Below are 72,089 nucleotides of genomic sequence, written 5' to 3'. Positions count from 1 at the left end.
CACTCACTGGAGGAAGTTCACAGTCATTGTCAGCTGCACCGCCGCACATCACAAAAATGGCTCTGAGCACTATGGGACTTAACTTCTGAGGTCATCAGTCCCTTAGAACTTAGAACTACTTAAACCTAACCAACCTAAGGACAGCACACACAACCATGCCCGAGGCAGGATTCGAACCTGCGACCGTAGCGGTCGTGCGATTCCAGACTGTAGCGCCTAGAACAGCTCGGCCACAAGGCCGGCTCCGCACATCACAGTCGCAGCTGGAGACTTCGCTGACGGCGGCCCGGCTGTTTGTGCTGTCAGCCATGCTGGACGTCTATTGTTTCACATGAGAGGCAACTGGACGCCTCCACCAAGCTGTTCCTGATGTACTATGGCCGAGGGCCGGGATAAAGAAATCAACTGAACAAATCTCCTTTCATCTTGTGGTCTCATCTCAATTTCCACGGGTGACAATCTGAGGGTCATTTATCAGTGGCGTCAGAACACTGATTTCACCTACGCAGGTCAGCCTCTGAAGCTACAGCCTACGGTATGGTGAGTCAAAAACAAGAGAAATATACAGTATTGTGGTCATATAAAGTAGACTCTATTGACAGTAGAGGTTTAGTGGATTTGTCTAATTGTAGAGGTAACGGAAGTCACGATCGGTTAGTACCTGTTAGCTGTGCACAGTGTAACCCTGAGGATCACTCAGCGTCATGTACGAAATCACTTCTGATAAAATGTTATACAGTGTGGTCAGGAAATGTCTGAAACGCTTGTAGGGATGTTGCAGGGCAGGTTGTACTGAGATATGAATGTTACAAAAAAAAAAAAAAAAAAAAAAAAAAAATTCGATAGATTGCGCTGTTTCCGAGTTATTCAGCATTGAAGTTAGCCAATCAGATCGTCGCGCGCGTAAATTCAAGTTTCAGCTGACGACACAAAGCACTCGTTGGGCAACAGCGCCCCTGTCAGGCCCCTTGAATGCGAGCGCGAAACGCCCCGATTGGCTACATTCTATGCTAAATAACTCGGAAACGGAGGAACGTATCGAATTTCTTTCTTAACATTTATGGCTCAGTACAACCTGACCTGTAACATCCCTACAAGCATTTGACACATTTTCTGACCACCCTGTATATGTAATCGTTGGGGGCATATGGTGAGGAAGCGCTGGGTCTCAACAGGGCTTATGATTTTTTTCTCGTCATGTGAATGTTAGTTTTCGAAATGAGTGTTGTCAAGGATAAAACCTCGACAGAACCAGAGACGCACGGTGTTCAGAACCAGAAGCAGTAAACATATTGTCGGAAAAGGTAGCACAATTAACAGAGGGTAACGCAGAACTTTGTGTGTTGGTAGAATCACGATCGTTGCAACGGGGTATAGGTTTGTCAATCGCAAGTTTTATTGTTCTTTATTGTTAAGCCAACTGAAGATGTGCACGCCTTTCTGGGAGACCTTGGAAATATGGCTGAGATGGATGGTTGTTCTGATAAAGAATTACTGAGTGTTGCAAAATTGAGATTAACAGGGTAAGCGAAAATTTATGTAGGATAGACACATGCTTTTAACAGAGCAACAACATCTGAAAGATTTGGAAGGGTTAATTCAGCGATATACGAAACAAAATAGTGCCAGACACTACAGGGAACATTTGGGTTAATAACTAAGGTGTACCTATCAATTATGACAGGATGCTGCAGCCAATGAAATTATTTTGCAAGAAGTTGAGCAAAGGCGCTCGATGCTTTTTTAAGAGGGTAGCATGCAGGAATGTCCAGACATGTGCAGGCGGTGGATGCGACGGATTTACGCACAGCAGTGCAGTTAGCTATATAGCGTGGGGAGATCGGTTTGTCGACTAGACTGCAGGGTAATCTCTCAGTGTTCGCAGCTAACATAAAATGTTCCGGGTGTTAAATAGCAGTGGGAAGCACAGGTCTACCTACGGTCATTTTCAGTAAGATTGGATGCTGCAAAATCGCAAGCAGAGGTGGATTGCGCAGGATGTTATTGCAGAATATTATTGGACACAGGGATGCATGTGTCGGTCGTCAGTAGTGATGTGTTGAAACACAAGCAATGGACCCACCAAGATACAGACTGCGTGGAGTGGGGGATAAAGATGTCACACTACTAGGATCGGTGGACTTTTTCCTGGGTGTGATTTAATGTACAGAGATTTTGCCGCGTTTGAGTGATGGCTACACATGATCCTGGGATTAGATTTCTTATATGAACATTGTGGCATAATCGATCTTCGGCAACATAGGGTGGAACATGATGGAAAAATGTTTCAGTTGGGTTCAGTCCTTGCCAATGTAGCGATGTAGCGAGGGGAGTCTGTATCGCAAGACGAACCGATTATACTGTGAACGACCATTCTAAGAATTGATTCACACGATTATGTACCTAAGAGTCCCGAGAAATCAGTTTTTGTCAGTAAATGTAAATGTCGTGTGACTAGGGCCTCCCGTCGGGTAGACCATTCGCCGAGTGCAAGTCTTTCGATTTGACGCCACTTCGGCGACTTGAGCGTCGATGTGCATGAAATGATGATGATTAGGACTACACAACACCCACTCCCTGAGTGGAGAAAATCTCCGACCCAGCCGGCAATCGAATCCGGATCGTTAGGACAGACATTCTGTCGCGCTGACCACTCAGCTACTGGGGGCATACCAGAGTCACATTAGAAGTAAAGGTGGGATTAATAGAGAACCAAGATTAATTGGACCTGTATATAAATTTCCTGAACTAGAATCTGTAGGGAATTTGCAATCATTACTGGAACTCACTAGTTCATAAAAGGATTTGCAGATATTACCAGACGATTGGGACAATTGTCAAGAAAGGGTACTAAATTTGTAAGGTCAGAAGAGCACCAGAATGCTTTTAAGGAGCTAAAAGAAGCTTTAACATTGAGTCTGATATTGGTATTTCCAGATTTTAATAAGAAAATGTTTGGCTGTGTGTTGTCACACAAAGTCGAAGACGTAGAACACCCTGTAGCTTTATCCATCAAGGCAACTAAATTCTGCAGAAAGGAAGTATTCCACAACGGAGAAAGAAACGATAAACCTTATTAATGGAATCGTGTATTTAAATTTTTATCTGTGCTGTAAAATATTTAAAGTACTAACAGATCATGCGGCAATAAAATGGTTCTTGGGGGTAAAGGATTCTTGCAGCATGTTGACAAAAGTAAGTAGCAGTATTACATATTTGGGAGAAAAGAGCATAACTAATGGCAAACTATACAAAGAGAGGATGACGAATGTAAGCAGTATTTTAATCTGTCACAAATTTGTATGCAAGGTTGGTGGTTGTAGTAAGCAAGTTGGGACGCAGGCAGTGGTACCAGCGAAGCTACGGAATAGAGTGCTATAAGAAGCTCATGATCACGTATTAGCGGGGCGAGGTTGCTGATCTACCTGCAGAAGAGTAGCATAAAGGTACAGGTCGATAAATAGGCAGAAATACGTAAACCAGTATGTGGAGAACTGCGTATAGTGCGCACAGAGAGCGGATCTGTGTCAAACAAGACTACTGCAGATGTTACCTGAAGCATTAGCACCATTCGAGATTCTTGGGATTTATGTTTTAGGTCCATTCGATAAAATACCGGCAGCCAATAAGAACATGCACGTAATCACGGTGTGTAGAAATGGTCACAATGTCAAACCAGCAGATATAACAGTGACACAAGCACTAGTGAGTAATTGGATATTAAAGTCTGGAGAGACCGAAACAATAATAACAGCCCAGGGAACGAACTTCATGTCAGATCAATTCAAGGAACTGAATGCGAAGAAGTTAAGGACGAATCCTCCAAATCCACAAGGCAATGGAAGAACTGGAAGAATGCACTGGACAGTTGGGAAGTTGCTTGGATACTACGTTGACTCACACTAGACCAACTGGCATGTCTATTTGAAGTACGTCATCTTCTCTTAAGCTCAAAGCAGCATACGAATACAGGTTTATCACCATACGAAGTAGTATGTGGTCGTAAAATGCCATTGCCGTTCGATATATTGAAAGCGAAGAAAGGGAAGATTGTAGAGTCTGTTAAGGAATTTATCAGAGTGAGTAGCGAAAATTGTAATAGAGTACAGAGGGAAAATACGCGAGCACCAGAGAAAGAGGAAGAATCATTGGGCCGTACAGCAAGAACTCCACAGTATAAGGTCGATCCGTGTATGATACTATCAACTTCATATACGCCGAAGGGAAAGACAAAGAAGTTATTTACAAAGTATCAGGGGAATTACCAAGTGGTAGGGACTAGGTGGTCAGTAAATAATATTTTCAAGGGAGTGCGGAACTTATTTCAGGGGTAGGAGATGCGGACTGCAAAGGGAAAAAGTAGACAAAGGTATCGGAAGACAAACAACAAGTTGTTGATGAAAGGGTAACGAGGAATCCTTATGAATTAAGGCCTAGGAGACAGTCACTTAATATTTTCTTAATGTTAGGTATCGATTTAGTGTAATTAGTATAAGCAGCTGCGCAACAGCAATGAATTTAAGGGGGAGGAAAGTGATAGGTATTCCTGCCTGTAGGTGAGGTTTAGAGAAGGACGTATTGAATAACACGCGACTACTACGACAGCTTAGTGGAGAAAAATGCGATATGCCAGAACAACAGAAGAGGCTATTAATCAGAGTATCAGGGAACTACAAACCTGAGTAAAAGTCTTAGATAGGGAACGGTAATGACCAAATTGTTGCAGACCATCGAAGATAGTGTTTGGATAGCACGGGGCAAAGTAACAGAAAAACAGGAGGCCATGCAGCAGCCTGTGAGAGGTAAAACTTACTGTCGCCAGAGCAGTATTTAGATGGTCTAAGGAAAGTACAGAAGGAACTTCCACTGGAGTGGAAGTTGCTTTCAGAACCGGAGCACAAAAACTTACTCTTTCATTCCAAGGTAGTCACAATATAGGTGAGAATTGATGGTGCGAAAGTTTACATTTCGTTCCTATACCAGTAGCAGGGAAACAAGCATACTACGAGAGCTACATAGTTCATGCGTATCCTTTCAAGTGGGGGATACTAAAGAAATTTGTGAGAGTAAAAACACAGTGACTACTATTAACTGCAAAAGATAATGGAAGACATGTAGAAATGTAGAAAACAAGGTTCCCAAAATGACACTGAGGGGAAATCTCAGTTTGCCCGAATACTGTGATAAGAGAAGGGCAGGATTCCAGCGCAGTGAAATTGCTAATGGTGCAAAAAGCGGTAAGAGAATACAATAAAGAAGTGACTGAGCCCGAATTGCGCTTTCAGCAGATCGAGGCGCATTGATTGTACTCTACATTTGACAAGACAGTGGTAACGGATAGTTGTTTCGAGCGGAGAAAGTTTACTTCACCAAAGGGACTAGAACTAAATTGGAGTGGTTTGTTATTAAATGGAACAGCATGCGAGATAATGAAGGCTACTTTCCGCCTGCCCGCCATGATTTCAGAGATGTTGTTGTTGTGGTCTTCAGTCCTGAGACTGGTTTGATGCAGCTCTCCATGCTACTCAACCCTGTGCAAGCTTCTTCATCTCCCAGTACCTACTGCAACCTACATCCTTCTGAATCTGCTTAGTGTATTCATCTCTTGGTCTCCCTCTACGATTTTTACCCTCCACGCTGCCCTCCAGTACTAAATTGGTGATCCCTTGATGCCTCAGAACGTGTCCTACCAACCGATCCCTTCTTTTGGTCAAATTGTGCCACAAACTCCTCTTCTCCCCAGTTCTATTCAATACCTCCTCATTAGTTATGTGATCTACCCATCTAATCTTCATCATTCTTCTGTAGCACCACATTTCGAAAGCTTCTATTCTCTTCGTGTCTAAACTATTTATCGTCCATGTTTCACTTCAGAGATGTTGTTGTTGTGGTCTTCAGTCCTGAGACTGGCTACACTCCATACAAGTACTTTCAGAAACGACTTCCTGACACTTAAATCTATACTCGATGTTAACAAATTTCTTCAGAACCGAACCGGTTTCCTTGCCCTTGCCAGTCAACATTTTATATCCTCTCTACTTCGGATGAGTTTCAGGGGAGAATGCCAGCCTCTGTGGCCGAGCGGTTCTAGACGCTTCAGTCCGGAACCGCGCTGCTGCTACGGTCGCAGTTTCGAATCCTGCCTCGGGCATGGATGTGTGTGATGCCCTTAGGTTAGTTGGGTTTCGGTAGTTCTAAGTCTAGGGGACTGATGACCTCAGATGTTAAGTCCCATAGTGCTTAGAGCCATTTGAACCATTTGAATTAGGGGAGATAACATTCAGTAATGGGTAGAGAAGAGTAAATTGGAGATCGAGAGTAAATGATAATTGGAGGGAAGAAAAAAACAAACGCTGTGCTACTGACTATGTCTGACGCAATGAAGCGGGAAGAAATATTTTTGCAAATATTTTTTGCACGGGGTGCCATTATGGTGCTCTTATTTAAGAAACACCGAAAAATGAACTTGTTAAACCTGATTATAAGGTAACTATTAACCCTGTGAGAGCATGGCCTACAGCACGACTAGACCGAAATGCATCTTATCGACGACTGACCACTATGTCGCACAGTCCGTAGCTTGATCGTACTATTCGTATATTTCGTATAAGATCGTATATCTTCGATTATGCCAAAGATACTCATTTATTTAGCAATATCAACGTATCGTGGCATTGTAAATTGTTAAAAGATAGTATTTATGATCCGTAGACTTCTCCTAACGTCTGAGTGGTAAAAGGCGACTTTTGGTTGCAAATATTTATTCATAACATTTACTTGATTCTCGCCACAATTAATGTACTTCCTCTCCTATCTCTTTGCTGATGTTATGAGCAACTTCTGCCTCGGCATGCCACTGGTTCGGAAAACGCCAGATGGCCAACCGATTTCAGAATTTGGAAAATGTAATTTTTTTGTTATTACGTTAGTCCTACAATGACGTTTTTCCCCTTGCAAAATCAAAAGAAGGCCCTGTAGCCAGGTTGAATGATATTGTATTTAACGAAGGGCAGTAAGTCCCGTTAAAGAATTTAGATAACTCAGAAAATGTTGCTGATTCATTCACTCTGTTTGGTTAAGGAAAGTATGACGATAAAAATTAACGTAACAAAACTAATGGTTCAGAATTAAATATGCAAACCACGATTCCTGCTATGACGAGTAAACAAGAGGAAAATGCTTGGGAAATTAAACAACTAAACCGAAGCAGGAAACGACTAACAACACAATAAACTGCAAGGGAAATTAACAAGAAACTAGAAGAAAATAACCAAAAACTCGAAGCAACTAATTAGAGAATAGAGGAAAGTGCTAGAGACACTAAAGAACAGGTGATAAAAATGTTGAAAGAATTGAATGAGCTTTATCTAATAGAATAGTATCTACTACACGTAGACTCCTAATGCCTGAATGGCGAAAGCCACTTCCGTTAGCAAAAAAATGCCTCTAAGTACTAGGGGACTTAACATCTGAGGTTATCAGTCCTCTAGACTTAGAACTACTTAAACCTAACCAAGCTAAGGACATCACACACATCCATGTCCGAGGTAGGATGCGAACCTCCGTCCGTAGCAGCAGCGCAGTTCCGGACTGAAGCGTCTAGAACCGCTCGGCCACAGAGGCCGGCTTTCTGTTAGCAAATATTTATCAATAACAGTTACTTGATTCACGCCAGAATAAATTTACTTTCCCTAGGCACCTCCTTGCTAACGTAACGAGCGACTGCTAAATCGTGACCTCATCCCACTTGCTCTGAAAGCACCAGATGACCAACCGCCTCCGCTATCCAGAGTGAGAACGTACCGCTAGCTCCTTGCAACTTATGTATTGCAGCACTGCTACATTCACTTCACGTAGGCGAGAGAGCAAAACTGAAAATAAAGTGAAATTCGCTCTTATCGGAAATAAGAGATATCTTACATAATCAAAGGGTCATTTAACACTACTGTGCTTCTGACTATGGCAACCTTAGTCAGCCAAGCCGATGTAGACTTCATGAATTAACTCAATGATTGGGTTTGACAGCTGGCTCATTTAGCGTCAAAACTTATAGCATGCTATAGAAGATAAACATAATTTTATGAGCTATAATCAAAATATATATCCTTCCTTACTGCTCAAAATTAGTTCATGAACAACAGCGAGTGAGACGAACGTTGAGAACCGTACAGAATTTTAGTAGGAAACTGAAGGGCTCTGAGAGTGTGCCGCCTATAGAAATTTCGTTCTATTGTTCCTCACAGACAACGCCTGCACCGAGACGAGAGACGATGAACTTGGAAATATCGTACGTATTCCCCGTCGAGTGAGCGCCAAGTGCTGTGCAGAGTTACGGCTGCCATTAAACCCACACGTCCCGGAATATAAGCAGTCGAACTACAGCGATACGTCGTCGTTCCCACTTTGCACTGAACAAAGACGACTGGGGGATCGCAGGCACTCTCGTTCCACGTCTCGATTTTCGGCATTGTGTGTGGTTGTTGAATATCAGGGGCTTACCTCGACGACACGGAATACAAAAGAAATGGGCGTTTATAGTGCCATATCGTTACTGCACCTGCAGTGCAATATGGTGCGCACTGGAACAGAAGGCGGCCAAGTTTTTAATTCTTCTGTGCACACTTTCCCCTGTTAGCGAGATTCAGTCTAAAAAAAAAAATGGCTCTGAGCACTATGGGACTTAACATCTATGGTCATCAGTCCCCTAGAACTTAGAACTACTCAAACCTAACTAACCTAAGGACATCACACAACACCCAGTCATCACGAGGCCGAGAAAATCCTTGACCCGCCGGGAATCGAACCCGGGAACCCGGGGGTGGGAAGCGAGAACGCTACCGCACGACCACAAGCTGCGGACGAATGAGTTTCATTCTGGTGTCTTGCTGCAGGTATAGCGCTGACGCAGTGTGTAAGGAATGGCTTTCTCGTAGAAGAATCACTAGGATTCTTTCGACGACTAGCGGAATGGCTTCTCGAATACTGAGTGCCTCATTTCAGTCTCCACCGTTATTCATTGACGGGACATTAGACTAGAGTTCCTTGCTTCTTTCAACATTCAACACCCGTTACACTGTGCCGAAAAATTAACAACTCGTCTTCAGAAATTACCTGTCGTTCCCCGCTCTCTCACACATAACTGCAAAACGATCGTTCACGGCTGAGTAATCTCACATAGATCTTAGTATTACGATCACAGTGGCGTGCTGCGGGCTGTATCTGTATCAGCGTCAACGTCAGAGGTTCCTTTACTCAGGGTGTCCCAGGAGGAACGTTCAATATTGAGGGATACTTCACGAATGATGCTTCAAAGCAAGAATGTTAGGTCCACATGGGCTCTACACTTAGGTGATAACAGTCATGTGATACCTCTTAATATCGTGTCGGACATACTTTTGCCCGGCGTAGTGCACCAGCTCGACGTGGAATGGACTCAACAAGTCGTTGTAAGTACCCTCCAGAATTAATGAGCCTTCCTCCTTCTGCAGCCGTCCACGATTGCAAAGGCGTTGCAAGTGCAGCATTTTGTGCACGAACTGACTTCTTGATTATGTCCCATGAATGATAGGTGGATTCATGTCGGGCGATCTGGCAGAGCCAATAATTCGTTCGGATTTTCCAAAATGTTCTTCAAACCAGTCGTGAACAACTTGTGACACAGTGACATGGCGCACCGTCGTCCATGAAACTTGGTAACGTGAAGTCCGTGAATGGCTGCAAATGGTCTCCAGGTATCTGAACATAAACATTTCCAATAAATAATCGGTTTAATCCCGTGTAAACAAAGCCAACACCATTATGGACCCAACTTCAGCTTTCATAGTGCCTTGTTGTCAACTTGGTTCCGTGGGGTCTGCACCATATTCGAACCGCACCATCAGTTCTCATCAACTAAAATCGGGTCTCACCCGACCAGTCGTCTAGCGTCCAGCCCATATGGTCACGAGAGTCTCTGCAGGCGACATCGTGCTGTTAGCAAGCGGACTCTCGTCGGTCCTCTGCTGCCATAGCCCATTAGACTTTCGCCGCACTCTTCTAACGGATAAGTTTGTCGTACGTCCAACATTAATTTCTGCGCTATTTCACGCAGTGTTGTTAGTCCGTTAGCACTGACAATTCTACTAAAACGCCCCTGCTCGGGGTAGTTAAGTGAAGGCCGTCGGCGACTGTGGATGAGAGTGCTGAAATAGTATTCTCGGTACGTTCTTGACTGTATGGATGTAAGAACATTGACTAACTAACGATTTCCGAAGTGAAATGTCCCATGCGTCTAATTCCAACTACCACTCCGCTTTCAAGGTGTGTTGATTCCCGTCGTGCGGTCATAATCACGTCGGAGATCTTTCAACATGAATCACCCGAACATAAATGACAGCCAGCACAATTGACAGACAACTAAACCACTGCCCTTTTATACCTTGTGTATACCATCTGTAGGTGTGCAAATCGCTGTCCCACGAGCACGTCTTCGATATTGTGAAACAAACCGCTACTCCTGCCAACGGCCTTGCCTCAGTGATAACACCGGTTCCCGTCAGATCACCGAAGTTAAGCGCTGTCGGGCTGGAGTGTAACCTGGTTGGGTGACCATCCAGTCTGCCGCGGTCTGTTGGCAAGCGAGGTGCACTCAGCCCTTGTGAGGCAAACTGAGGAGCTACTTTATTCAGAAGTAGCGGCTCGGGTCTCGTAAACTGACAAAACGGCCGGGAGAGCGGTGTGCTGACCACATGCCCCTCCAAATCCGCATCCGCATCCAGTGACGCCTGTGGGTTGAAGATGACACGGCGTCCGGTCGATACCGTTGGGCCCTACAAAGCCTGTTCGGACGGAGTTCAGTTTTTGTTTTAATCCCTACTCGTGCAAGCTCTCTGGTTTCCATATTTTTGGAGGTGATACTATGAACCATAACAAGAATTAAATGCCCGGTATACAAGGGTTTTAAAGTTCATACCCTAAGAGGTATGGGCACTTGTTCATCTTCGCCACTGTGAAACACATCTCTTCTACTGAGAAGTGCTTAGAGCCCTTAAGGCATGCATTTTGAAGCCTATGTTTGTCAGACTGCTTTGCTTCGAATGATCATTCCTCTCATATTCCTGAATATTTACCATTCCTCCAGGGAAACCTGCATTTGCAAATAGACAGGATGTGATGTCACCGCCAGACACCACACTTGCTAGGTGGTAGCCTTTAAATCGGCCGCGGTCCATTAGTAAACGTCGGACCCGCGTGTCGTCACTATCAGTGATTGCAGACCGAGCGCCGCCACACGGCAGGTCTAGAGAGACTTCCTAGCACTCGCCCCAGTTGTACAGCCGACTTTGCTAGCGATGGTTCACTGACAAATTACGCTCTCATTTGCCGAGACGATACTTAGCCTAGCCTTCAGCTACGTCATTTGCTACGACCTAGCAAGGCGCCATTACCAGTCACTATTGATGCTATAAAACATGTACCGTCAAGAGCGATGTTCACCAATTATGGATTAAAGTTAAGTATTCCAGCAGCTACGTACGTTTTTGGCTATTCTCATTTCCGTGTCCTGTTCCAGACCTCACGCCAGCCTGCGTGAGCTTAAACGCGTGCATTTCGGCTTCCTCCTAGTGTATTGGCTGTCTTGCCAATCCACCACACAGGAAACTCTTAGTACAGGTAGGAACTGGTTCGTTGGCTTTCACATTCAACGTTCTACAGTCAACGCACATACACATAATGATGATAATAATCCCGTATGGCTCAACAGCCTGGTGCATATCTTTCAACAGGACGCCACTTCGTTGACTAGCGTGCCACGAATCTGTGCTAGCAATATTTCAACGGAAAGGGATTATACAGTTTAACCTTCGAATCGGAAGCTCGTAACATTTCTCGTGAATCTTCAGAGAATTGAGTGGTAAAGGCTAGGTTAAAAGCAGACTGAAAAAAATCAGTGGCCCTACCGGTAGTTGATGCCACCCCTTTCCTCTTTCCAGGCATGTGTTCCACAGCGAGACACACATGCATAAGGTACTTTTTACAGGCTACTGTCCAGAGAGTTAGTGAACCTGACTGTAATAATGGCTTGCTGCTGCTTTGCCCAGATGCAACTTTTTCCTGCAACATACCTTTACAGATCCTTTGAAACGCCAGTTGGCAGTACGTACATCTACTTAGTGACATAATTATCACAAGTTAAGTATTTTTATCTTCGTGGACTACTAGTGCTGACAAGCAGCAAAAACAGATAAGTAAAAAAAAAAAAAAAGTCCACAGCAATGCCGCTTACGGGAAGAGAGAAAGGGAACTATGGGTCACATTTACTCTCAGGCCACTGTCATCGAATGTGTCTTGCTACTTTATGTGCCTGATTATAATTAATGTCATCAAACAGGTTTGGTACATCACGACATGAACGATACTGTATGTGCCACACATGAGAAATGCTCACTAAACATGACCTCTGTCCACAAACCTGATACGTCTCCCAACGGCGTACCATGTATATCACATGATTTTGAGTTGATCCGTCATAGATTGTTCCATGCTCTGCCAACAATAAACGACTTTCTTTTCGTGGAGTTTGAAGAGCCTTTAACTTATCACCACATGAGTGCTTCATGGTAGATAACAGCATGTTTAGGCAAAATGTCGGAACCATTACAGAAAATGTCTACATTAACAACTATAAGAAGATATCAACTATAATCTTGTGCATTAAAATTCCTTTCAAAAGAGTTTTGCTGGTGACACATTAATGTTGGATGATGCTATTAAAGTCACTATCAAGATAGCAGGTACACCGAGTTAGTTTGAGACAAAAAGTTCGTTGTGGAATTTTTAGTAGTCAGTAAATTACATTTTCATTGCCTCCAAGTATTTCCCTTTGAGCCGTGACTGGAGAACTTAAAGAAAACCAGTTGATTCACATTATGTAATGCAGTCCACCTATGACTTTTTTTTTTTTTTTTTTTTGGTCATCAGTCTACTGACTGTTTTGATGCGGCCCGCCACGAATTCTTTTCCTGTGCTAACCTCTTCATCTCAGAGTAGCACTTGCAACCTACGTCCTCAATTATTTGCTTGACGTATTCCAATCTCTGTCTTCCTCTACAGTTTTTGCCATCTACAGCTCCCTCTAGTACCATGGAAGTCATTCCCTCATGTCTTAGCAGATGTCCTATCATCCTGTCCCTTCTCCTTACAAGTGTTTTCCACATATTCCTTTCCTTTCCGATTCTGCGTAGAACCTCCTCATTCCTTACCTTATCAGTCCACCTAATTTTCAACATTCGTCTATAGCACCACATCTCAAATGCTTCGATTCTCTTCTCTTCCGGTTTTCCCACAGTCCATGTTTCACTACCATACAATGCTGTACTCCAGACGTACATTCTCAGAAATTTCTTCCTCAAATTAAGGCCGGTATTTGATATTAGTAGACTTCTCTTGGCCAGAAATGCCTTTTTTGCCATAGCGAGTCTGCTTTTGATGTCCTCTTTGTTCCGTCCGTCATTGGTTATTTTACTGCCTAGGTAGCAGAATTCCTTAACTTAATTGACTTCGTGACCATCAATCCTGATGTTAAGTTTCTCGCTGTTCGCATTTCTACTACTTCTCATTACCTTCGTCTTTCTCCGATTTACTCTCAAACCATACTGTGTACTCATTAGACTGTTCATTCCGTTCAGCACATCATTTAATTCTTCTTCACTTTCACTCAGGATAGCAATGTCATCAGCGAATCGTATCATTGATATCCTTTCACCTTGTATTTTAATTCCACTCCTGAACCTTCCTTTTATTCCATCATTGCTTCCTCGATGTACAGATTGAAGAGTAGGGGCGAAAGGTTACAGCCTTGTCTTACACCCTTCTTAATATGAGCACTTCGTTCTTGATCGTCCACTCTTATTATTCCCTCTTGGTTGTTGTACATATTGTATACGACTCGTCTCTCCCTATAGCTTACCCCTACTTTTTTCAGAATCTCGAACAGCTCGCACCATTTTATATTGTCGAACGCTTTTTCCAGATCGACAAATCCTATGAAAGTGTCTTGATTTTTCTTTAGCCTTGCTTCCATTATTAGCCGTAACGTCAGAATTGCCTCTCTCGTCCCTTTACTTTTCCTAAAGCCAAACTGATCGTCACCCAGCGCAATCTCAATTTTCTTTTCCATTCTTCTGTATATTATTCTTGTAAGCAGCTTCGATGCATGAGCTGTTAAGCTGATTGTGCGATAATTCTCGCACTTGTCAGCTCTTGCCGTCTTCGGAATTGTGTGGATGATGCTTTTCCGAAAGTCAGATGGTATATCGCCAGACTCATATATTCTACACACCAACGTGAATAGTCGTTTTGTTGCCACTTCCCTCAATGATTTTAGAAATTCTGATGGAATGTTATCTATCCCTTCTGCCTTATTTGACCGTAAGTCCTCCAAAGCTCTTTTAAATTCCGATTCTAATAGTGGATCCCCTATCTCTTCTAAATTGACTCCTGTTTCTTTTTCTATCACATCAGACAAATCTTCGCCCTCATAGAGGCTTTCAAAGTATTCTTTCCACCTATCTGCTCTCTCCACTGCATTTAACAGTGGAATTCCCGTGGCACTCTTAATGTTACCACGGTTGCTTTTAATGTCACCAAAGGTTGTTTTGACTTTCCTGTATGCTGAGTCTGTCCTTCCGACAATCATATCTTTTTCGATGTCTTCACATTTTTCCTGCAGCCATTTCGTCTTAGCTTCCCTGCACTTCCTATTTATTTCAGTCCTCAGCGACTTGTATTTCTGTATTCCTGATTTTCCCGGAACATGTTTGTACTTCCTCCTTTCATCAATCAACTGAAGTATTTCTTCTGTTACCCATGGTTTCTTCGCAGCTACCTTCTTTGTACCTATGTTTTCCTTCCCAACTTCTGTGATGGCCCTTTTTAGAGATGTCCATTCCTCTTCAACTGTACTGCCTACTGCGCTATTCCTTATTGCTGTATCTATAGCGTTAGAGAACTTCAAAAGTATATCGTCATTCCTTAGTACTTCCGTATCCCACTTCTCTGCGTATTGATTCTTCCGGACTAATGTCTTGAACTTCAGCCTACTCTTCATCACTACTATATTGTGATCTGAGTCTATATCTGCTCCTGGGTACGCCTTACAATCCAGTATCTGATTTCGGAATCTCTGTCTGACCATGATGTAATCTAATTGAAATCTTCCCGTATCTCCCGGCCTTTTCCAAGTATACCTCCTCCTCTTGTGATTCTTGAACAGAGTATTCGCTGTTATTAGCTGAAACTGTTACAGAACTCAATTAGTCTTTCTCCTCTTTCATTCCTTGTCCCAAGCCCATATTCTCCTGTAACCTTTTCTTCTACTGCTTCCCCTACAACTCCATTCCAGTCGTCCATGACTATTAGATTTTCGTCCCCCTTTACATACTGCATTGCCCTTTAATATCCTCATACACTTTCTCTATCTGTTCATCTTCAGCTTGCGACGTCGGCATGTATACCTGAACTATCGTTGTCAGTGTTGGTCTGCTGTCAATTCTGATTAGAACAACCCAGTCACTGAACTGTTCACAGTAACATACCCTCTGACCTACCTTCCTATTCATAACGAATCCTACACCTGTTATACCATTTTCTGGTGCTGTTGATATTACCCGATACTCATCTGACCAGAAATCCTTGTCTTCCTTCCACTTCACTTCACTGACCCCTACTATATCTAGATTGAGCCTTTGCATTTCCCTTTTCAGATTTTCTAGTTTCCCTACCAAGTTCAATCTTCTGACATTCCTCGCCCCGACTCGTAGAACGTTATCCTTTCGTTGATTATTCAATCTTTTTCTCATGGTAACCTCCCCCTTGGCAGTCCCCTCCCGGAGATCCGAATGGGGGACTATTCCGGAATCTTTTGCCAATGGAGAGATCATAATGACACTTCTTCAAATACAGGCCACATGTCCTGTGGATACACGTTACGTGTCTTTAATGCAGTGGTTTCCATTGCCTTCTGCATCCTCATGTCGTTGATCATTGCTGATTCTTCCGCCTTTAGGGGCAATTTCCCAACCCTAGGACAAGAGAGTGCCCTGAACCTCTATCAGCTCCTCCGCCCTCTTTGACAAGGCCGTTGGCAGAATGAAGCTGACTTCTTATGCCGGAAGTCTTCGGCCGCCAATGCTGGTTATTTATCAAAATGTAGGCAGTGGCGGGGATCGAACCCGGGACCGAAAACGTTTTGATTATGAATCAAAGACGCTACCCCTACACCACGGGTACCACCTATAAGTAGCAGAGCACAATTATTTTTCTCGGCAGTCACTGATGATTTAGAAACGACACATAGATGTAGACACAAACGGTATTGGTCTTATACATAAAAAAATTTATTATGGAAAGTTTTCAATAACAGTGTTAAAACATTGTGTAATGTGGCATGGGCTCCTGACCATTTCTTACATGTTTCGTCCTGACAATCGTATTCTGCACATCAAGACGCTTCATTCGATAAGGTAGAGCCTATTTTTTATGAATTCATGTAAGCGATATGCAAATCTAAAAAGTAAATCGCAAGTGCGCACCGAGGTTGGAAGAGTCGAGGCAGGTGTACACAACACGGCGGCGACAGGAATTTTCGTTTCAAAGAGGCAACCAGCCCGCTGGGAGACCCAACACACACCTACTTCGGCCGGAGCGACTGCCCAGAGAGAGTACAGCTTTTGCCAGAGCAAAGGGATAACAACCCCCACTACATTGTATGGGAGCACCCAGAAGACGCATTTTTTGACAGACCGACTGTGTAGGTACGGAGTTCTCACAGGAGGACAGTGTACACCTAATGGAGATGCTACATATTTCCGCATTGGTCGACTTAAACGAAACGTCATTCTCCCATTTAAAAGAGCAACGCTGATTGGCGGAATATTTCTGGTGCAAAGAGACAGAGGCGTGAGGGAAGGCAGCGAATGATATACCCTTGCAATTTTTTCAGAAAAAGAAGCTGTTCCGTTGTCACTCTTGGAGCGGGAACGCATAACGAGAGCGAGTGCGCTCGTACGTGTATGCAAAGAGCGAGGAATAAAGTCTCTCCTCGGTACTTCACACTGGGAGAGCACCTCTGATAGTGTGATACTCTATATTGAGTCGCTCGTGATTAAGCGTTGTTAACCTTGTTGGCCGCCACACTTATTGTGTGGTGTGAACACGGACAGAGTACTAGTTAAACGCCTGCAAGCAAATATTCAGTGACATCGCGGAGGAGTGGTTATCTGACCGGTGTACCACGCCAATAGATAGACTAGGGAGGATAGGAGTCCTTGAATTCATCAAGGCGTAGGGAGAGTTTGATTGGGGAAGGTCAATCCACATAGAAAGAGATAGGTATGTTATTTGTCAGTAGTGAGCGACGCAGGCAGCAGTTGTCGAAGCTTATGGTATTGTGCGCTACAGCGTATGCGAGCCCCATCTGTCCTCCATAACAGTACACTGAATTACTTTTCTCATGCGACAGCCTTGACCGTACCTATAAAAGTTATACACGTTGTGTAAGCGCGGCTCTCAGCCATTCAACTGAGTAAATAACATTCTTAAAGAAAAGTGAGAATAGAACCTTTCCATACTTTGTAAAATGATAGCATTCCTATCCATAAGAGGCAATCTACTGTTCCGAGAGGAACCCGTAAATTTATTAATTTATAAGTAAACGTTTCACTAGATTTCTCAGAATTTTTTTTGCAATAAATAATATATTTCGTTCGTTTAGTGTTCTTCTTACACTAAGTAGCAATACTCCAGTACCCAAGTATTCCTCTAGTTACGCAAGAATATAGAATATTGTTGTGTCTTTTCCTTACAGCGGATGACTCCAGAATAACGCTTTTCAAGCAGTTCTTGTTGGTACATTAGTAGTGTCTGTCTGACTTCCGTAGTAGTATGAGGTGGAAACTGTTTCTTGCAGGAGCCAAAGGGTACTTGTTGGATCAATCCATTGTGCAACTTGACAAAATAAAACCCACACACTCACAACTGGAATAACATTATAACAATAACAGGGCACAATCAGTATAAGTTGTGTTCACTAAGAAGCGAAATTCCCCATTTCACTATCCTCAGATTTAGTGACAAGACTGCCAGTGGATAGCCCATCAAATACTGATCAACCATGAAAACAGGAAAGTGTAATGAACCGCAAAGCAAAAATGCAAAGTAGAAACAGTGAACGATCCAAGCTGAACAAGTGCAATGTTGAGCGACAATCAACAGCAGTGGCATCGTGGTTAAGTGGTTCTATGCGGACGAACTGGTCCTCCTCCTGCGCAACGGCAACGATGTTCAGGCAGCTGTGGAGTGGGCGGAGTGCAACAGAGGGGCTTCGGGCAGCGTCCTTAATGTTCGCAAATCTGGCGCGCGGCCTACAGGCCGTGGGCTGCCCGGTGAATGCGTCGCTCTCCTGCGATCTGCGACGTGGTACGATGTCTAAATATTGATTTTACAAGCGTCTTGCAGCGATCAGTGGCCCTTAACAGTACGCTCCTGATACACCAGATCCGAGCAGAGCTTCGTGTCCATCGACTCCGAACCCTGCACATGCTGCAACGGACCTGTTTTGCCAATGTTTACGTCGCGCAGAGAATCCCATCCAGCTGTCAACGACCAGCTGCATTTTGGCTGCATTGGATTCCTTTGCTAGTCAAGGCTTGTTATTTAAGCTATGAGTTCCTCGCCCTCGTCAAAGACAAAGGAGGCCTCAATCGATGTACGTCAGGTCTACCACCGAGCAACAGCCCCCTTTGTAAGGACTCATATCAAAATGTAGCGAGGCACTCCGACGTGCCTCACCAGCTTACTGATGAGGGCCCTTACTCTCAGCTCACTCATCGCCCCAGTGCCGTTGACAGACATCCAAGCACCCCTTCTCTACTTGAGCTACTTTTTCCTTGAATACGCTATGTGATGAAAAGTATCCGGACACCTGGCTGAAAATGACTTATAAGTTCGTGGCGCCCTCCATTGGTAATGCTGGTATTAAATATGGTGTGGACCTACCCTTAGCCTCGATGACAGCTTCCACTCTCGCAGGCATACGTTCAGTCAGGTGCTGGAAGGTTTCTTGGGGAATGGCAGCTCATTCTTCACGGAATGCTGCACTGAGGAGAGGTATCGATGTCGGTCGGTGAGGCCAAAGCATCCCAGAGGTGTTATACAGGATTCAAGTCAGATCTCTGTGCAGGCCAGTCCATTGCAGGGACGTTATTGTCGTGTAAACACTCCGCCACAGGCCGTGCATTATCAACAGGTCTTCGATCGTGTTGAAAGAAGCAATCGCCATTCCCCAATTGCTTTTTAACGGTGGGAAACAATTAGGTGCTTAAAACGTCAATTTAGGTCTGTTCTGTGATAGTGCCATGCAAAACAACAAAGGGAGCAAGCTACCCCCCCCCTCCCCTCCATGAAAAACACGCCCACACTATAACACCACCGCCTCCGAATTTTACTGTTGGCACTACTCACGCTGGCAGATGACGTTCACCGGGCATTCGCCATACCAACAACCTGCCATCGGAAGGCCACATTGTGTACCGTGATTCATGATTCCACACCACGTTTTTCCACTGATCAGTCGTCTCCAATGTTTATGCTCCTTACACCAAGCGAAGCGTCGTTTGGTATTTACCGGCGTGATATGTGGCTTACGAGCGGCCCCTAGATCATTAAATCAAAGTTTTCTCACCTCCTTCCTAATTGTCACAGTACTTGCAGTGGATCTTGATGCAGTCTGGAATTCCTGTGTGATGGTCTGGATAGATGTCTGCCTATTACACACTACGACCTTCTTCAACTGTCGGCGTTCTCTGTCAGTCAACAGACGAAATCAGCATGCACGCTTGTGCGTTGTAGGTATCCCTACACGTTTCCACTTCATTATTACATCGGAAACAGTGGACCTAGGTATGTTTAGGAGTGTGGAAATCTCGCGTACAGGCGTTTGACGCAGGTGACACCCAATCACCTGACCACGTTCGTACTCCGTGAGTTCCGCGGAGTGCTCCATTTAGCCCCCTCACAATGTCTACTGACTGCTGAGATCGCTGATATGGAGTACCTGGTAATAGGCGGCAGCACGATGCACCCAATATGAATAATGTATGTTTTTGGCGGTGTCCAGATTCTTTTGATCATACATTGTAGCTGTATCAGGACCGTGGTTCTCCCTCTACTTTTACCGACGGCCAAGATAGTGTACGTCTCGGTGCAATCGCGGCCCACGCCGAATTCGATTGAAGAAAAACATCCTGCCGTGTGACGGGCAGTGCACGTCCCTCCTCTTGAGTCATACGTGCAGTCCATCTGGTACGTGACGGTTAATAAGAAGCAACCCCGCCAATCGCGCCTACACTGGATCCACCTGCCTCAATCACCATTATGTACCCCGTGTGGCGTGAAGGACGACGATAACTATCGACTTGCGTGCGGCGAATCCTATTTGGCTACTGGTCCGCCAGACGCCGGCTTTCGTCACACGCACGACTCCTGACAGGATCACCCCACAAATGATTCTCCTCCCTGGCATGAACTATTTTCCGCGTGCAAAGACCTACTCGGGGACTTATATTAGCGGGCATGCAGTCGACTACCTGATCGGTGGTGGTGCTAAATCAGCCCTCGATTTCTGAGAATACATTAACGACCCAGGAACACAAAGTACAAACAATATATCTCGTACAAAATATTTCTCGAACTTTCTCCGGAGCGCTTTACACAACCCCCCTCGCAGCTGGATCATACATGTGAGGAGCAGTTGACATCTGTCCGTTCCTCCATTTTATAGATTCGATCCCCTCAAGGGTGAATCACTCACACTTCCGAGAAAACGTCCATCGATGATCTACTGCTGTGTCACCACCACGTAGGATTTTCTCTCCCGCTGATGTCGGAGGCGATCTCCTGTCTTTGCGAGGACGTGCTTGTGTGACGGAGACTATTCATTTATGATAAAAAAAAACAAAAAATTAAAAATTATGAAAGTACATTCCTTGTATCCTCCTTTCGTGTTTTGTTTTCCCTTTTCTGGTAGATGTTATTGGGGTCTTTCCCGAGAGGGGTCAACGCCTGCAGAGGTGGAGCTTTTCTTTTGGAGCTTCTTCTAAAGTATTTAGAGCAAAAGTGGCGGTGGCATTAGCTTTCCTTTCTTTCGTCGTTTTTGGTACTTTCAAGAATTATCGGAATAAAAAAAGAAAGTGGTCACGGTGTTGGGCTGTGACACGGCTGAGCCGTGTTCAAAAGTCGCTCGTGCTGCTTTATTTTATATTTTCACGAAAATGTGAATTGTGCGTCCGGTCACTGAAATGTTTGTTCTCTTTCTGTAGTCTTGGGAGTTGTCATACTATACAATGGTTATAGAATATGTTTCATATGGTAAGAACGCGTTACCGTCGCAAGTCAACGTGATGAATTATGAGAGCACCCGAGATACCACGTCTCACAGTAATGAAAAAAAAAAGCAAATAAACGTGTGTGAACTATATCACAACGAAGGAATTCAAGAGTCAAAGGTTCCAAAACGGAACTCAACTTCAAAAACGTTAAAACCATATGTTCCGACAGAGCACAGACAAACTTTGTGATTGTGAAACTGTTGCGTTCATGTGTTGCAGCTTATGTAATAAGCTATTATGTTTTCATCATTTCCTTGTGAGTGATCACATGTACATTCGTACCAACACACAAATCGTGCAAGGCGGCATATCTCAATCACTTACGAGGCGTACAAATTGGTGCGTCGGTATAGAGGTTCCTGTCATATGACACACGTGCTGTCACCAGTGCCCTGTATGACACACCAAGCGTGCTTTCCGTTGGAGGATTCGGTTGACTTGTCGCTTTGTCATCAAACGTTTGCGGTTCCCATTCGAAAGCCCCTTCCTTTCGGCTACTAACAGAGTAGTTGTGCAGAATCAACTGTCATTATGGGTCGCTTTCTTACATCACGACACAGACACAAATCTGAATACAGCTAACAGCGGGAAAAACAAATAAAGAATAAAAGAGCACGGCTCGCCTGCTTGGCAGTCTAACACCACAACCACTTAACCACAGTGCGATTTTTCTTTCAGGCTGCTCTGTATTCTACTTCTTCCACTTAGGCCGTTCACTGTTTCTATTTTGCTTCTTTTTGCACACTTCAGTACACCTTCTTCCTGTTTTCATGTCTGATCTATGTTCAGATTCTAACTAGCTTTCCACTGAGTCTTCTCACCACAAAATCTGAGGGGAGTGCGTTGGGGAGTGTCTTTTATAAGTAACTTTCCCATCTTAGTCATTTCATCTATGCTCGATGGAAAAACTGCTGAAAAATTGTGACGAACGTACAGCCGATTTCAGACTTAAATTTTATATGAAGTTCATCATCAAATTTCAATCTACTAATTTGATTCCAATTTATTAGTTTACAAATTATCTTTGAAATACTCCAAAAAGTTAATTTATGTCTTAGAATGAAACTAAGGGAAGAGTGAGGAATATTTTACAGTACCATAAAAGACCTAGTTAAACAGAAGAACATGATTGAACAATCTTTTTTCAAAATACTTTATTCGCTTGTTTGCTCTCTCACTGCACTTACACCCGTGACAATAGTCACTAATGAATGATATACGGGGTGTTACAAAAAGGTACGGCCAAACTTTGCCGGCCGCGGTGGCCGTGCGTTTCTGGCGCTGCAGTCTGGAACCGCGGGGCTGCTACGGTCGCAGGTTCGAATCCTGCCTCGGTCATGAGTGTGTGTGATGTCCTTAGGTTAGTTAGGTTTAAGTAGTTCTAAGTTCTAGGGGACTTATGACCTAAGCTGTTGAGTCCCATAGTGCTCAGAGCCATTTTTTTGAACGGACAAACTTTCAGGAAACATTCCTCACACACAAATAAAGAAAAGATGTTATGTGGACATGTGTCCGGAAACGCTTAATTTCCATGTTAGAGCTCATTTTAGTTTCGTCAGTATGTACTGTACTTCCTCGATTCACGGCCATTATTTCATACGGGATACTCTACCTGTGCTGATAGAACATGTGCCTTTACAAGTACGACACTACATGTGGTTCATGCACGATGGAGCTCCTGCACATTTCAGTCGATGTGTTCGTACGCTTCTCATCAACAGATTCGGTGACCGATGGATTGGTAGAGGCGGACCAATTCCATGGCCTCTACGCTCTCCTGACCTCAACCCTCTTGACTTTCATTTATGGGGGCATTTGAAAGCTCTTGTCTACGCAACCCCGGTACCAAATGTAGAGACTCTACGTGCTCGTATTGTGGACGGCTGTGATACAATACGCCATTCTCCAGGGCTGCATCAGCGCATCAAGGATTCCATGCGACGGAGGGTGGATGCATGTATCCTCGCTAACGGAGGACATTTTGAACATTTCGTGTAACAAAGTGTTTGAGGTCACGCTGGTACGTTCTGTTGCTCTGTGTTTCCATTCCATGATTAATGTGATTTGAAGGGAAGTAATAAAATGAGCTCTAACATGGAAAGTAAGCGTTTCAGGACACACATCCACATGACATATTTTCTTTCTTTGTGTGTGAGGAATGTTTCCTGAAAGTTTGGCAGTACCTTTTTTGTAACACCCTGTATATGAAACTATGTTGGCCGGCGAGGTGGACGAGCGGCTCTAGGCGCTACAGTCTGGAACCGCGCGACCGCTACGGTCGCAGGTTCGAATCCTGCCTCGGGCATGGATGTGTGTGATGTCCTTACGTTAGTTAGGTTTAAGTAGTTCTAAGTTCTAGGGGACTGATGATCTCAGAAGTTATGTTCCATAGTGCTCAGAGCCATTTGAACCATTTATTTGGAACTATGTTTTTGTTTTTTGTCAGTTGCCTTTAAACTCTAATGAATTCATACGTTACGAACAGTGGTTACATGGTGCATGAGTACACAACGTTGTGTGATACACATAAAAGTTTTTGTTGAGCATGAATACGTAAAACCAACACTGATCAGCCAGAACATTACGGTCACCTACCTAATAGACGATATGTCCACCTTCGGCACGGATAGGAGCCGTGATTCATCGTGGCATGGAAATAATGGGGCCTTGGTAGGTCGTTGAAGGGAGTTTTGACCACATCTGGAACCCAAGTCACCTAATGGCATACATTCCGAGGAGGGTGGCGATGAGCTATGACGCCACATTCAATCACATTCCCGATGTGTTCCATTGGGTTCAGATCTGGCTTGTTTGGGGACCAGCACATCAATTGGAACTCGTCACTGTGTTCCTTGAACCACTCCAGTAGTCTCCTGGCTTTGTGACATGGTGCGATATATTGTTGAAAAATGCCACTGCCTTCGGGAAACAGGCATGTCCTGTTTCGCCTATCTATCCAGACTATAACGTCCGACGTCTGTAATGAGGAGTGGCTACCCAATCCCACCATCTCTGGACGTGGTTTCACCTTGGTTTCTCCTCTTTTTCAAGATCCTCACCACAACACTACTACAACACCAGACAAGTCGGGCAATTTCTTAAATGCGCGTACCGAACCTCGGGGCCATCACAATCTGCCCCCGGTCGGACTCAGATAGATCGCGTGCCTTCCCCATTCTACACGGACAGCACACTACATACATAGTCCATGTGTCTGACGAGCAGTCATTCTTCGGCAGGTGACGCCGCTATCGCTTGCAGAGGTTTACATCGATAGTGGGTCGGTGGTCATAACGTTCTGGCTGATCAGTGTATATAAGTCGATTTCTCGTTATTTTGTATGTTGTTTCTCATACAGTGATGAGTACAGTAAATCACTGTCAGCTTTCTTCGCGAACAGCACTGTCGTGAGAACGATATTTCACGGCCCAAACTGGCACTCAGTGTAACAGCTGTCAGGTGAGATTTATTTGACGCAAAAGCCCCTTACGAGAGCCATGTGCTCACACAATGCGTGTTACTAACCTCAAAGTAATATTGAAGGATGGACATACACAATAAAAATAATATTTTCTTCATTTCACTGTGAAAGTTCCACACACAGAACGCAGAGGATATTAGTAACCAGAATGAAAAATGCCCCACATAGCACAATAAATCCGAATATATCCTGGGCTGTTAGACGTGTCTAGCGGTTTCAAAAACATTTAAATCAAAATATCCTGACACATTTGCCACTTTTTACTTGTTAGTGTTAGTGTAATGTAGTATGATGTATCCACCCACAGAAATGTTGTCCCCCTCCCCCCCCCCCCTTTCCAGAAAACCTTTCTAGCTCTTACATACATGCCGTTCAGCCATACGATATTACATATTTCTTATTATAATTGGCCAATCTTCTGAATATTTGGGCACAGGATCAGAGACTTAAGCCAGATACAGGTCCGCCAACACCTTGCATATAAGAGAGCTCACTGCGCTGCGCAAGTAGGGTTAACTCGTAAAAAGCAAGAATATGTCAACATGTTTTGATTTAAATATCTTTGAAACTGCCATCTACGTCTAAAACCTAATTCCATTTTTTTTTTCACGTCCTTAACTCCACCCGGGACCTATTCGTCAATTTTGTGCTACGATAGTAGCACCTTTTATTCAGATTCCCAAGTTTTACTGTCCAATTTTGCAACTGCAGACCGCCATAGCGTGGCAAACGATATACATTTTTGTTGGCGTGGGCGACAACTAATCCTATATAGGTTTCATTATTGTCTTTCCAGTCAGATTTCTAATATCGTGGCAACGGATAAAGCTTTCACAAAACGAAAGGAAGGTCGTTAATTATATGTATTTGTCTTCCTCCTTACAAAATTCGAACCGATTTGCACATGTCTGACACAAAAAAGTGGCGCGGAGAAGAAAACTTACAAAAACGTGTGATTCTTGAGTTTCTCCCGTTGTATATGATAGTCAAAATATCCACGGGTGTACTGCCGGTCTAAAGTGTCCAACGGGCACAATATTTCGGCGATCATACTTGTCGCCATCATCAGGTGAACTGACAGACTGAGCTCCTGTGAACGTGCCGGCACGGAGATCCGTACGCTATGGCTGCTCAGAGGGAACTGGGTTCGGTCGCGACGGCGGCCGATTTAAATACTCTCCGCCCGCGGCGCGCTCCTTCCGACGTCCGCGCCCCGCGCCACGGTCGCACTGTGGAACAGATTGCGACGGCGTCTGAGATGCCGTCGGAGTGATGGCTCTGTCCGCCGTGGTCGTCACAACTATACGTTTGCTCGATTTACTCTTGATTAACCGAATCGCTGGTTCCCAAGCCTTGCTAAGATTATAGCCACAGTCACGGTTTATGAGGTCATCATTGGTGCGAATTTCGATGGCCTCTCTAACAACGCTGTCCCAGTATCTCGACGTCTGTACCAGAATCCTCGTGCGTTCATACTCCATAGCGTGATTTTCCGACAAACAATGTTCGGCGACCGTCGACTTGCTCGGATACATCAGTCGGGTGTGCCTCTGGTGTTCACGGCATCGATGCTCGACGGTACGCATGGTCTGACCAATATACGACTTGCCACATTGACACGGAATCTGGTACACGCCGGCCTTCCTCAAACCGAGGTCATCTTTGGCGCTCCCCACCAGTGCACGAGTCTGCGTGCAATCTTTTTATTTGTTTGACTAGCTGTAAGTCGTTTCCGTACATTCAGTTCACCTAAGAAGGAATTTTACGTGCTACATTTCGCTCGACTTTAAACCATCTTATTCCGAAAACGGACAACGATAACAGGATAAAACATTTCGTTTTGACTTACGCAATGTTTGAACTGATTCGTACAAGTTTAAAGAGTAGAAGTGGCGTCCCTCAAGAGCCCCCAGAACCACGTATATTTTGCAAGTAAAATGCAAACGAAGCGATTTTTTCCTTATCCTAGACCAACGTCAGCTACACCGATGGACGAAGTTTGAACAGTCAGTCTCTTTCCAATCCGTAGTTATCTAAGGATGACCGTTTACGCACTTAAAATCCGAAAGAGGGTAACGTTTTCGCACTGTGGTGTGCGTACTGTAAGACCTTCGGTACACACACCATCAGTATTTTTGACTTGTCGCTCTAACGAAGTAGGCGAGTGTCAGCAATATGTCTCGTGGTCTTATTGTGGCGTGTTTATCTTCTGCCGTTAGGTCAGACGATAGAAATGCAGCCGGCCGGTGTGGCCGTGCGGTTAAAGGCGCTTCAGTCTGGAACCGCGTGACCGCTACGGTCGCAGGTTCGAATCCTGCCTCGGGCATGGATGTGTGTGATGTCCTTAGGTTAGTTAGGTTTAATTAGTTCTAAGTTCTAGGCGACTGATGACCTCAGAAGTTAAGTCGTATAGTGCTCAGAGCCATTTGAACCATTTGATAGAAATGCCACTTGCACGCTTAGAGTAGCGGATTGACGGTGACCAACTTTAAACAGAACCTGATTAATTTTCACACACGTTTATTAAAATAATAAAAATCATAGATATTACGTAACTTGAGTGTGGATGCTATTTACAATTGACAATCTGAAGTTCCTTTGGTCTTGGTACGTTAATCTTATTCTCACATATCTCTGATACTTGACAAAGTGTCTATACATTTATCTTCATGGCTATGTACAGGAATATGGTAATCTTATTAGGCGCAGACTGAAACTTGACTATAGACTGGTACAGAGAAATGCAGACTAATGCAGACTAATGCAGACTGATTAATCGGAGGTCTGTACACTCGTTATAATACCTCGAGCTTTCAGGTATCACTGCGCGAGTGTGATCTGCGAGTAGAAAAGGTTCTACGTTAGCAGCAATCTCATTGGCTGCATTAAATATTAATACGCGTATCGGCGGAAGCAGAATTTGGTCCGTCTCTAAGACAGCACCATCTCGTAGTGCGGAGACGGACGAGCGCTGCGCCTGCGCTGTTGTGCTTAGCGGGCCGCGCTCTATTGGGAAAGTTGTGTACGCGCTGACTACGTGGAACTATGTACACAACACGCACTAAAATCCGAACGGTGCACATAAAAATGGTGCCATAACTGAGTATTAAATTCAGTACAATTAAAATCTTTTCTAAAAGTAATTAATCAATGCTCTCAATTTTTCTGGGAGACAGCTCGGGCTCGTCGTTCGAACCTTCTTTAATATAGTGTAACATAGCTTCAGTAAGATGTGTGTTCTAATGGCTACTGGCCCGGATTCAACCAGAAACTTTACACTCATCATCCCCAACCCAAATGGGAACTGAGTACCAAGATCAACCACTCCCCGTCCCCTCCTCCGGCCCGTCTTTTTCGTAGATAACCTGTTACAGCTGTTCCGCGCTGTAAAGTTTATGACAGTTGTTCAACATAAAATTAGTCAACTCTGTAGTGTCAGTTAACTAAGATTATTCTGGACATAACAGGTCTCGCCCAAGTTTAACATGATTTATTTTTAGTTCATAGTGTGTTTGTATTACGTAGCCAGTGGTACTTGATTTATCCTTTTCCAGTAGCTAATACACCTGAAGGTGTTTTAGTCAGTAATTTACGCTGATGTAGTTTTAAATTCCTATCGGAATGCAAAAATTCTGGGACGTGTTTTACAATTGTTTTACGAGCCATCTAAACCAGGCAGCAATGTGACGCTTCAGATTTTCATCCGATTCGCGACATAATGGCAAACGTAATTTCAGATGAAAACGCGAAAAATTTTTTTGGCGCGTACGTATGAGTTGTATTGAATTAAGAGAGCGTCCCCTGTATTAAATCCTTCAAAATTGCCGCCGGGGACCACAAAGTCGTTAGTTACGCGCTGCAGCCATTGTTTGTTTATGAAAAGCCGCCGAGTGTGTTTGGGACCCGAGTGCCGCAAAATAATATGAAAACGGAATCCCATTTCATGCCGCGGGGGACGGCCGAATTACACTTTATATGTACAATTACAATGAGCTTAAACATTCCGTTTCTGGTACATCTGCATATTTCCACGAGGAACGTATCGGTTGTTCCACGTTGAACTTTGCGGCCCACAGATACAAATATATAATTCAATTTATGGATATTCAGTACTACCACTGTGAGGTCCGTGCTCTCACATAATAACTCCATTAAATGCCACGTGCTTTTCATACCGTGCAAAATTTTCTTTCAGATTGACAGAAGTACTATATCTGAACTAACATTAATTGTGCCAACATCTTCCTTTCAATACTGCGATGCAGACCTTCTGTAAAATAGTTTCCCTATTGACTCGTAACATATTCCTAAGGGGATTTTAAAGTTCATTCAGTTAGGTAGCGCATTGAAAGAGGAACTAGTACGATCTATAATATGCGTATTCTTAAATTTACAAACCTCAAACCAAGTATGTCTAACGAAGATCTGTGTTTCTCTTTGAGAACCGATTACTTGATTAAATCACTAGGTTCCGACAACTGTCTGCATATTAAAGTGTTAAACATATCTCTAAGATCTTTAAATGAGGATACCAGTGACTAGATATCTACATGAGCTGGCAAGAAGGACAACTCTACCGCTAGCATTATTAAGAAAATATTTGTCGTGACGCATTGTTGATGAATTATTTTACAGAGTAAATTATGTCTTTACTAAGTGGGCAGTTCCTTAAAAATAGAATTATTGACTAGCAGCTGTCGTGCAGTTAACTTCTGATGTGCTCATATAGCCCACTGGAATATCTCGCGTGCGAGTACTGTAATTTTTTTAGTATGTTCTTTATTTTGAAACTAGGAACGTGTCTGTAGCAAGCTTGTCATCCGCTACCGCTGAGTTGATCACTTGTGATAGGTCTAGTCACAGGTCAAGGACACAATTTATGGCCGAGTAATACTGGCACAATAATACGCCATCTAATGTGAATCCTCTCCAGTCACCTGCTACGAGTTAAGTGTATAACATGAGTGTCAGTTGCCATTTCAAAGTGGTACCGATGCGACACAGCCGAATAGTATAAGGGTCGATCAAAAGTTTTGTATTCGAAGGCCGTACGGCCCAGAACCGGCATACTAGATAAGCAAAATCGGTGTGAGCATTGAAGCAATCAACAGACGCGCCAGGCTGGAGATACCCGTTTGGTACATCACCGTGTCCTGCAGCGTTAATGAGTCCGTAACTGCCTTCCGCACAACCTCGTCCGACTGGAATCATTGACCCTTCAAAACCTTTTTGAGGAACAAAAGACGTGTAATCGCATGGGGAAAGATCACAACTACAGGACGGGTTCTCGAGAGTCTTCCACTTGAGTTGGCCTAACTTCCGCGTTACGCCATTTGCCATATGGGGACTTTCGTCATCGTTAAACAGCACGAAAACTTGTCACTCACCTTTCCGCAACAGTGGTCTTCGAAGGACATGTCTGTTGGCAGGCAAGAAAATAACAGTACGTTGATCGTGCTTCGAAGCTTTTGGTGATAATGTCGCTATAGTTCACGCTTCCGCACTTACCGCACACACGTCGGAAACTTACTACTGGCACACTAATCCCTTGTCTACATATCGGTGCTTATATACCAGCATCGTATTCGCGGTACGTTGCCTATACACTGCAACAACGCCCTCAAAAAACTGAGAACTTTTGGTCGCCACTTTTATATCAGAAAAAAAGTCGGGCAATAACTTTTGACGACTTCTCTTTATCCTAATGAGATCTGTCGAACTGCTGCTTCGCTTAAATGACATCTCCACTGTCGCTTTATTTTCAGTTTCCAGTCCAGGTAATTATATGATGTGGCGGGTAGCAGATGTGACTCGTTGTCTAATCTCGCAATACTATGCTCTAATTAATTGTGAGACTGAACCATGAGTCGCAGCTGCTACCCACCTCATCACATAATTACCTCTACCAAGAGTGGATCGTGTCACACAGTAGGGACATCACTTACATTGTAAAATACTACCTTAATAATATGAATAGTATCCATCACTTTCCGCCATATACTATAAAACGATCAATTAACTGTAATTTCGAAAGCACATTGTAACCTGTAAAATATTTGTATGGGAAAACGTGAACAGGTACGTGGACACACGCTATTATTTATTGCTCAAAGGGTGCAGGCATTGCAGAAAAGTACGAAAGAAATGGCTTGGGACGTAAATGAGTAACAACAAACCGTGTCAAACGGAGAAGTAGACAACGACAGACCAAATCAGGGGAAAGGAAAGGACTGGAGGAGGAATATGCAGCTTTGAGAGGTGCAATAGTGAAGGCAGCATCGGATAAAATATGTAGAAAGTTTAGGTCAAGTAGAACCCCTAATAATAAATATATACTGAATTACATTGGCACAAGGAGAAAATCTGAAATAGCAGAACATGAAAATGTCATACAAACGGCTATAAAATGTTGTTGACATAAAGTGCCAAATGGTAATAGCAAAAGGTCTGACGGATAAATACAGAGTTCTAGAATCATCCGTGGCTAATGGAAAGCCGACTATATGACACCTTTGGAGGAAAGAGGGTGACCTGCTTGAATATGTACATGGCGAACGAAATCGAAGCAAAAATGGGAAGGCTGGAAAGGGTGGAAGAATGGAACTACGTGGCTTGCTCGGCTGACTTTAATTTCTTGTTACAGCACATCGATGGTCAGGCATAGACACGCTGTCATTCAGGTGAACGACTGCTTGGAACACACACTGCACTATGGATGCCGCTAATTTGGGCATTTTTATGCTGCGGAGGACACTCGCCTGCGTTTAGAAGTGGTAGTAATCAAAAGTACCACGTAATTCCCTTCGTGCTTGATGTCTTCACCTACGAGGAGGGTGTATTCCAGGGTATAACAAGATCAGAATCGTACTAAACTGGTTTGAGGAGCATGATACTTACCTTATGTTGATGTCTTTGCCACAAAATTCACCTAATGTGAGACAAATGGAACACACATGGTACGCCATTGCGCACACTTTCTCTGTCGACGAAACACATGCCCATAATATACTTTAATTGCGTGCCCTGTGCGTAGGCATCTGGTGCTACGGACTCGTCGAATTTATGAGGAGCAAAATCGTTACAGTATTGCTTTCCATTGATGGACCAACACCTTATTAAGTGAATATAATGTTTTCCGCCATGTACAAATAATACACGCTTATGTCGGCGAATTCTATTTATAGCAGAACGCTGGAATGCGTTTCATGACTGCGAAATAGTACCTTGTGGGAATAAACATGTATTTGGTTAGCTGAAACAGGGTAGCGTTCAGCTCGCTCTGTCTTCCATTTATCCATAAAGCAGCGGACACCGGCGGCCATGCTGATGCCACAGTGATTTAGTTCCGACATACATCCATCACTGTTTGCCGTTATTCTCTGTTCATCACAGTAGTTGTTCAACAAATATTTGCTTTGTGTCTGGATCAGGACGTCTATAGCAAATAAATTGCAGAAAGTCGTCTTCAGTGAGAACACACTGTCAAATACGAAACTAACTTCGGAAGTGTATCCGCCTTCGATATCTTGCCGCACTTTTGATGAACGTACTACAGCGAATTTTATTCTGCTTGGGACTAAATGAATTCGAATAACATTGAAAACTGTGCATTAGAAGACGTCTTTGATACCATTTATCTTTATGTGAGTGATTAGGCACTGGTAAGGTGCAAAACGCACTGTATTCGGAATTCATCTGGTAATAGTGCCATTGGATGCATTTAGAAGGTATGTCCCTATAATTTGAAGGGTTACCTTACCTTCAAATCAGTCTTTCCGCTCTTGTGCCAACCTCCTCATCTCAGAGCAGCACTTGCAAACTACCGACTAATTTATTTGATATATATATACCCCAATCTCTGTCTTCCTCTATAGTTTTTGCCCTCTACAGCTCCCTCTAGTCCCATGGAAGTCATTCCCTGATGTCCTATCATCCTGTCCCTTCTCCTCGCAAGTGTACCACACATTTCTTTCCTCTCCGATTCTGCGCAGAACCTCCTCATTCTTTATGCTATCGGTCCACCTAATATTCAACATTCGCCTGTAGCACCACGTCTCAAATGCTTCGATTTTCTTCTGTTCTGGTTTTCCCAAAATCCATGTTTCACTATCATACGTATAATGCTATGCTCCAGGCGTACATTTTCAGAAATTTCTTCTTCAAATTACGGCCTATGTCTGATACTGCTAGACTTCTCTTGGCCAGGAATGCGCTTTTTGCCACTGCTAATCTGCTTTTGATTTCTTCCTAGCTCCGTCCCTCATTGGTTATTTTGCTGCCGAGGCAGCATAATTCCTTAGCTATATGTACTTCGTGTCAATCAATCCTGATGCTAAGTTTCTCGCTGTTCTTGTTTCTGCTATTTCTCCTTACTTTCGTCTTTCTTCGATTTCCTCTCAATTCATATTCTGTACTCATTAGATTGTTCATTCCATTCAGCACGTCATGTAATTCTTCTTCACTTTCACTCAGGATAGCAATGACATCAGCGAATCCTATCATTGATATCCTTTCACCATTAACTTTGATTTCACTCCTGAACCTTGCTTTTATTTCCATCATTGCTTCTTCGATGTACAGATTGAACAGTTGGGGGGAAAGATTGCGTTCCTGTCTCATCCTTTTTAATCCGAGCAATTTGTTCTTGGTAGTCCACTCTTATTATTCATTCTTGGCTCTTGTACATATTGTATATTACCCGTCTCTCCCTGATGCTTACCCCTATTTTTCTCAGAATTTTGAACATTTTGTACCGTTTCACATTGTCTAATTCTTTTTCCAGGTGGACAAATCCTATGAATGTGTCTTGATTTTTCTTTAGTCTTGCTTTCATTATCAACCGCAGCGTCTGGTGCCTTTACCTTTTCTAAAGCCAAACTGATCACCATCTAGCATATCTTCAGTTTTCTTTTCCAGTCTTCTGTATATTATTCTTGTGAGCAGCTTGGATGCATAATCTGTTAAACTGACTGTACGATAATTCTCGCACTTGTCAGCTCTTGCGGTCTTCGGAATTGCGTGGGTGATTTTTTTTCCGTAAGTCAAATGGTATTTCGCCAGAGTCATACAGTCTACACACCAACGTGTTTAGTCGTTTTGTTGCCACTTCTCGCAATGATTTTAGAATTTATGATGGAACGTGATCCATCTCTTCTGCCTTATTTGATCTTAAGTGTTCCATAACTCTCTTAAATTGTGATTCTAATACTGGATCCCCTATCTCTTCTAAATCGTCTCTTGTTTCTTCTTTTATCAGTTTTGAGAAATTTCTCCACTCACAGAGATCTTCTACGTGCTCTTTCGACCTATCCGCTCTCTCCTCTGCATTTAACAGTCGAATTCCCGTTGCACTCTTAATCGTACCACCCCTGCTTTTTGTGTCACCGAAGGTTGGTTTGACTTTCCTGTAGGCTGACTGAGCCCTTCCGACGAACACTTCTTTTTCGAAAATTCTTCACATTTTTCATGCATCCATTTCGTCCTAGTTTCCCTGCACTTCCTATTTATTTCCTTCCTCAGCGACTTGTATATCTGTATTTCTGAATTTCGCTGAACGTTTTTGTACTTCCTTCTTTCATCGATCAACTAAAGTATATCGTCTGTTACCCATGGTTTCTGGGCAGCTACCTACCTTATGATTTTCTTTCCAACTTCTGTAATTGCCATTTTTAGAGATGTCCATTCCTTTTCAGATGTACTACCTACTCAGCTCTTCCTTACTGCTGTATCTATAGCCCTAGAGAACTAAGTACTTCTGTATCCCACTTCTTTGCGTATTGATTATTCCTGTCTAATCTCTCTAACTTCGAGTTACTCTTCATCATTACTACATTGTGATCTGAGTCTATATCTGCTGCTATGTACTTCTTACAGTCCAGTGTCTGATTTCGGAATCTCTGTCTGACCAAACTGCAATCTAACTACAATCTTCCCGTATCATCCGATCTTCTCCAAGTATACTTCCTCCTCTTGTGATTCTTGAACAGAGTATTCGCTATTACTATCTGAAATTTATCACAGAACTCAATTAGTCTTTCTCATCTCTCATTCCTTGTCCCAAGTCCATATTTTCCTGTAACATTTTCTTTTCTTCCTTCCCCTACAACTGTATTCAAGTCCCCCATGACTACTAGAGTTTCATCTCCCTTTATGCACTATATTACCCTTACAATATAGTCACATACTTTCTCTATTTCTTCATCCTCAGCTTACGACGTCGGCATGTACCTGAACTGCCGTTGTTGGTGATGGTTTGCTATCGATACTAATAAGTACAATCCTATCACTGAACTATTCATGTAGCACACTCTCTGCCCTACCTTCCCATTCATAACGAATTCTACACCCCTTATACCACTTTCTGCTGCTGTTGATACTACCCTATACTCATCTGACTTCATTGACCCATACTGTATCTAGACAATTCGCTTTTCAGGTTTTCTAGCATAAGTAACAAATTCAAGCTTCTGATATTCCACGACCTGACTCGTAGAATATTATTCTTTCGTTGATTATTCAATCTTTTTCAAATGATCACGTCCCCTTGTGCAAGTCCCCCCCCCCCCTCGCCTACCCCCCGGAGATCCGAACGGACTGACTGTTCCGGAATCTTTTGCGAATTGAGGGATCATCGTGACACTTTTCAATTACAGGCCAAATGTCTTGCGGATACACATTGTGTGTCTTAAATGCAATGGTTTCCACTTCCTTCTGCATCCTCATGCCGTTCATTACTACTGATTCTTCCTCCTTTAGGGACAAGAGAGTGCCCTGAAGGTCTCTCCGCTCCTCCACCCTCTTTGACAAGGCCGTTGGCAGAATGAGGGTGACTTCTTATGCCGGAAGTCTTCGGCATGAGAATTCCAATGAAAATTTAAGCGGTACTTAACTTACCGAAATGGTGTGAGCACGTCAGAGGTTTGGGCAGCGTGCCCTTGAAACCTGCAAGATAAGGCGCTCTGACCTGTGTATCCACGATCGTTGGGACTAGACGCATACCAAGGACGCTGCCCGTTCTTACTCGATGACTTTAATTTTGATGAGAGTTTGTGTGCCGTTACATACACTACGGTATGTGATTAAAAGTATCCGGACACCCGGCTGAAAAGGACTTACAAATTCGTGGCTACCTCCATTGGTAATATTAGAATTCAGTATGATGTTGGCCCGCCCTTAGCCTTGATGACAGCTTCCTCTCTCGCAGGCATACGTTCAATCAGATGCTGGAACATTTTTTGGGGAATGACAGCCCATTCTTCAGGGAGTGCTGCACTGAGAAGAGGTATCGAGGAGTACAGTGACACAAATCACCTGACCACGTTCGAAGTCCGTGAGTTCCGCGGAACGCCCCATTCTGCTCTCTAATGATGTCTAATAACTATTGAGGTCGCTGGTATGGAGTACCTGTCAGTAATGAGCAGCCCAATGCACGTAATACGAAAATCGTATGCTTTTGGGGATGTCCTGATACTTTTGACCACATAGTGGATGTTATTTGATATTTCATGTTGCGGCTGTTTCTATGGTGCAACACGCGGGAATAAATGGTGAGATTGTTGCTTGCAAACAGGCATTGGCGTGTTATTTTATTCTAAGAGTTTTCAGGTTTATGAACGGTTCTTCCTTGTGTTTGAGGTTAAGTCCACTGTTGAGACCGAGGGATTATATTCTCTGTTCAAGTATCGATAGTGGTACTTCATTTCTTCATCAATGGATATAGGTCACAGCAGACGTTACTATCCCATTTACTTAACATTACTACGTGAGGACTGGAGTGGTGTGCACTCAGTCTGGTGATGCCAATTGAGGACCTGCCTAACTGAGAGACAGTTGCTGCAAATTCGAAACGTCGACAGTGCGCGGCGGTACGGTGTGCTGACCCCATGATGAATGACTGAGGATGGCACGGCGATCGATTTACAATCCTCAGGGTCTGATCGCGCGGTTTCCTTCTTCATTTTACGTGAAATAAAGGTTATATGAAATTCCTTTTTGTTCTGACACAAATGAATTGGGGAATGAGCACAAATATAATAGTGTTACAGCTTTTCCTCACTTGTTTGTTGAATAGCCAGTGTTTTTCCCACTGTCTCGCTCACATATACATTCGACACATATACTAAACGCACTTATTTCTCCCCCTCTCCGTGTCCTCCTGTTACTTCCTCCGTCTGTCGACTTCATCTTCACGCTATCTGGCTATCACCTCATACCACCCCGTCTCTTCTCCTCCCATTTGTTTATTCCAAAAAAAATGGTTCAAATGGCTCTGAGCACTATGGAACTTAACATCTGAGGTCATCAGTCCCCTAGGACTTAGAACTACTTAAACCTAACTAACCTAAGGACATCACACACATCCATGCCCGAGGCAGGATTCGAACCTGCGACCGTAGCGGTTGTTTATTCCCTCCACCCCTCTCTCTAACCATATCTCCTCCCCTTCCTCCGATTTTATCCTCCTCCCCCTCTTCCCTTCCATCTCTTTCCTTTCCACCAGCTCACCACCTCTGTATGCCTTCCAACTGCCCAATCTTCTCCCCCTCCTCGCTTCTCTCTGTCCATTTATTTCCACCCTCTCAACTCACTCATCTCAACTTGTCCTCAGCCATGCTCATTGCCACATTTAGCCCCTGAAGTACAGTTCAGCAAAGCAGGCTGGTACTACTGCCACATCATGCATGTCATACAGGTCAGGCTACCATTCATTGCCTCTGATGTGCAGGCCAATAAAGCAGGCCAATACTACTACAACACAACATGCCTGTAATGTGTGGCAGCCTACATGACGGTGTCCGAGAAACGATGTCCTGTCCATGACATGTATGATGGCGTGTGAAGAATGTTGATTTGACAGTCTGATACTGTTCCCACACAACATCCTTGTCACACATATGCTAAGTAAGGGCTAACGAATCAACCATAGCTTCGACCTAGGAGGCTGTAAATTTCACAGTGATGATACTCGTTGGACCTACGGTTTCTGTCCCACATTTGGCTGAAACTGATACGGGGTTTTGGGAAGGGATCCAAAACATACACGCATACATTCTACTTTATACGCGGCGACCATTAATAAATCCGACAAACTACAGGGACGGATTCCTGACTGGAAATTGAGGAAAAAAGATCCTATGAACATGTATCGTCGCAGTGGTAGGTGGCACTGACGAATGAAAGTTTCACTGACGACGTGCCGTGTGTTCCTGTAAGCAACCACAATTGTCCGTTATTCATTTCGAGAACAAGCCGAGACGGTTTTTGTGGAACGGCTTGACAGATGTAAACGTTTAAGAGGGAGCACTGATACACCAAAATAAGTACCCTCACAGACACCAACCACATCACACAATATTTCAAGCCGTTTTTTTGGTGTTTATGAGTTTATCGATCCTTTCAGAGAGTGAAACATGTGGGGAGACGGCGATATGTGCGTACATCGGATTTGGAGGACTAGGTTCTATAGGATAATGAGACAAACCCGAGTATAAGCTCAAGGCACGTGGTCTACGAATATCGTGGAAGCCAATGTACCATTATGTTTATCCTTCATGACAACCGCTACTATCCCTATCACCTGCAACAAGTTCAAGGGTTATCAGCTTTTACGGGAAGGATTTTGTCGATGGTTTTTGCATCAGACCATCCTAATTATGGAATTTCGGTCATCACTCCTTTTTACTGATGAAGCAACCTTTAGCAGAACTGACATCACCAAACTGTATAATCGTGATCTATGGGCTACAGACAACCTTCGGGGAATGGTTGAGGCATGACAGTTTATGTGGTTTCTGCATGGTAGAGCACCAGCCCACTTCTGCGTTACGGTTTGCTGACGGCTCAACATCTTCCCCGGATGTTGGACAGGACTCGGAGGCCCTTCCTGTTACATCACTGAACTTAAACCCCCTGCATGCTGAACCAGTTCCTGATGTGCGAACCCTTTAAATGGTTCAAATGGCTCTGAGCACTATGGGACTCAACTGCTGTGGTCATAAGTCCCCTAGAACTTAGAACTACTTAAACCTAACTAACCTAAGGGCATCACACACATCCATGCCCGAGGCAGGATTCGATCCTGCGACCGTAGCAGTCGCACGGTTCCGGACTGCGCGCCTAGAACCGCGAGACCACCGCGGCCGGCGCGAACCCTTCAACAGCTTGTTCACGACGCCTGTGACATTATTCGGAGACAGGCCAAAACGTGCGAAAGCGTTTGGCAGATGCTACGTGTGAACACGCTGATCGTTGCAGCTCTCTTCTCTGTTCCGGCCGATTTGTTGTCGTTGCACGCACACTGTCCGTTTCCAGACTCATGTTCATAGGACCTTTTCTCCTCCATTTCCAGTAAGGAATACGTCCCTCAACTTTGAAGATGTCATTGATGTTCAGCCTGTATATATAAAACAGATGACACTAAGCTATTCTAAAATTCGCTTTGAATATCTTGTTCTACCCATCATTTTAGAAAATTATTACGTATTCCCGTGCTATTCCCCTGTGCTCATGGATTCTTAATCAGATTTGTAGTTGGGTTGAGCACCATTTAGTAAACATTTCCCGCCTTCCACAGAATCGTTTTTCATATAAGCTTTTATCAGCATAAATATTTTCAGAGCTTCGTCCACACAAGTATAAATTCATGTTAGTGATATCTCCAACAATTTATGTTGCTCCTTAATATGTTCGGAGTGATTATTCTGATGCTTGTTCTTTGCGTATCTATATGAGACCATATAAAGTGAGGTTTCAGACGTGTCGTCTCCGTAAGGATGGATGTGGATGTACTTCTAGATCGCATCATGAAGTTAAAAAGTCTTGATCGTAATGTTGCATTTACTTTAATTTTGAAACTCCTCTTAAATTATTCATTTCTTTATGAAAGTCTTTCTATCTTCTGAGCAAATCATTCAAATAATTAAACAGTAGTGAGACTGCGTTAATTTACATTCTTACGTCAAAATTTTGTAGAAACAGGGTAATACTTTCAGTTTAGGGGCAATTTAGTGAAATTGTAAGGGGCGATCAAAACATTACGTTTTAGGGCGTTGCTGCAGTGTGTATAAAACCTAGTGCGACGGCGATGTAGGTGTAGGAACACTGACTTATAGGCTAGGGGTTAGTGTGGCATTCGAAGAGAGACTTTGTGATCTCCACTTGTATGTCATTTACGTACAGCGCCTAGTTCAAAACAGGAACAGGAGGCATTCTGGATTAAGAAGCGTTATTGTACGAGACAGAAATAGAATAAGACATTTACTACTAGGGAGAAATACGGCGGGGAAGAAATACAAGTGTATATGAGCAACGGAAGATATTAAAATGTCCATATCAGGACGAGTAAGCAGTAGGACTTTGTCAAGAGTTCCAGAGAAGTATAAATGACAGAAAAATGTATTGCGAAACAATAAAGTGGAAATTTTAAAGTGTAAGTGGAACAAGAAATGAGAAGCTTCTGTTATCAGAAACAGCAAAATCGGAAACATCAAGAGTTTCTGATGTGAAAGAAATACTTGACTCTGATACTTTCTTCCTTAAGAAACCAGCCATAGAACGGATTTAGCAAGAACCAAAAGCGTAATGTAGTACCTAGAATGATAATATTTTATCAAGCAACAAAGAAAATTTTGAGGATTTTAATCTTAACGTACTTTTGAATTTCAACTACAAAATTAAAAGTGAGAAGCTGAGGAACAACAAAGTCATAAGCTCCTATATCCAAGCAGCTCCTCATCTGGCCTCATAAGGGTTGAGTGGACACCGTATCAGATCTATTTACCTAAAAAAAAAAAAAACTCTTGGGAAGTACCACTCATCGAAACCGTGTCCTACGGCGCAAAAGCTAGAGACACTAATCATGTATTTTCCGGTCTTTTTCTTCGTTTGTTTTTCGTCTGTCGTTCTGTGTGGATGTTAGACGACATCATTCAGCAGCAGCTACTCTTTCTACTTGCTCTAAATATTCAATGCACCTATCCACATTATCCCTATGTGCAGAAAAGATTCTCTTCTGCCAGTACCAAGGCAGCTTATTTTCTGGCCCTTGATAATCATTTCCGGTTTCATCTTTTCTGTCAAATGTGGCAGCCGTGAAACCCACTTTCTAGAGAAATCTTTTACTAACTCATGTCTGGAGCAAACATTTTACCACTCCAAAACTCTCTCAAGACACCGTTTTGTTTGTTGTGTGACCAACACTCATTAAGAAATGCAGATTTAAATTCAGAAAGAGTTTGGCATCTTATCATTCTGTCAGCTGACCACCGCAAATCATCCCCTGGCAAATGCAAGGCATGGGCGCCTCACTGGATCGAATCTTGTTGCTGGTATTTTGGCGGGTTACACTTCAAGTAATGCTTGGTTTTGCACAGATGAGGTTCGTCAGCCAATCGTTCGCGTCATCCTTACACCTATGTTTTCCGTCCCACGTGACTCTTAAGTGTGTAGCGTTTCGCCCTCGTGGCGTGATTTGAAACAGAATCTCTGTTGGCCGCTGAACGTCTTTGATATCAGGTGTAAGTGGGGGTACTTGTCTTGGCCAGTTACCCCATTATCTTCTAGCGAGTTTTTACAAGAGTTTTGTCTACGCTGGCAGCGTGTAATCTGATGACGTAAGATTTACTCGTTTTACTTACCAATTACTTCTCTGTTCATCAGGCCATCATTGTGTGATATGCCTTGGGGCGTGTTCCCACTGGTTGATTAGAAAGAAGGAGTGTGGTGAGCAGCGTATCTGGCCTGCCATAAGGAATTTCGGGTCCGTACGGGCAGACAACACTGCCTGACTTGTGGTGCTTAGTGCTTTCACATCAAAAACTGTCTGCGATCTGCCTGTTTTGAAGACTATGTTCTTAGAACCTTTGATGAGATCGTTATGTATCTTCAATTGCTGAAATATTATCTTCCTACTCTTATTGAAACACGCTGTAAATATTTCGAAAATAGTAACCAGTAGCACACAAAATCTGTATGCTTTTGGAAAGAGAATACCATTTGTTGTAAATTTAAACTTTCATACTCCATGTTCCCATGAATTACTTTTGGAGAGTTGAAAGGTAGTATTCGAATTAACACAAAACTAAAATTTGTTACCTAATGTCACTGAAATATTTTGTAACATTGTTGATCCATTATCAGCAATTGTTCCCAATTTTTTGCATAGTTTTGTCTTAATATGTCAAGTTCCTGTAAACTCAACTGGTTAACCTATATTTCCTGAAGAGTGCAAATAAATATATTGATATGAATCATTTTCAGTTCTCATTTGTCTCAGTCCTGCCACTTCCAGAAAACCTTACGGCAGTACTATGTACCAGGGTGTTACTCAGTCTCGCTACCACTGATCACTGTAGCCGTAATGTTGCGCCGTACGTGGCCGGGATTACTTTGTGCTAAAAGGTCAAGTATATTTTCACAATCATTTACACTTCGAGTGTTCTTCTGAACTAACTACTCAAAACAGTTTTCTGAGAAATCAATAAGTACAATTTGGAGCGTCGTTTTAAGCGTAGCTCCGGTTTGAACGTGTATTGTCGCCAAAATATCGACGTTACATTGGGATCACCACCAACTATTCTTCGGATTGCTCAGGAGCTGTATCATCTGAGTCAGGAAAATGGCAAGACGAATGTAACCTCTAACCACACTAACTCACGGGAACAATTTGTTTCAATTTCATTGCAAGTTAACCTCTTTGAGACAGCAGTAAACACTCCATCACCAACTGTTTCTAATCCATCCTACTGAACACGGTTAGCTCCTTTGTGAGATTTTCGGCTGAACTTTCCGTACCTATAACGATCTGAGTTTCAGTGCCTTCTATTAGCATTTGTAGCTCTGGGTCTGACCCAACACTGCTACGAAAATTTAAAAGTAAGTACTGATTCTTTCTAGGTCTACCTTATTGTATTTGGCCTGCACCCTTTTAGTCCGACGATATTTGTAGTATTTCGAGACCCCTTAACCTAAAAGACCTTTCAGTTCCCTTCACACAGCCTCCGCTACCCGTGTAGCAGCTTACTGTGGGTAGTGTACCCGTGACCTACTAAGCGGAACCTGGAGTTCCACCATCAGATGCCGCAAGTAGAGGAATCTGCAGCCCACATGGACACAGAACTGTCTGAGCCTCTGATTCAGGCGTTTAAGTCGGCTCTGTACCAAAGGATCACAGTAGATTTTGTCGAAGATGCTACAGATGGTGAACTACGCCTTCATTTAGCAAGTAAGACTGGCAGTATTAACGATTTCAGTTAGCCCCCAGAAACCAGAGTGAATTATCTTCTGATCCAAAGGGACATCGTTGGTACCGACATGGGCCACCACTTGCAGCTGGCCACACATCGTGCTCTTCACCGCATCTGGAAGCACCCTTTCCGCTATGCACCAGAGTACACACGGGATTTCTTCCTCTTTGGCAGCCAAATCCCTAAGGATCCAGATTATGCGCCTAACAGCGCAGCGCCCATCCTCCCATTAGCCCACCTTCTGTAAATTTCCAATCTTTGAGGGCCATGAAGCTTGCCCAGGAAGAGCGCGAGCGACTGTATCTGGCTCAGGGACTTCGTCAGCTACAGAATGGGCCCGACACCTATTCGTCAGATGAACCGAAGAGGTCATACAACTGGCCCCTCGGAAAGGCTTTCCCTGCCTGCCACACCTAGTGACGACCTCCCTCTCGGCCACAGGTGAGTGGGTCAAGCTAACTGCAGGCAGTACCTGGAGCGGCCACAGTACTCGACCGTACAGGAAACGTGAGGGGTGTGTTCGACGTTTCTCGTATCTCCATGTCGGCCCTCCACAGTAATGCTCATTTGCCGCAGTGTCAATGTGTGTGACAGAGTCCAGCACCACCTAAAGCTGTGAGAAATGGACCACCAACTCATCTCGCATCTGAACACAGCAGTCACAGTTCCTGCCCATACTAAAATATACTGTAGACAGTAAATAAACGGTGAAGGGTGGCAGATAAATAAACAAACACAAGAGGCATGATATCATTTCGTGTGTAGTAAGGATAACACAACTAGCTATACACACTGTTTTTATTGTTTGCAGCAGGCTTTGTTGTTAGTACGTAGCCATAAAAACGTTCTTTCATACATCATACTTGTGAGACCAGAATGAATTGTCACGAAGGACAGCTTAGCAACGTATATACCTCAAAAAGTCATTTTCGTGTGTTTGGTGGAATATTCGCGGGTTCGTTGAATTTGAAGTCTTTTCTATGCATGTCAATATTCGTTTGTCATTTATCGGCTGACTGTGTATTTAAGTCATGCGATAGAGATTCTACGGTTAGAGTGCCTTCTTTACTAGTAAACGGTTAAGTGCTACACTCATTTTTGCTATATATGGTGAAATGCCCAGACAAATACCAAAAGAGGCAAACATCCGGCGTACGACGCATTGTAAGTTTTACGTGGTTAGTAATGCAACAGTAGTTACGAAAAACATTTACGGTGTTTGTCCAATTGCAGTAGATGTTTTTAAATATAAAAAATGGTTTTCTAAATTCAGGTCCGGTAATTTTGAACTTTCCGACGCGTGTCGATCAGGAAGACCAACAACTTTACACAATGACGTATTAAGGGTGAAACTAGAAGCAATTCCATGTCATACAATCGAGGAACTGTGAGCCACTCTTAAACAACCTTGGTCCACCACCCAAAAACGAGTATATCAATCTTTAATTGAGAAGGCGTTATTCAAATAATTGGTTCAAATGGCTCTGAGCCCTATGGGACTTAATGTCTGAGGTCATCTGTCCCCTAGAACTTGTAACTACTTAAACCTAACTAAGAACAAACTGCCTATTGGCTTCTGTCTCGGGTTCTTCGGCCGACGTTCATCTAATGATTTTTCTGATGTTTCGCCAGCACGAGTGGCTGGCATTGTCAAAGCTTCACCCTCCATTGCCGGTGGTGAACTGGAGCCGAGCTCGCGGGCGCAGACTATATGTACCTGGCGCGCCAACGTCCGAGGGCTTCTCCGCGGTCATTTCCGGATCCTGGCTTCCCGTACTGCAGCGAACGACCGTCGCAGGTAGCAAGAGGAGAACCGCACCGGAAATGACCGCGGAGAAGCCCTCGGACGTTGGCGCGCCAGGTACATATAGTCTGCGCCCGCGAGCTCGGCTCCAGTTCACCACCGGCAATGGAGGGTGAAGCTTTGACAATGCCAGCCACTCGTGCTGGCGAAACGTCAGAAAAATCATTAGATGAACGTCGGCCGAAGAACCCGAGACAGAAGCCAATAGGCAGTTTGTCAACAAGTGGCCACGAAAGCCTCAACAATTTTGTCTAACTAAGAACATCACACACATCCATGCCCGAGGCAGGATTCGAATCTGCGACCGTAGCGGTCGCGCGGTTCCATACTGTAGCGTCTAGAACCGCTCGGCCACCCCGGCCGGCCCGAGACTGAAGCTGGACAGTTGTGTACAAAAGTAGGAGATAACAGAGGAAGACTTACAAAACTGTTAGTTACAGATTTCAAATTAAAGGAGACTAAAGGAATATGGACAATTTTCATTTGTGATGCCGGAAGCATTTTTAAGGTTGTGAGTTGAGTCTGCTATTAAATGAAACTTTGTCATTTCACTTTTTAAGATATTGTGCATGGAATGTTTCGACAAGTCTCTCACGGAGGCTAAAGCAATTTCTGTGTAAGTTGCGAGGGGAGAAGCAGATTCTCTCACTCTGCACTCATCTTATCGCTCTGTTTCTCCCCAGCCCGCTCTCCATCTACTGCACAACGAGATCAGTATTCGCTCGGTTTTATATTCAGTGATATCGCAGTCGCGTACCTTTCAGCACCAAGAGTTTTACTCTGGTAAATAAATTCCCACTTTCATGCCCGCGATCAGATTTCACGGCTGTCTGTGCGCAGGCGGGAAGCAAACACAATGCTGTCGTCAGTGGCGTCACCCGCTGCTTCGTGCGTCACTGTGCTCCAATAGTCTGATAGCGGGAACAATATCTGCTTGCAGACGTGCAAGGAAGTCTGCGCAGCTTTAAACGTCACCGTTGCTGCAGTCCACTTTAATTTTCATAGTACCCAGGACATAAAGTGCTCTTACTCAATGAGTGTTCCATCAATCGACAGTAATTCAGTCTATCCGCAGCCAAGTTGGTGGAAACCTGCCTCCAGCTCTACACATCGCTTTCCTAACTATGCCAGAGAAATCGCCGTGTTTACGAGTCGTACCCTAAGTACCGTGAACCAACGGGTGGTAGACAGAACCAATGATCCAACCGTACGGAAAACCAGGCCAAAACTCTGTAAACACATTCAAACCCCGAACTGACCACATCAGTCTAGTACTGCGCCAAAGTTGCCCCAGGTCCGCATAATAACCGTATGAGACATCTCACGCTGGCGAAATTACTCTTCTCGCGTTCGACGAGTCGCTGCTGACATGTATGCTATTTCCCTATGGCACAATAACTGGGCAAGTTCACTAATTCTTTCCCACGCGAAGCGTAGGATTGATGCAGCTGATTTTTGATGGTGAACTTGTAACGGTAAACGGTGAGCGGCCCGTCATGGAGCAGTCCCAGCATTTTCACACAGATTCAACCAATTTCACAGCCACAAACTAATTTTTATTGATAACAAGTTCACGGCAAGAAAAGCGTTCTTATTTTCTGCAACTGTTGTTCTGACTCCTTGGTTCGATGGTTAAGTATCAGAAAACGAATCCAAAAGACCACCGTTCAATCTCCAGTCAGCCATGACATCTGTCACTGATCACTAGTTTCACTTCTGGTCATTGTCAGGAAAGATTAAAGCAATCGAATACAGGTTTCTTAAAATATACAAAAATATTTTGGTCGTTTTATATAACTATGGGTCGCATACATTGTAAAGCATCAAAATGTGGTTACTCTTCACATCTGAGAACAAGCAAAGAACAGAAAATTGCCTTAATTAAGTCAAACCACGAACTTATAAATGTCTCAAATGACGAAATAATTAAAAGTAAAAACGTACCACTCATAGTAGAATACTCGTGTATGTCGGCATATAGCGTACGGACAAACTACGTCGTGTATGTAGCAGGGAGCTATTCAAGAGAACGGAATAAGCGTGTACCGCACTTGGATTAACAAAATTACGTCAAAGAGATATGAGAAATATATCATGTCTGTATGAATAATACTTTCAATAATTTTTACCAGCAAGGTAAAAACAACAATGAAAAAAACCAGATACGTTATATAGTCAAAAGTATTACGAAGATAAAAATATACCATGCTTAATGAGATTGGAGTCAATTATAATACGTGTATACAACAGCATAGGATCGAGTACCTTTTCGAAGCTTTGAAATGTTTGCGTCTCGATGAGCTCTGATTTTGACCGTGACCTACTCACAGCTGTAGCAAAACTAATTTCCGTGTGTACTTCCGAAAGCTAAGCCAAAAGTGCCGGAATGGCACGTAGATGGTGCCCGACTATACACAGATATATCATGCTATAAGAATGAGAATAATTGCAATGTATGTTACAGAATATTCAACCAGCTGAAAAATGCTCCTATTGGAACACAAGAAAGGTGAATATGCTTCTCTTTAAAAGACTGTGACAGAAAAATGGGGAATCGGCTTCTTCACTCCACATTACACCTTCTTTACCAAAACTTTAGGCATGGGAACATTTTCGCGCTCTCTTAACGCAGAACATTCTAAATCCCTTTACCTAGAGTCTCGTTGTAGTGAGGTCTTCATACTCAGCATGTCCCTCTCACAGCCACTGTCTAAACTCGTATGTCTCTCCCACAATCACTCCTTTTCCTTAAATTGGCACTTTCTCCTGTCTCTCTCTCCCACAGACACCGTCTTCATTTCTCTCTCTATCTGTCTTCCTTGCTACTGCCTTCTTCTCTGACACTTTGTTTCTGTGTCTCCTACTGCCATAGTATTTGTCTCACTATTCTTCTCACCCATTGTTACTGTCCTTTTCTTTCTTCCTTACAGTCTGCTGTCTTTCACTTCAACCACCATCGTCTCCTCTCTGCATATGTCCTTGGGAATGGCTCGCTCGTCGTTTTGACCCTTGCACCAGAAAACATTAACACATGCGCAAAAGGGATGGGAGAAGGTGGGTCCCCTTACCTTTGTACTGTCTCCACTCATTTCTCTTTCCATTTCCACTGTCTCCTCTCTCTTTTGCTTCCACTGATACTACCTCCATCTTCCTCTCTTTCACTGAAATGCTCTGTGACCGACCTTCACTATCTTCTCTGTCTGTGACTGCTATTTTCTTCAATCATCTCTCTTTCTCTTTCATTGCCACCTACTCTCTCCTGCTGGTAATGTCTGCTGTCTATTCCACTGTCACTTTCTCTCTGTTACTCTCTTTCGGCACAAGAAGGAGTGGATAGTTCGCATGCCGCCATTTTACTGATGAGGGCGTAATGTGGATTGAAGCAGCTAGTTCTCCACTTTTCTGTCAGAGTCCTTTAAAGAAGAAGATGTTCGTCCTTTTCGAGCTCTGGGTAGCACTTTTCAGCTGGTCACCTTCTATATCCTGTACCTGGGGTGCGCTCCTTACGTGAAACAAAATCTGTAGGTTAATAAAGTTTTGCAAGTTTGCGTGCTTCGACATATTGACACAGTTTGACGCAAACAAACAACATACAATAATATAAGGTTAACACAAAGCCGTCTCTCATCCAAAACATGTTCACTTAACCCTACTTTATATATAAACGCAAAAAAGTTTTAGGCTAAACCTAGAGCATACTGAAAAATGCGGATTTTTTCTTCGCAAGTACAAATAATTCCATATGGCGACATAAATTTTCCTATTGTACTTACTTTCCACGGAATGATGTTTCGCTCGACAGTAGTTCTCAGCGACATACCTTTTGTGAGACCATAGTACCAGTAATTACGAGCATTTAACGGGAGTTAACCTTGACCTTGAGTTCGTCGAGTGACACCGTATGGGCGCCGTGTATCTAAGTGCGTGAACAAACTACTTTGGTGGGAAAAATTTGGCAGCGCTTGTGTGTGGTCGGAGGAGGGGAAGGGGAATAACTAGGAGAGCGGAGCGTTGTATTGAAAAGCCGGGCCGAATGGATAATAAAAGACTGCGACGTTTGCGATATTTTTGGTTGTTCAGTATTTTTAAAGGTGCCTGCTTACTATCTCTTATAATCTGTACATCTTCTAAAGTGCTCAGATCATTTCCTTTGCGTTACCTGAATAATAACGATTCCAATAAGTGTTCTGCATTTATAACTGAATGCCGAGTATTCCGTAGTTGCAATGTGAGGGCAGATTCTTTCCAGTAATACTCTCCTCTCTCCTACTCATTCACCTTCCCTTAGTTTTTAGGGTTCTGTGTCTCAGTTTGTAAAAGAAGCGGGCTTATAAGATCGGTTTGTTGTCCGTCCGTCTGTCTGTTAGACTATTTAGAACCCTCTTTCTCAGGAACGGAAAGATGTAACAAGTTAAATAAAATTTATGTCGCATACTAACGTTTGCAGTTTCTTGACATTGTAAAACTTTTAAAGTTCCAAGTCAATGTAATCAAAAGGTTCGGCCATTTATGTCACATATTTGGAAACTCACATCCGAAAGTAGTTAATCTCTAACTATATTACAAGAAAAAGATTTTCTCACTTTTTATCCGCTAGTCTCTCCACCTTTCTGTTAAGACTCCTTTTCCTCTTGACTTGATCTGCGTTTATGGTCCAAATATCTGTTGTCAGTGTAAAAAAGTTAAGATTGTAAGTAAATACAGTCAAAATATTTGGCCATGTACGTGGCACATTTTGAAACTCCAAAACTCATCAAAACCAGAAACGTACTTTCCGCTGTCGCAAAGTCATGGAATTTGGCAAGATGTATGGGTTCACAACACAAGCACAGGAAAAAAAATCGAAAATAGTTAATTTCTAACTATAAAATAAGAAAACATATTTTTCCTCTTTTCATCCATGTGTCTGTCTGTCTGTCCCTCTGTTAAGACCCGTTTTTCATCTTGCACAGATTTGGATACTAAGTTCCAATTTAAGTCATGCTCTCAAACCTGTGGTACATTAGCGGTGCTAAAATTTCAAGATTCTAGCCCAACACATTCAAAAGTCTCGGTCATTTATATCATATATTTTGGTCCTCGCCGGCCGGTGTGGCCGTGCGGTTCTAGGCGATTCAGTCTGGAACCGCGTGACCGCTAGGGTCGCAGGTTCGAATCCTGCCTCGGGCATGGATGTGTGTGATGTCCTTAGGTTAGTTAGGTTTAATTAGTTCTAAGTTCTAGGCGACTGATGGCCTCAGAAGTTAAGTCGCATAGTGCTCAGAGCCATTTTTTTTTTTTTTTGGTCCTCGAAAAGTCATTCATCAAAACCTGTAGGGTACGCCCAGTCGACCTAGAATCATGAAATTCGTCTAGAAGGAAGGTTTCAGGGTGCAACTAAAGTAAATAATGTGAAACTTGTAGAACTGTAATTATCACATAAAAAACATCTTTTACGATTTGAACATACGTCGTATTCCTCATCTGTCGAAAGCATAATATACGAACATTACTGCTCGCAAACTTCAAATGTAAGTTGTCATGATTTATGAAGTCCCCTGTGCGACAGCACTAACAGTTACGCTCAGCAGTTGCTCTTCTGAACAGAATCCCGTATGAGCAAACTAGATGCAACTTTACCTGTGTTTACTCACACTTTAGGTACTTGAGCTATGCACACGTCTGTTTAAAAAGAACAGCTCGATCTAGTTATACGGTCGAGCTGTGCATGTCTATTTTCATGTACCGTAGTTAATTCAGTGCAAATAAAAACCTGTAGCTGTGATCCTACAGTCAAATAGTCTACGCACTGGCTCGAATTGCGAGTAAATATAATACACAGATATAAAAGTTAAATAAATATTTTAATAAAAATGGTTCTATTCTAATTTCTGTAATCAATGTGGACGATTGAGAGCTTTACGAGAGCGGTAGCAAAATCTCCAAACTAAATTTGTATCAAAGATATGAAAGAACTAAGCCCATTTTGTGATCACAAAACATGAAATAATCACCAGCTCAAGATGAGTATTCACAAATTAACACATGCAACACACAGAATAGTAACTCATGCTGTCTGCTCTCAGTGCCGTAAATCAAGCCTCTCGAAATATAAAGTCCCTTGTGAAATTAAAGTATGGAAGTGGCAGTTCACAGCCTAGAATCTGTCAGCCACTAGACCGAGTAAACACCGTGTCACAGGCAGGTCTGAGTTCTTCAGAACGAGCATCCCCTTCAAGATCTAACCGAAATGCGTCCTGAAAAGTTCTCACTGCCCCTGTTAACCGTCCAGATCTATCTGAATCACGCACGCACCAAAGGCATGTCCGTCTTCTTCCAGCACAAATGTAAAAGTGTCCAGGAACGCTGAGTTGCGCTCTTCACTCCGAAAGTACCAGTCTCCAATTCAGTCCTGTATTGTTTCAATAGTGTCTGCTTTTCCATTGGTTGAAGGCCATCCCGGGAAAAATACAACATTCTTAAGTTCTACAGACATGATTTGATTCAACTTGACCTCTTCTTGGACTAAACTAATATGTCACAACAATATTTAAGTAAAGAAATGTCATAAACTTCCGGTTACACTCAGATCATTTACAGTAAACATAAGTAATAATTGGTTCCTAAATAAATGAGCCAAAATTCTTACAAAAGTGTATCCACAATCAATGACGAAAGACTGTCCTTAAAACTGTTTAAACAATAATTTATGCCTTCTTGAGGGAATCTTCCTTTGCTTTTATTTCCAGTTGTATTGTCTCCTAACATGTGTGACTGCCGGTATTTAATTAAACATCGCTTTTTAATAGCACTTGCTGTCAACTTTTAAATAAAGTTACTGCCAAACTGGTAAACCGTTCATTAAATATCAACACAAGTATGACAAAGTGTGAGGTATTCACGCTGTATTCGTTAGCTTTGTAAATCTGAAGGATATGTAACAAAGACATATAAAAGACATCACAAGTCAATATATAAAATAGAAAGAGATGAGCGGCTTCGAGGGCCCATAACTGTAGCGCAATGCTACCATCTGAGGAATTGTTTGTTGAAACTGCATAGATTAATTCCCTTCTCCGTCCGAACAGGCCTTGGAAAATAGAAAGAAAAAAAATGGTTCAAATGGCTCTGAGCACTATGGGACTCAACTGCTGTGGTCATCAGTCCCCTAGAACTTAGAACTACTTAAACCTAACTAACCCAAGGACATCACACACAGCCATGCCCGAGGCAGGATTTGAACCTGCGACCGTAGCAGTCGCACGGTTCCGGACTGCGCGCCTAGAACCGCGAGACCACCGCGGCCGGCCAAAATAGAAAGAGATGAGTGGCTTCGAGGGCCGATAACTGTAGCGCAATGCTACCATCTGAGGAATTGTTTGTTGAAATTGCATAGATTAATTCCCTTCTCCATCCGAACAGGCCTTGGAAAGCCCAACGGTACCGACCGGCCGCCGTATCATCCTCAGCCTACAGGCGCCACTGGATGCGGATATGGAGGGGCATGTGTTCATCACACCGCTCTCCCGGCCGTATGTCAGTTTACGAGACCGGAGCCGCTACTTCTCAATCAAGTAGCTCCTCAGTTTGCCTAACAAGGGCTGCGTGCACCTCGCTTGCCAACAGCGGTCGGCAGACCGGATGGTCACCCATCCGTGTGCTAGCACAGCCCGACAGCGCTTTACTTCGGTGATCTGACGGGAGCCGATGTTACCACTGCGGCAAGGTAGTTAGTGCATGGAATAATTAAAAGTTGTTAATTCAGATGATCATTGTGTGTTTAGCCACTGTGAAATAGTAACTTCTGTAGTTTCAAAGATATTGAAATACTGTTCTGTTACTGAATTCGTCTAATGTATCTCAGATCACCTACGCATTCAGATTTCCTTTTAACATTCGACAGTGCGACTGTGACTTATTAAAGAGTATTAAAAAACCAAAAACCGGCCTCGATTGCGCAAAAAGCACCTAGTGTTAAGTGTTAACCCAGGTTTCGGCGTAGATAACTACACCTTCTTCAGAACAACAATAAAACCCAAAAGTGCCTAAGAAGACCTTTGTCAATGATTAAAAGAACTCCATAGCTCTACATTTATAAACGAAAAAGAAAAGGAAAACGCAAACAGTACATATGTACAAAGTCAAAACCACCACTTAACTTATTAAGTACATATGTACAAAGTCAAAACCACTACTTAACTTATTAAGTTAAGTAGTGGTTTTTGACTTTGTACATATGTACTGTTTGTGTTTTCCTTTTCTTTTTCGTTAGAAATGTATAGCAATGGTGTTCTTTTAATCATTGACAAAGGTCTTCTTAGGCACCTGTGGGTTTTATTGTTGTTCTGAAGAAGGTGTAGTTATCTACGCTGAAACCTGGGTTAACACTTAACCCTAGGTGCTTTTTTCGCAATCGAGGCGGGTTTTTAGTTTTTTAGTATATTAACCAACGATTGCTGACGCGCTGCGATGTTGAAGGTTTTTATTAAAGGATCTTGAAGAGGTATAAGAAGCCATATTCCAGCTTGTCTGACACTCCGCCATTTCTTGGAGCATCGTCTGTATGCTTAGGCATCGTAAATTCCTCGCACTGGGATTTTCCCCACTTCAAGCCGGTACCTAGTTCACCTGGAGCTGCCATAGTGGCTGCCTGGCTGCGATGAACTCTCGACACCGGAGCCACACAGCTTCGCAAACCCACCTTACCTTGCACCAATTCTGGGGCCGATTAGATCGCCTACATATGAGTGACTTTACAGCGAAATGCAACTGACATCCTCAACAAGCGTCGATGCCTCTCCAACGTGAACAGATAAGCTGCATTACTATGTGTTCTCAGCAGTTAATGATTAACAGAATTCTGCAGTTCAGAATGTAAACCGTAATTTTTTTATTATAAAGCCTTTTTTCCTTTTCTTTTCTTAACTTTTTCTATGTAAGTAACATTGCTTGTAGTGACCTATTAAGTGTCAATGTAGCTTTGTTGAACCACAATTTGTTGTAAGTATTCTCTTTTACCTAAACGATCTCTTTCTTTTAAGTTAATGCTGTAGCAGTGGCATGTGTTTTTGGAGCCTTTTAGACTGAAATGTTACAAATGTGTGTTCAGTGTTAGTTTCAAAGGGAACTGACCTACCATAATGTTTGATACGGTCGCGTACGTAAACCATGTACTCCGCCATTACTTTCAGGGCACCAACGTATAGAATTAAAGGTGCTTGCTCGCTACTGGTCTAAGCTTCGCGGATAGGGCAGCCTGAATATGACAGCTGTCAAACCATGCAGGTATATTTACACCGTTCGTAGAGTCGCGTTACGACATTTCCATGTGTAATAAATGGGTTGTTGATGATTACAGGGTTAAATGAATTGACGTGTAGTGTTAGGCTGCATTGTACCAATTCTAGGCGGCCGATTAGCTTGCCTACAAACACTTAACTTTACATCTACTCGCTTCTTTTTATATGTCCGTGCTAGTCTAAAGAATGGTCTTAGGATTCCCGGGACCAGTATCGATTTAGATCACAGACAAAAATAGTTGAGGTCCTCGATTCCCAGGATGGATGAACTACATGTATACATACACACACAATGAATTTTGTACACCCCCCTCAATCTGCGAGTCCTATTCATACTTGCTCAATGTTTCTCCTATTCGTCTCGCAAACATGCACCTTTCGTCCCTCCTCCCACCCTTCCTTCCTCTCACTCCTCCCCCTTAACTTTCTTTTATGTACGGGTTTGTGTCACGCACTATATCTTATGCTTCCTGGGTTAAAGACAACTTCGCCTCCATGATGAATATGCGGATTCCAGACAACATTAGACCACTAAACACTATAAACCGGCCTGGAACGTGGATGGCAATAAGACTGCGACGCATGTGCGCCATCCACCACTTTCAGGTTCTGAGGAAACAGTAGGTTGACTGGACATTGGGATTCTCTTACAGGTGTAAATCATATAAATTTGTTACCGTAATAACGGTAAAAATGAAAACATGTAAATTTTCCTTTCTATATACAAAATTATTTTCAAAATAACTTACTTTTATATACAATATATAAAGTACAAAGCATAAGCAATAGGGCGTTACTCGGCATTACTACCATGCAGTGAAAATGTTCATTCCGCTTGCACACACACACACACACACACACACACACACACACACACACACACACACACACACACATGCATAGCATCAGTTTCTGGTAAATGCAGTCCCTAGGTCCTGTGTCCTTCGTATAATTTTGGACAGGGAGAAATTTCGTCTTTCATAGACTTTCACTTTTGTAAACTTTCACTTTAATAACACACCTACCATTTCTGATGCTTTATAGGTATTGTGAAAATGGTAGCTGCAGACACACATGTAGTCTCCACTGTCATCCCAATATGTAGATGTTCGGCAGTCTAGACGGTTTCACGTTACAATATGTGAGTCCGACATTATTGTTTTAATTATTCTTTCACCTTGGACCTTCTCCAACGTTACTTATGTAGTACTTTTATTTTAGGAACGCCTGGCTTTCTCTGAAAATAAAGTGTCAGTGACATCTGGTTTTATTAAGTTTGAATGTGATTGGTGGTGGCCCCAGCAATGTTCCTCATTGCACCTTGGAACATGCATTAAACCACTTAGATCAAATGAAACATAGAACCTTGTAAGTAAGGCTTGATAGCGGCTCAACTTTTTGTTATTAATATGCACCCACAATTTTACCGTTTAGTATTAAGAACTCTGAACTTAATAAGCCAATAACATGGCTGTTATAAAGTTTTGTATAAAAACCTTTTACACGGAAATACAACTGAGGGTGTGAGTCCACGGTGCGAAACCGGTTGTTCCAGTCTCAGAGCGACTACATTAAATCAGCTATGGTGGTAAACAGAACTCTCAATCAATTTTACCAGCATTTCAACCTATTGGTACATTTTAATTAGTATGAGTGTTCATTTCAGTATGTGATTATTTTAGTAGTGGTTACCTTACTTGTAAGACTGTTTGCATAAGACAGTTACTGGCCGGCCGGGGTGGCCGAGCGGTTCTAGGCGCTACAGTCTGGAACCGCGCGACCGCTGCGGTCGCAGGTTCGCATCCTGCGTCGGGCATGGATGTCTGTGATGTCCTTAGGTTAGTTAGGTTTAAATAGTTCTAAGTTCTAGGGGACTGACGACCTCAGAAGTTAAGTCCCATAGCGCCCAGAGTCATTTGACCCATAAACGCAGATGATAGCCAAGTCCGCAGGGTGCGCTGTTCTATTTGACCATGAACGGCAGCGGCTGTAATACCCTCAACACGTGCAAGTGTCAATCGTCGTCACATGAAATTTCAGTGTAGTCGTGAGTGCATTTTGTTGGACCCAAGAGAATTCGAAAATAGGAAAATTCTTTGGTGCTTCAGTAACCAAAAAAGCCGAAGAGTTTAGTGTTTCCGAGCAGCACCGTAACGAAGGGAGAGCGATAAACATAGACTGCTAGTTCAGAACATGGACGACAGTGTACGTTGAATGAGTGGTGTCCATCTGTGAAGTGGACTGTGACGAAAAAAATGAAGGTGACAGCTGCAAAAGTCAGTGCAGCACTCAATGCAGCACTGGCGAATCCTTTCAGCACCAGCGCAACACGAAGGAAGCTCCAGATGAAGGTGTCTGCAGCGCGAGCAGGAATTTCAAAAAACCAGCCGGTGTGGCCGAGCGGTTCTAGGTGCTTCAGTCTGGAACCGCGCGACCGCTACGGTCGCAGGTTCAAATCCTTCCTCGGACTGGGATGTGTGTGATGTCCTTAGGTTAGTTAGGTTTAATTAGTTCTAAGTTGTAGGGGACTGATGACCTCAGATGTTAAGTCCGATAGTGGTCAAAGCCATTTGAACCATTTGAGTTTAAATATGTGTAGGAAAAAGTGGTGTCAAAGCCATAAAATCTGGACAAGGAAACAATGGAAGAATGTCATTTGGTCGGATGAGTCTTGTTTCACACTGTTACCAACTTCTGGATGTGTTTGCTTCCCGAGTGAAACTTCGCGAGGAGTGTGTGACCATTGTGGCTGGTCAGGTCCATTCTATGGTACAGAGCCTTTCCCCCAATGCGACTACCCTTCACACAGCTCGCGTCGTTCAGGACTAGTTTTGTGAGCATAAGGATGAATTGGTGCATCTCCTTTGGCCACCACGGTCACCAGGTCTCAAAATATTGAGCCTTCGTGGTCTAATTTTGTAGTGGTGGTTGCTTGATCGTTACTACTTCCATTTTCTTTACCCGAACTTCCATTATTTAGCAGGAAGAACGGTACAACGTACCCTTAAAAATCACACAGGACCTTTACTTACCTATTTCGAGACGTCTGGAGGTGTTTTTAATGCCAACGGTTTTACTGCACTGTGATAGGGGTGGTAACTTTAATGTTTCCACATTTCTCTCAACCCTTTGTACGTGTATGGCAACAGTCTTGCCGCAGTCGATACACCGGTTCCCGTGAGATCATCGAAGTTAAGGGCTGTTGGGCGTGGCCGGCACTTCGATGGGTGACCATCCATCCGCCATGCGCTGTTGCCGTTTTTCGGGGTGCACTCAGCCTCGTGATGCCAGTTGAGGAGCTACTCGACCGAATGGTAGCGGCTTCGGTCAAGAATACCATCATAACGACCGGGAGAGCGGTGTGCTGACACCACGTCCCTCCTATCCGCATCCTCATCTGAGGATGACACGACGGTCGGATGGGCCGGTAGGCCCGTCGTGGCCTGAAGACGGAGTGCTTTTTTTTGTACGTGTATACTTACTCTACTATATAGTGCTTACCTTTATCTTCTGTGATCCATCATATAAACTTCATATTTTCTCGTAATACTACTTCAGAGCAAATTTATCTATTTTTACTCTATTCTCAACTTTTTATCGTCAGTATTGTCATGAATAGTGATCTTTGAGAGTTACAATGATGGGTTTTTATGTTTGTAACAGGTTACCACATGCTATCCATGTCCTCAAACGATTTAAAAGTTGTCAAATGTACCGAACATTGAATAAATAACGAGATGCATTTTGCGTATTCGAGGAAATCTCCCAGTTCACATTTTCCAAGGGCGTTCAGTAAGTACCGCAACTTCTTTTTCTGACAGCAAGTTGGTTTATACAGAATTCCAATACATCGTGTTTTTCCTCGCTCCTTTGACTGTATTACGCTAGTTTTCAACATTCCGTTCAATGCGACGGCCTTAAGGCACCTGACAGGGCCTGCCGCTCCGACGTCGGTGCCTACTCCTTGCTGAATCATTAGCCTCCCCATTATCCACGCACTGCTTCTCGCGGACTTCATCCATAATTAGGCCAAACAGACGGAAGTCAGAAGGTACGAGATCCGGGCTCTAGGGTGGATGAGTAAGGACAGTGCAATGGCGTTATTTGAGCTCCTCTCGGCTGCGTTGGCTTTTGTGAGGCCTTGCACTGTCATGGAGAAGGAGAATTTGGTTTCAATTTGGGTGGCTGAAGATGACTCTGAAGTTGTTTCTTCAGTTTCCTGAGGGTATTTATTTATTTATTTATTTATTGCCAAATTATAGACCTGTTACCTGATGTTTACAACAGGTCGTACATCTTACAATTTTCGTTTTTCATCTTTTTACAGTTTTCTTTCCTTTTGTTTTGTCTACAACATTTACAAAGAATGATACTTTTCAAAATAACAATAATTTAAGGTTGAAATATAAATATTTTTTTTTGTCTTTTAAGAAGAATATAAAAAGAAGATAGGATAGATGAGAGATTTATTAGTACCATCACCGAATGTGACTGACGGTGAATACCTCGGAATGGTTTCTTCGAGCCGTTGACCACCAGTCACACACACACACACATAAATGGTTATTAGCAGAGAAATAATGTTGCTTATCCTATTTATTACTAATCCTATGCATTAACTACTTTAGGTGCCCATCCATGTAAGCATTTGGTGTTTTCGTGGCTAGATTGCCAGCACTTTTGCATATTGACTGTCACATCTCAGCTTCCTCCTCCTGTTCCTCCTCATTGTCACTATTTTCGTTGTCACTGTGGGTATCGCTGTCCATCCTCTGGAGATTGCTGTTACGCTGCACATAGGCATGTCTGTAATGCCGTGTCCGCATATACTCTCCATGTGTTGATTTTGAAATACTGTTTGTCAGTGCGTTTAACTCTGCCCATTGTTCTTCGTCTCTTATTACTGTGTATATATCTACGTCTGTATCTAAGTGTAGTGTATGGCTATTGTTAGCGTATTGCCCGCAGAAAAAGACAGTGTGTTCTGGGGAACCTCCTTCCCCGCATGTGCATGTAGGTGTCTGCCTCAGACTCACGCGGTTTAAATGCTTGGGATAAGGTCCGTGTCCGGTTAAGAAATGTACCATACCGCGGCTGGGATCGATATGTCTCATTCTCAACCGCTCCCTTATGTCAGGGAGGAAGTCGTACAGTCTCCGTCCCTTATCACTTACATCCCACTCACCTTGACATGTATCTAAACGCCAACTTTTAAGGTGACGTATCGTCTCTATAGGTACACCGGTTATTGTGTGTACCTTATCTAGACTCCCCACCTTTAACCAGTAGCTTGCAGCTCTGTATTTGATCGTGATGTCTATGGGGCATATTCCGAGCACCACACACAGTGCTATCGCTTAAGTAGGACACTTCTCTGCCCGCGTCTGACGGATGCTTTATTGGTGACCACGTACAGTCTATGATCCCACGTGCTAGCTGCGAAGCTGAGTACTGATTCGAAGAGCGCAGAATGGTATGTACGTATTACTGATAGAGGTAGTCTGTACTGTTTTGAATTTAGCTTCACCAGTTAGTGTAGTGTTTTTTTCTGCTTTGTCTGTTGTTAGCCTTATGTGTTCGTGGAAATTCAATATTTCATCTATGTGTACCCCAAGATAGCGCGTAATGCGTGCTCGTTTGATGTTTGTGTCCCAAATTTTAACCGAAGAATTCCTTTGGAGTGATCCTTTCAGTAAAGTGTATGTTGTTTGATTTCGGCTATCCTGAGTTTGTTGTTGTGACACCACTGGGTAACTGTTTGTAGTATTCCACTGGCTTTCTCTTCCAACTGGGCTCTGTTGTTTGCAGTGACTACAACTAATAGGTCATCTGCGTAGGCCACAATTCCGTCTGACGTGTCATCTCCATCCAGAAGTTGTAGGAGGGGTTCGATTGTTATGTCCCAGAAGATGGGGCCGCAGATCGACCCTTGAGGACAGCCTTTGGTAATTCTTTTAATTACTTTCCGGCTGTCCATCTGCCATTCGACTACTCGGTCTTTGCAATAGTCTAGAAAACTGTTGTACAATGATTGCGGTATCTCCAGATGTTAGCCTCTGAAACAGTGCGGGCCACCAAAGATTATCAAATGCTCTGGCAATGTCAATCATTATTGCCATGCCGTATAATTTTGTTTTGTGGTGTTAACTATGTGCAGGGCCTGGTTGATGGCATCATATATTGATCTGCCAGCTCTGAAGCCGAACTGGTGTTGGCTCATACCCCTGAGAACTCTGTGTGTTCGCAGGCGCTTACACAGTAGCTTCTCGTGAATGTTTGCTATGGTGTTTATTAGGCATATTTGCCTGTAATTCTTTGGATCTCAAGGATACCGGTCCGCTGATTTCTTAATAATGACTGCTTTGGAGGTTTTCCATACTGTAGGTACCCTGCCCAGCCGTAATGCATCGTTCAGTAACGTTGTTAGGAACGGGGTGATCAGCGGTGCTAGTTTTTTCAGTGTTTCCGAGTGGATACCATCTGGTCCAGGTGTTTTTTTTTTTTTTTTTTTTTTGAGCTCTGAGATTGCTAGCGCTACCTCTTCTTGCGCAAAAAGACAGGTGACAGTTGCAATGTTTTATGGTGTGTGTAGGTTGTCTGTTAGTGTTGCATGATATTGTGTGTCTGTATCGATAACGTCGTCAGGGAGCAGTTTATACAGCAGAAACTCCGCTGTATTCCTCCATCCCCTCGTCATCGTGCCGTCATCCTGCCTTAGCGTTCCCAGAACTAGTGGAGTTTTTATCTTCTCTGTCAGTATTTTGTATGATTCTTCCTATATATTTTGCTCTGTTTGTGTTGTTATAAATAGCTCCCATTGTTGTCTACGCCTGTTGTATAGGGTCCGTCTATATAAGTCTTGGGCATGCCCATATGCTTCAAGTCTTATTCGTCTGTCCCTATCTGTCCTGAGGGCAGCACAAGACACCTCGAAGATGACCACCATGAGGGAGGACATCAAACGGAGAAGCCCCTTCAGAGCCACAGAAAATCACCACCATGACTTTACCGGTTGAGGGTGTGGCTTTCAACTTTTTCTTCGGAGAAGATGCGGTGTGGCACAACTCCGTGGATTGCCGTTTTGTTTCCAATTCGAAGTGATCATCACGTGTTCTGTGGACTGTGACAATGTGCGAGAAAAAATTGTCACGATCAGCCTCGTGACGCGCTAGAAATTCCGCACAGGTGGTCCTTCGTGGCTGTTTACGGTCTTCTGTTAGGCGACGAGGAACCCAGCAATTTTTGTGGCGAGGGGGGGGGGGGGTGGGGGGTACCGTAGCTGAAGGACGAGCGCATCAGCGCTACCAATAGAAAACTCCTATTATGCAGCGACGTGTTTGTCAGCCGGCACGTGGAAGATCGGACTGTATAGAGCGATCTTGTTGCGATCATGACAGACGCCTGTCCCAACGGCTCACCGTACTTTTGTTCACTTCCAGGGCTCAGTAAACATTGACAATGGGCCTTGGACATCTGCGATTCCCTTGTTTTCCGTCGAAAGAAACCCAATTCCAGCTCTTTACTTGAACACACCTCTGTTAATGACGCCACTTTGCAGGTTACGTAAAACACCGCCACCTGTCGTAAAATACCGCCACCTGTCGGAACTATAGGGGCTGAAAAATATATTTCCGCGATGTCTCACAGCAACTTCTCATTTTCTCAACCGAAATTGGCCGAAAAACAAAGTGTTGCATTACTTGCTGAACTCCCTCGTGCACTTTTAGAAAGTAATTTTACACACACAAACGCATTTCAACTGCTACAGCAGTTGCCCTTTCAGTGGTTGGGTATGTGAGTAAATGAATCCATCGAATAAATGAGTGACGAAAGATTATTAAACTTCCATTTCGATTCAGTGTTTTGTGTAAGGTTTACGACTTTTTTCTCCGAAAGGTCATAACTCACACACAGTTACCTAGAGTATAATTCGAAGGCTCCTGTTTGCGAAGCGTTTGCGCTGCAAGCTTGTGCAATTGGAACTGCGGCGGAAATTCTGCGGTAGTCACGTGACAGTAAGGCGCAGCTCGGCTGCAGCCGATGAAACAAATCCGGCACTGGGGGACCTGCCGTGCTGCCGTGTTTCCTGCCGGACAATGTGGGCGCGCGCGAAACAAAGGCAGCGCGCTGGGACAAGCATTCCATTGGCGCGCCATCTGGTCGGATTACTGGTCCGACGCGCCAGGCTCAGCACACAATGTGTGTTCGCGACGCACACAGAGCACGGACCCACGCGACGCCTGAACGACCCACTCGCCCTGTGGCGCGGCCTCCCTCTCCGATGAAAAACAAAAAAAAGGAATAATTGCCCCGTCCAGTTTTCAGTATCGCTGCCCGTAGGCAGGCATATCTGCTTACTCTGTTCCTACAGATCCAGTTGTTGATGCGGAGGGAATGTTCTGACTGGAGACTCAGGGAGAAATACGGTGTGTAGTGTGAGCCAGCTATATGGTTCCTTTTCTAAAGCGGATACCTAGCTCTCCTTGACAAAAGGGATCCGTTGTTCCACTGTGCTGAATACCGCCGTTCGTGTGTCGTGATTTCATAGAACCACGTTCAGCTCTGAAAGCCAGGAAATGCGAATCGCTGTCAGTAGGGCTCCAGATTACTGAATAGCGTTGCCGCTTTGTGTTAGTACTGTCGGTAACGGTTTCACAGGAACAAAACGGTACCCTTGACAGTCTGTTTTCATGCCACTCAGATGTTAATTCAGATATTTATAACAAGAATAAGTCAGTCAAGAAGTGACCCCACGTTTAACACGCCAGCCTGTATTAACTCTGGAATACCCAGCTTACTTTATCACAGTAGACATCTGAGATGAGTTTGCGAGATTCACAGGTTTTTTTTTTTTTTTGGTAATGTTATTTTTTCACTAAGACCACAATGAAAATGTGAGCAAATACTGTTTCGACGAGGTTTCATTTATATCAGTGCCCAAATTTAATGTGGTTAAGAAACAACATTCTTATTTATTTTTGCAAAATACACTGAATCATAAACCTGAAAAAAAGAACTGTAATTTTTGTTATAAAAAATTGTGTTACATTCATAGACTTTATTCCTGGAAATGTTCAGTTAATGTATCTTACCTTCTCAGAAGGCAGTTGTTGCACTTCACTGCAGAGTTTGAATGCCCACCGAATACATTTCATCTGTTACTGCAAACAATTTTCTGCCTTCTTTCTTTTTATTGTCGCACATGTAACAATTCTTCTTTTTGAAGCAGTTTTTTCTTTTACTAATGTACCGAAGTTTTGAGATTCATGCACACCACTTTACGTACATTGTACAGTTTTGGTCTTCTTTTGATGTGTGGTTGAACCAAATCTTCAGCGAGTTCGGCAAGAAGATTCTGACGCCCAGATTTCATCTTTTTGACGTGATACTTCGGGTTTTTGTTCAACTCTACATATATCAATTGGTCTCATGAGTAATGCCTCGGACCATCGTTTTTCCTTTCCAGGAGTAAGTATGCACCATCTGATCTAATCAGTCCAACCCACATTTAGTCTCATTATAATACTTCAACACATCAGATTTAGAATCATCTTCACTAATTACATTAGATGTATGATGCATTGTAGGACGTAGCTGAAATCTGGTTCAGCAGGACAGAGCGGATCAGGTTGTGCAAAGGGGCCAAAGTCAATTACTGTTAGTTATAGAAGAACACACACACACAACTATATTCCTCAAAACAATGACCAGTTTTCTCTTTAAAACAACAAAGATCAATTCACGGCTGACGGCCCAAGTAACATCTGCAGAATAAGTTTAAACGATTGCCTTTAAAACAGAAGGATTTAGAGTAACGGCTGATGGCCTTACTTAAGTAAAATCACAATATTTTCTCGGCTAAAGGCCGAAATAATATTTCAGATCAGCTAGCGAAATTCTTTGAAAGCCAAGCATTTACAAATTCCGGCTAAAGGCCTCATTAAGGAAAATTCAAGTTAATTCTTCGGCTGAAGGCCACACTTCAAGAATAATTAAAGACAACCTTAAGATAAACATTTACAGAACACGGCTGAACGCCGTTTCAAGAATTCAAGATAATTAAAGAGAAACCTTACAGACAGGGCTTTACATATTAAAGCCACAGATCCTGAAACAAACTCGGCTGAAAGCCTAAATGCAGAGCGACAGGAATTTTAAACGAAACACAGCTAAAGGCCTAATCTTAAAGTTGTTATGAAGTTCAGCTGAAGGCCATATACTAAACATAAAACAGACAATATCAATACACGGCTGAAGGCCTGGCACGGTACCTGAGACCAAGTAAAATGACACTCACAATCACAGTGGTCGGCCTGAGGAGGAAACTCTAACCACAATTTAGGTGAGACAGACAGCCAAGCGTAACGCTAAACAATCGGGTTGCGGCACGACCTATGGACGGCTGATGAACAAACCAACCGCTTAATCAGTTCCCTTCCACCTGACCAACAGCACGACAACCAAAAGTACGAGCGATGATGAGGATCGCAGCAGGATTATGTCTTAATAATTGGCGTATAAACACAGTCAAGGCCCAATAAACACTCAAAGAGAAAAGGAAAACAACACCCAGCTGTGGAACTACATGCCGTGCCAGACAGCATGAACACAGCGAGGAAAACACACTGGCACACAACTACGCTAACGACCAAGGCAGGTAACCGGAACGTTAACGGCCAGAAGGCAGAAGATACCGCTGGTACACTTCACTAATAAATTATAATCATTTCAAAGGTTATACATCATACAGGGAGACGGCTGCAAAATTTTGCCGACTCCAGCACATCATAACGTTGCTGCTTGTGGGGACAGCCCAGGATGCGACAACCAGCAATCAACGAAGAGCTTTCATGACCGGTTCACTGATTACTCAACCCCAGTATGCAGATGCTGTGGCCGATGAACTCAGCAGTTCTCGCAGCAAGTGCCACACAACTCCGACCGTGCGTGCACGCCGCCAGTGGTCGCGGCCTGATCACACGCTGCAGAGACTTCCTCGCTGCTCCACCGCAACCCGACCAACCGCTGCCACACACACCATGGCACGGAAATATAACTGCCACACCAAAGAAGTTACAGCAGTACTAGTATCGACAAACGCTGCGGCTGCCACTGATGGAGGCAAGTGAGCAACTCGTTCATATAGTAACTGAGGGAGGAAGAAGACGCCACTCGATGGTGACAAAATGCCCAAAAGGAAAAGCGGCACTAACGCGATCAGACCACGACTCAGTAGCACCACAATTTTACATTTTCTTGAAATTTGTGACAGCAGAGTATGAACACAAGTGAAACCGAATGCTGTAGTGTTATAATGGGGGTACGGCAGGGGAGGAGTGGGCTGGTGGTACTCTGCTGGCGGTCGTATGTGGAACGGGTGAAGAAGGCAACCAATCGGTTGACGGAACTCTTTATTAATGAACACGAACAGACTCGGTTCAGCATAACTGAAACAGACTGCGGTCTACGAGAGGCGATCCCCGTACCCCAGCACGTCGGTAGGGGCCTGCCGAAGCAGGTGTTTCCCGTCGACGGTAGCAGCGGCCCAGCCGCCACAGCACGCTGACGGGCGGTGGCTGACGGCTGCAGGACGGTGGAGCGGCAGCGAGGCGGTGTTCCTGCTCCAGAGGCAGCGGTCGTAGGTTCGAGGCCTAGAGAAAGCAGTGTTACAGATATGGCAAAGACCGACAGGCTGTGTGTCATAAGATGACCCGGCTGCGACACTGATGGGTCGGTACCCACGCCATAAATCCCGTTTCCACATGCTGACACTTACAGACGGCCCCGTGTATCGAGATTGCGTCCAAACGACTGGAGCGAGATCGGTGGCCTATTGTGGAGTAATAGGTAGATGGTATGTCATACAGCGGGAGTCCGCGTCAAGTCCCTGTTGCGAATAAGCGGAAGCGTCGGTTGATGGAGAGGCGTCTTTGCTAACGCTGCTCAGCTGGTAGGGCATTGGCCGACGATATTCGTCATGGTTCCGCTGCTGACTCACTTGTCATTGCTTGAGCTGTTACACTATGTTTCTTCGGTATCTTCTTCGTCAAAAATTCTCTGAGCACAAATGCTTTATAATGTCGAACTGTTCGTACAAGTGTCAACCCATGTCATAGTATGAAATCTGCCAGATCCGTGAATGCGATATTTCGGCAATGGTCTGCTGCAAGATGAGCGACAAGTTTGAAACCAACACTTTTAGCTCTCTCATTTCCTTTTTTTCCAAGACGTGGGAGTCCTTTCAGTGGAAAGAATCTTCTAGAGTCACATTTACAGAAAGTATCTACTCAGTACTTACCCGTTTATGAACTCATATACTGCCTAAATGCAAACCGTCAGAGGAATGGAACTAACAGTTCACCGATCGTTTGGTAGATAATATTTCCCAAAAGTATTATTTATGTACACCAAACATCTGTGAAAGCAGCGAGTATATCTTTCTCTCTTCGAACACTTCTCCTAGCTGTATTATCGAACTCAGCAACAGTAACAATTCTTCCGATCTCTGACGACCTACTGTGGCTTTAAATGTTGTTGGAGCGTACTTCTTGCTCCACCGTACTCTTATTTCTACACGGTCACATTTTCTCCAACTCCTATCAAAATTCTTTCCCTTATACACCCTTTCAGCTTCGATGTTACTAAAATTCTATCTATCATATCTGAAGAAACCTGTAGTTCAAATGCGACTTTCGGTCTTACAATAGTTTTCAAAAGATGAACCTTGACTGTATCAACTTGAGATTTTATTTTCTTTCCTTGCCATTTTTTGTCAGGTGTAATTTTATTCCATCCCAACTCCTTCTCTCTCTTTTTTTTTTGTCAAGAAATACGCCTTTAAAATTTTCAGGAAGTGTCATCTTCATCCTTTAGATTCGAAAATTTGCTAATTCATGCACATTGCTTCCATCAATGATGACACATTACCGTCTTCTCAACTTATCTATATCATTCCGTATGTTGTCCGAATACTAGTCACTGAAATTACTGAGATCGTCAGATTCTTTCAGTGCTCGAAGAACTTCTTCATTTGTAAATTAACGTTTTGTAGTCATATAAAGGAGTTTTGCTATTTGGGGAGGAAAACAAACGATAATGGTCGAAGTAGAGAGGATATAAAATGTAGACTGGCAATGGCAAGGAAAGCGTTTCTGAAGAAGAGAAATTTGTTAACATCGAGTATAGATTTAAGTGTTAGGAAGTCGTTTCTGAAAGTATTTGTATGGAGTGTAGCCATGTATGAAAGTGAAACATGGACGATAAATAGTTTAGACAAGAAGAGAATAGAAGCTTCCGAAATGTGGTGCTACAGAAGAATGCTGAAGACTAGATGGGTAGATCGGATAACTAATGAGTAGGTATTGAATAGAATTGGTGGAAGAGGAGTTTGTGGCACAAAAGAAGGGGTCGGTTGGTAGGACATGTTCTGAGGCATCAAGGGATCACCAATTTAGTACTGGAGGGCAGCGTGGAGGGTAGAAATCGTAGAGGGAGACCAAGAGATGAATACATTAAGCAGATTCAGAAGGATGTAGGCTGCAGTAGGTACTAGGAGATGAAGAAGCTTGCACAGGATAGAGTAGCATCGAGAGCTGCATCAAACGCGTCTCAGGACTGAAGACCACAACAACAACAACATAAGCACTCCAGCGTATAAGCCAACAATTAAGGGGGGAAGTACGAGAAAGCGACCAAAATTATGAAAAAATTTTAATTGGGTCTTTGTATACTAAATGATATTGAAATTTCAATTCAGGAATTAAACGCTCAATTTCCACTTCCAAGTCTGATAAAAATAGTAGTTAAGAAAGCTGGCACAGGGCCACGTCTCTTTATTGTTCTGTATTTCCGCATATTATTTATTCCTGTGGTGTTGCCTTCCATTTTCATGCTGTCTGCAAAAGTACGTGATGAAAGGCCCCCAAGATGTCGCAAAATTAATATTTATTACAAAACAAAAATTGAATCACCGAATAACCAGAGGGTTGGAATAGACGTTAATTATGAATGCGCGGTAAAGCGCAGAGAAATTAACGAAAAAACAGTCAACTATTGTACAATTTTTTTGTTTTCTTCACTCTGACACACTCTTTACTATGTAGAAACACGATGAGGATGTGCGATTTTAGATATGAAGTATTGCGATCTCGATGTATCATATTTGTGCGTAAATAATATGATCTTAGAAAATAGGATCAAAAATTTTATTTATTGAAATAAGTGAAGAGGAACATTACAGGAAGAGGATTTTCGTGATTGCGACAAGCGCCGGTGTTCCCGGACTCCACCGCTGCCTGCAGGTTCAACTAGAAGGTCAGCGAAGTACGATCGCCAAGAAAAATAAAGATAAGCACAAACATTTTAACAACGCAATCATATTCAGTTATATTTATTTATATTACAACTGTCGACCTGTGTGCCAGGACATCTGGGCATCGGTCGTGAATAGTGTTTATTAACTATTGTTATCGTAAGAAAATTCTATGACATTGTTATGAATTATAAAAACTAAGTGCCTGTATTTTCTACCTGCACGAATCACGACGGGGAGCAAGTATTACAAAAAGGCAAAAATTGAGGAGAAAAATTTTGAAAGGAATAAGAATTGGACCCAGGTCACGTAAAATTTTCCATAGTAAGCTGTTTTGTTCGGCGCAGCAAACGTAGGAAAGCTACGCAAGTTGCTTGCATGGTTGCGTTTGCTAGCGCCTCTTTTGATGTAGATATATGCCTTTCCCGCATTATTCCCTTCCTTGAATTTTATTGGCGAATAATTTACAGGAATTTTTCAGTGTGATATTCATTGTCAGTAAAACATAAAGAATTGTGACACAATAGTTTGCACGTTATAATAGACGTAAAACAGGGTTTGACATTACGTTATTTATATTTATCAAGTGTAATAACTAGCGTATGAAATTTTTAACGTTATTTATATTTATCAAGTGTAATAACTAGCGTATGAAATTTTTAACGTTTTTGTGAAATTTCAGTTTTTTCCTTTTTCATATAGCATGGCTGAAAAATTATGCCCATTGTAGATGGCGATAGCGGAAACACAACCAGCTAAGATGGCGTAGAGTTGCGAGATCGAATAATTGCAGTTCAGGCGCCATGCATGCCTATTACAGGAAGTTTAAGTAGGTCAGAGATGAGTGTCGCAGGAATGACAAATGATAGCGACGTTCCACAGCAGAACGACCTTGACGATACAATGTTTACAATTGACGAGACAATGTCACGCATCTCCCAGTGCGACGTACTGCTCATGAATGAAACACTGTAGAGCGATTCCAATAAGAATTTTGACAACACGTCACAAATACCACTTATTCGCAACATATTCGCAACACAAACACTAACTTCGAAAGTACAGCTGACAGCAACCACAGTAGTTCAATTAACGCACTGCTATGACAGTTACCATCTGACATGAACACGAAATTAAATAGTATCAGCACCGATTTCAGTAACTTGCCACATGATGTGAACACTGTAAAACAGGAACAAAACACTGTTACACAAGATGTGTCACGGTAAAAAAGCAACAAAACACTGTTACACAAGATCTTAATGCAATAAGGCAAGAGCAAAAACATGTATTCAGTGAGACACGGTCTCATAGAAATTCGATGACGTAGCTGAAATTTTCGCACTGAAACCGACGAAAGATTGAATGACATGAAAACACAGGTAAAGCATGAAGTACTTTCTGAAGTTAATCGTAACATGACGGAGTTAAAACAGGAGGTAGATTCTTTTAAGACACAAACATTGAGGCCATGCAAAACCAGTTGTGTTCGACAGTAAAAAAGGTAACCACTGTCGTTAACAAAATAAACAGAGACTGTGAAGGTGTACCTCTAGCTGAAGGCAACCTTACGTTAAGGATAGAAACATTAGATGTTGACTCTGCATGTGCTAAGAAGGAGAGAGAGAAGATTAATGAATATCTGAGTGATATCATTAGTCAAGGTGACGCAGATAGGCTAGACAAGAGAAGTTAGTAACCGATTGTAAGTTGTACACAGATGTAGTAAAAAAGGCTATTCGGAAAAAAGAAAATGAAATCGTTGAAAAGGTAAACATTAACCTACAAACCGCGGAAAAGAGGATCCATAATCTTTTAGAAGTCAATATTACCGGATCTTGAAATAAGCATGTAAATAATACACAGGCTACAGTGCAAAAACCACAACCTGTTGCTATCTATTCAAAAACTGTCACGAGTCCCACAGCAGGTACCAGTGACAGTTGTAGATTACAAAATGTAAACATACCCACAACTCCAATACCTGAACAATTACCAGCCGCCGCGCGGGTTTAGCCGAGTGGTCTAAGGCGCTGCAGTCATGGACTGTGCAGCTGGTCCCGGTGGAGGTTCGAGTCCTCCCTCGGGCATGGGTGTGTGTGTTTGTCCTTAGGATAATTTAGGTTAAGTAGTGTGTAAGCTCAGGGACTGATGACCTTAGCAGTTAGGTCCCATAAGATTTCACACACATTTTGAACAATTACCAGCCGGAATTACTGGTAACTACAATAACAACATAAAAACGATCGAAAATGTCACGAGTCTGTTTATTTTTACAGGCGAAGGTTTGGTGAGACATCGACAATTTCCTACGTTTACTACCGAAGGCAAAAGATTGAATCCCGTAGTATTAATTAGTGCTTTTTGTCATGTATTTCCACGCAACTGGACGGAAGCACAGAAAATCAGATTTGTCATGGGATGTACGCCAGGTGATGTGATTTTATGGGCAACCGAAGTGGCCGAACGTTGCAGCACTTATACCTAATTTGAACGAGCTTTCCTCGACAAATACTGGTCTGAGGCAGTGCACTCCGACGCGAGGTTTTCAATCCTGCATCATTCATTGGCAAATACGGTAGCCTACGTGGATACTTTGAAAGCCGGCCTCTGTGATCGATCGGTTCTAGGCGCTTCAGTCCGGCGCCGCTCTTTTTCTACGGTCGCAGGTTCGAATCCTGCCTCGGGTATGGATGTGTGTGATGTCCTTAGGTTAGTTAGGTTTAAATAGTTCTAAGTCTAGGGGACTGATGACCTCAGATGTTAAGTTCCATAGTGCTTAGAGCCATTTAAACCATACTTTGAAAAATACCTGAACAAGACGCGCCACTAGACGAACCCAATATTACAGGTAGACATGTTAAAAATTTTGAAAAGTCGTTTACCATCGCACATCAGAGAAAAATTAGTCCCTACACTCGAGCACGATACTCAATATTTCCTGTCAGTGCTCGATTCTATCGACTTAATCTTTGATGAAAGACCTGTACCCCATAGAACAACATAAAATCAGGCACAACAACAACCTAATTATGTAAATCAGTCAGTAAAAGGTGATTTAAACAGACAGCTAGGTTGGTACACACAACAGCAGAATTACGTACCCAGAGGTAATGAGTACGGTCACAGGAACGGAAAAAGCAAACGATTTAAAAGAAATTTCCATAACAACATGGGTAATTTCAACACACGAGAGATTTACAATTCACCATCACAAGGCCCTATGCCGAATATGAGTAGAAACTGTCAGGCGCAGCAGTGGCCGACGCGCGGCAACGACGCCATACCTTATGCTGTACCACAGCCGACGTTTGGGCACAAAATAACTGCACAGCAGCTAACAACACAAATTGGCAAAGTACACACACAGTGCAACTCACTGAAATTTTTCGAAGTAATAAACTAAGTCACACTACGCCGTCAGAAAACACCAACCGGTCGTAGTTAAGCCCCAGCCTATTGACTCCTCACGGAGTGGAGGCAAGGCAGAACTACTAACATGTTTCATAAGATTTGACAAACGAGGTGACATCAAGGACGGTTTGTAT

Source organism: Schistocerca nitens, chromosome 2, assembly GCF_023898315.1.
Source record: "Schistocerca nitens isolate TAMUIC-IGC-003100 chromosome 2, iqSchNite1.1, whole genome shotgun sequence".
In the NCBI taxonomy this organism is placed as follows: Eukaryota; Metazoa; Arthropoda; class Insecta; order Orthoptera; family Acrididae; genus Schistocerca; species Schistocerca nitens.
The sequence above is the reverse complement of the archived record's forward strand: the minus strand, read 5'-3'. Positions refer to the sequence as shown.